We start from the raw sequence: 60,948 nt of genomic DNA, 5'->3' as shown, positions 1-60,948 counted from the left end.
TTTCCAGACATCTCGTTTTCTTCTTACTTCTGGAGTTTTGGATTCATCTTTATGGTCGTTTCTGCTTCTCCTCTCTCTATTATTCAAGCACTTTCATCATGTTGATGACGTCAGGGTTAAGAGTCCCCTCCACTAGCCATGGTTGTTCAATGTCAGGCCAACGTTTATTCCCTTTTCCTGATAATACCATTAACCATTAACTAGAGGATTACTATTTTGTACTACATCAACAGGAGTAATTACTTTCATAGTTTTGATGTCCTTTTTCCCCATTGTAACAACTCTTTTATATTCCTTTATTGTGAATTATTTTATGTAGCCTATGGTTCCCTCTTTTTTTTTCTCTCTTTTTTTTCTCCTAATTAATTAATTAATTAATCAATCTATTAATTTACTTATTTGTATCAATTTATTTTATTTTATTTTATTTTACCAAATTATTGATTAGTGGCAATCTTACCACATCCGATCAGGAAAAGTAAATGAAAGTAGTCACCTTAGAGCGATCCAAAAAATAAAGACCTCTAATCCTGCAACACTACAGCACTCACAAACCCATTGCTTAATAAGCACCCAATTACGTTAATTTTACAGAATAATGTCAGTGCTCGATTTCCCACTCAACTCTAATCAAACCCACTCATGCACAAAAACTCCAAAATGCAATTCTTAATTACATCAATTGATCAGTCTGTTGCCAAGTCCTTGTTAAATTGTCATAACATCAAATATGCTAGGCACCCAAAATATCCTCTATGGGAAGGTAAGTTTTGTGAATAGAACAGTACTAGCCTTGATTTGACTTGATCCGTTGCAGTACACTCTGTCGCATGATGCACTCGTCAGCACCTCCTCTCTCTCTGTCTCCTCCTTCTTATCGTCTCTCATATCACAGAAGAACAAAGAACAGACAAGAATTTAGTATTTTATGCACTCACTGGGTATTTCAACCATTCAATATTCCTCTGTTCACATTCGCTCTAAAAAATAAGCAAACAGCTTAACTCAGGAATAGTATAAATAGCTCAATAACATTTTATTTTATTTATTAATTTTTTTTTTTTTTTTTTATCCGTCAACATATCTCTCATTTATCAATTCAATAGATCTCAATCAAATAGTTTCATCGTTAAGCAACAGCCGATTCAACAAACAGAACACTCCATTCGTGTTTAAATCTCCCCCTCCCTCTCTGTCTGCTCTGAGTCTGCGTCTCCCAGCAGCTCAGTGCAGGCAAAGGAGTGGCACATTTGCTCTACGTAACTCTAAACTCATAAAATCACACGCATGCGTAATTCATTCACCAGTGCGATTTCAGAGAGGAAGGAGCTCTCAAGCAGCTCTCTCCCAGCCTAAACAACAGAAAGTAGACAGACCAGCTGTACCTCCGTTCTTTCCCCCCATAGACGAACAGTAACACTTAACAGAACTCACAAACCAACACAAAACATAGAACACAAATCCTACTCTCTTCCACACACACACACATACAGTTTAAGAGGCTTATTTCCGTTCCTACGGACCTCTAAGCATGCTACTACCATCGCGCCATTTTTCCTTTGTTCCTAAATTTTTGCTACCTCGAGTTCGCGGATATCCAATGAGCGGTTACATCAAACATATACTTCGTCAACTATAAGTCGAGCGGTAACTTGCAATCGAATGTATATACCACAACCCCCAGTCCCCGGGACTGACCTAAACCCACCTAATGCGCTTTTAGGATTTTCGGCCCATCCTAATGATCGCCTCGTTGGAGGGCTTGCCATAGATTCGCAATGACCTAATTTGTATACATTTTTCCTTAGTTCCTGGCCTTTCCTTCATTGTATTATTTTTGAATTTTATTCAAGCAAAATATCCCTATAGACACCTGTTTGCGTTGTTACCAGCGCAAACAAATGTTGAAATTTAGAACGGACTCTTATCCCACAGCAAATAACAGCAAAGCACACACGCAAGTTCTTAACGGTGCATTCATTCAACGCACACACACACAGACACACAAACTAACCAGTGCCCAAAGTGGTGAGAAAACTCACCCTTATCTGCAGGACTCTGGAGCGAGAGTCAGCTCAGCGCCCATGAATGGAACGCTGAGAAAAGACGCAACACGACCAATACCTCGTCGCCATTATGTAGTGTCGAGAAAACAATGCTAATTATGCTGTGAGAACAAGGAGTCCGCTTACACGGTACTTTGATTATAAAGGTTTATTATTTCAAAGTATTTCAGCGTAAATTTACAGACATCTGCAGGCATCTGGAGAACAACAGACCCAAAATAATATGTTGTACTGTCCTCCTTTGTCCCAACCAAGTATTTATAATCTTTAACATGATATGGGTGGTTTCCCCTACAGACCAATCCCATGACTCCACACAACAGACTTCCTCTGTTTTAGGGTGCCCCTATAGAACTGCTCCCCAGATGCTTCCCTAAGCTGAATCAACATCCTCTAAGATACCATTTGCAAACGTTAGCAAAGTCATAAATTGTCCAGATACCACACAAGTTTATCAACTTTCAAAGCAGGATTACATTTCCATTGTTCCTCAACTGCAGTGTATGATATACCATTTTCTAGTTCTGAGTCTCTACTTTTATCCAATGTAAAAAACTATTTTGAATGTTGCTACAAATAATGATTGACATATTTTCATTCTTTTTGGATGAATTTATTCATACTATGTCATCCTTCCACAACATATAGTCCCGACCAGTGTTGCCAACATAGCGACTTTGTCGCTATATTTAGCGAGTATTCAGACCCCTCTAGCAACACATTTTTTAAAAAGCGACTAGCGACAAATCTAGCGACTTTTTCTGGTGTTATTGGAGACTTTTGGAGACTCTGACGTAAAAGCACCTATCGTTCTTACTCTTCTCAACGAGCAGCGGGTGCTGCCGTGGGCCCCACCCCTGTCCCAAAGCTCCCAGCTGCAGTCAGAGCAGGAGATGTTCACCCCTCCGCGTCCAGATTGCAAATGAATCGCGCATGCGGGAAGCCGCTGCTGGCTGAGGCGGGATGTAAATGTAAAATGTAAAAAGAAGAAGAAAGTTCATTTGTAGTTCTAAACATATTTAGGGAGTTTTTTTACTCCGTTTTTGTCTCTCCCACTACGTTATTCCTCTCTCCTACAGCGTCCATCACAATTACATGCACATGGCCAATTATGCAAATTATGTGATGACATCATTTAGCGACTTTTAGGACAGCCAATAGCTACTTTCCTTACTGAGGAGTTGGCAACACTGGTCCCGACACAAATCTTGGGTTGCTACCCAAGCCGACTGGTCGTTCATTCTGTCGGTTCGGTTGCCATACTAGCTGGCAACGTTCTTATCCGTTGCTTGCTAGCCAACTATGGCTAACTTACAGTCACGTCAAACAGTGCAGCCAGAATAACAGCAAAGTAGTTGTGTTTGTTTAAGCTGTTTTCTAGTGACATTTATTTGGATACATCCATAACAATAAGATAATGATGCGCCATTTCGCCTGGCATAGAAAATGTGCTCTCTCGTCAGGACACTGTTGTTCAGAGGAGCTAGCCAACAACACAGCTAACATGCTACCCAGACCTCATCGTGCGCATGTTGATTTTGTCCCCCCACACCAGACGCGATCAGGACACGCAGGTTGAAATATCAAATTAAACTCTGAACCAATTATATTAATTTGGGGACAGGTGTGGGGATCTAGATGTGATGACTAGCTTAGAAAGAATGCATTAATGATTAAACATAAAAGGTTTGTACTGTACTGATATAAATTGTTTCACATAACAAGCTGTGATTCATGTGAGGAACGTTAGGGGGTAGGATGAGATAAGACTTGTATTTCTCACAAACACATACACACTGCCTCTTTGTTAAACCATCATACTCAAGGACATGTGTACTGCAAAAAGTGCTGACTTTCTGGATAAGTTGCAAAACAACTAGAAACCTGGCAACAGTGGCGCGCCAAGGGACTGGGACCAGCCTGTGCACCAACGATTGGCTGAGTAAGTCTAAACCACGCTCAGTCTCTACTCTGATAGGCCCAGCAGGGAGCGGGAACTATCTCTGTCAGAGTATTTTAAGAAGAACTCATAACAATGGCTTAGTTCTCTGAATGCCCTGCGTGGTATTTCAGTGGACCCGTATATACGAACATCATATTTACCATTGAAGCAGTTTGCATTAATTAAAATATTAGTCTATTTTAGAAGACATGTATTGACCTCTTTTGTTCCTAATACCAGATTTGAATTGACGCAACTTAACACAGGTCAAAAAGCATTAAACATTTATGGCAATTTAGCTAGCTAGCTTGCTGTTGCTAGCTAATTTGTCCTGGGATATAAACACTGGGTTGTTATTTTACCTGAAATGACAAGGTCCTCTATTCCGACAATTATTCCACAGATAAAACAGTAAAAGTTAGTTTTCTAGTAATCTCTCCTCCTTCAGGCTTCTTCTTCTTCTTTGGACTTTATATGGCGGTTGGCAACCAACTTTATGGTGCATTACCACAACCAAATGGACTGGAGCGTAGACCTCAGTTGATCTTTCAATCACCCACATGAGTAGATGATCCTAAAAACCAATGAGGAGATGGGAGAGGCATGACTTGAAATGTGTTGAGCTACACAAATAGAACAGAGTTCTATATTAGCGCCTGGCCACGCAGACGCGCGCGAGCAGTGTGGGTGCAATGATTGAGTAACATGTATGTGTACATTTATTTTGACAGAGTTTATTGCCAAGATCAAAATCCAGACCATTCAGATGCCCCACATCCGTAATCCACCAAAGCACTTCACTGGAAATGCTGCTTCATACTCACCCACATCCCCAGAGGATTTCTATAGGGCTGAGTTCTTCAATGTGCTCGACACAGTTGACGTGCAGCAAACAGAGAGGTTCAAACAGGGTGGCCTGGAAACTCTGGCTAAGCTGGAGAAAGTTATTCTCTCTGCAGTGGTGGACCAGTATCCAGAGTTGAACAGGAGATCACTTAAGGTGCAGCTGGCCATGTTCAAGATTCAATACCAGTACAAAACAAGTACAGAAGCTGCATCTGTTCTCAGGAATCAGCTGCTTGAGGTCCACGGTCTCTTTGACCAGGTAGAAGCCCTCATTTGCATACTAATGGTTGTCCCTGCATCTTCTGCTGAAGCCGAGAGGAGTTTCAGCGGTCTAAGAAGGCTAGAGACCTGGCTCAGAAGCGGATTGGTGCAAAGCCGCTTGAACCATGTGGCAGTCTATCACATTCATCGAGACAGACTGGATGAAATAGACATGAAAAAAGTCTGCCAGCTGTTTCTCTCGTAAATGACCACAGGAAACATGTGTTTGGAGCTTTTGATTAGGTTTGGAAAGACAGAAGTAAGAAAAACACGTTTTTTTTCATTTGTATTATCTTTTACCAGATCTAATGTGTTATATTCTCCTACATTCATTTCACATTTCCACAAACTTCAAAGTGTTTCCTTTCAAATGGTATCAAGAATATGCATATCCTTGCTATCCTGAGCTACAGGTAGTTAGATTTGGTTATGTCATTTTAGGCGAAAATTGAAAAAAAGGGTCAGATCCTTAAGAGGTTAATGGAGGAAGGAAAATAGATATGGTGTGTTGGCTATGACTATGTGTGCTGATTTAGAAATGTTATATAAAGGATCTTAATAAAGACAATCAAAAGTTGTCTTTGTACTTAATTTTTTAAAGAGTTGTTAATTTGTTAGGCTATTGGTTAAAGGTGCAACACAATATTGATTATTGAATTACCTTTGATCTAGTTCAGTCTTATCAATCACTTAAAGATATTTAATGATGATCTCTTACCTAGCTTGATGACTGTGCATGAGAATTTCTGCTTACTTTTTGTTGTTCTAAAAAAAAAGACAGCTAGAAGGGCCATGAGTCATATTAAATTGTGTAGAAATGCAGAAAATGTGCTTTAGATGCCACAAAAATGCCCCAGACCCCCAGCCAGGTTATGTCCCCCCCACTTCTAAAACCATAGTTGCGCCCCTGACATTAAACAACAGAATGCCACCTGATAGAAATACAAGCATCATTTTTGCTTTTATGACAAAGCTGGTCAGAGAAATACAACACAGCACAATCACTTGGATTGGGTGTGGTGCAATAATTTAAATGTGAAAAGGATTGATAGTACTAATCAGCCCAGTGCCATCTTCCTCCTCCTGTTCATTGTGCTCCAGACAGAGTAGCACAAAAGTTGCCCCAGGTAAAAGCCATGCAGTGTTTGGGCTATGATGAATTAAGTACCAAATATTTTACCCACTCAAGATGTTTATGGCCTCCAACAGCAGCCACTGCTGAACCACTCAGAAACAACATTACTTCATCTTGACAAACATCAGTTTGTGTATCCATTGTTAGTTTACACAAGACTACAATATCAGTTATATTTGTTTGTTTTGTTACCATAGACCCCCTCGATAACCCTTTCAGGCTCAGACGTTATAATTCTGTGTCAATTCATGACAATTTACTATGTAAGCCTGTGGAAGGCACTGAGTGCCAAAACGTTGGTTGTACATACATTATTGGGAGCATTTTTAGTGTCTTTCTTTATTTTTATACAGTTAACCTTCTGTTATTCAGCACCGTCCTCTACAAAAAATGTTGGGTGTGCGTCAGCTCATGGTTTTTACTAAATTCATGATGACCAAACATCTCTCAAATAATCCAATATGCAAAGTCTTTGATCACATACTGTACCATTAGGTGTTTGTAGTTAAGGCACATTTTGTGGAGAGAAGAGACATTTGTCTGCGACACTTCCTCACTGTAACCAAAAGAGAAAAAGAGTGAGTTTTCTCCTATCAAACAAAGATAATTCACCGTAAAGTGCTCATTACAATTTGGCACATGATAAATCAACCCTTTAAGATCCTGTCTGGATCTGAAGTGGGACTAATACTGATTGCGGTTTTGGTGCAATAATGGGGGTCAAAGTCTTAAATTGGGTGACTGGAAAATCTTTATGTCTAATGCATTTGTAATTATGTGGTGAGTTACTTGAGACAGGTCCGGTCCAATTAGTGGTCCTCTCTTACCAAGAGAAAATTATATTGTTTAGGAGGATGAACACAATGCTTAAATGTGTGTCTACAATATCCTGCTACATTTCCTGTTCAAAACAGTAATACAATAAAACACACAATGCAGGAACTTCTCACAAATGATAGTGTGCTAATGTCAGTCTGTCTTTATGAGACATGATTGAAAAATGTAGCTACTCTGACAAGGATTTGGGCACACTGACGAATCCCCAGTAACTTGATCAGGATTCAGACACAGATTCAACCTTAAAATGGCACAGAGAGGAATACTTGTTGTAGCAACAGATCGTTCCCTTGTAGATTGAAGTCACTATGGTACACATTATATAGTATAGCTGAACTGTTGAGCATCTATCGTCATTCAGTTGTAACACTGCAGGTAGCTTAGTGGTTAAGAGCGTTGTGCCAGTAACCGAAAGGTTGCTGGTTCTAATCCCCGAGCCGACTAGGTGAAAAATCTGTCGATGTGCCCTTGAGCAAGGCACTTAACCCTAATTGCTCCTGTAAGTCGCTCTGTATAAGAGCGTCTGCTAAATGACATAAAATATGTTGTAATGATAGTCACCAGACAATACCACCTGAAAACAGTCATGTTTTGTAAAATAGTGGCCAGTGTTAATGTTAATTGAAAACACAGACTGAGTCACATCTCTGGAATTGAGAGTGAATATTGCATCATAGAAATTAATGTTAATTTGTCCACATTTCCAACCATTCTAGAATGTAGATGATGCAGGTTTCACTCTGCCCTGTCATTAGCTAGTAGCTACAGTATATACACCCAGTAGGGCCATGCAAAGCAGTGACTAAGGCTGAGCTGAGTAGAAAACATGAGCTGGCATTGACTGGCTCTAGAGACAGAAGCTCAGCTGCCACTCCTAGTACGGTTCCTGCATGGACCACCATTAATTCACCCAGAAGCCTCAAGTTAATTAACAGGACCAGGCAGCCCTGACCTCTCAGCATAGACATCAGCTGCTACTGCATCTCTGATGAACTGTGTCAAACACACAGGCGTTGACATATAGCTCTGATTTAAGTAGAAGAGTTGGTATAGGCCTAAAACAATTCCCCCTGTCTTGAAACACGTGTGCATACCAATTCATATCCAGCATTGCACAAAGACAGGTACAAGGTATTGACACATCAGCAAATAGTTAAACATGAAAATGTATTGCAGGCAGCTGAATATTGTTGTGTTCATATTTTGTTTGGAATAGATTTGAAATGAAAAGGTATGTTGTAAAGCATATTAAGAGGCACATCAAAGTACTATCATGTGTAAATACAGCAATATGGAATGTTAATACTTTTTTTAAGGTAGCTGAAACACTGCAGATGGAAGATAACAACCAAAAACTGTCAGCTTCCTGCCTCCTGTTTGTCTCCGGGCCTCTAGAGGTCATCTGTGTTCCCCTCTGCCTTAGTTCTTCCTCGTGTGTCCTTATTAGCTTGATCCAGGTCACCTGTGCCTTGTTTCCCCTAGAGTATTTTAGCTGTGTTTTTTCCCCTGTTCCTCACTTGGTTTTTGAGTCCTGGCTATGTGTCTCCTGCTTTGTCCCACCGTGTCTTTCCAAGTAAGCTTTTCTAAGTTATCTTTAGTTTGTTTTTCTCCCCTCGTGGAGTTATTTTGTTTTGCCTCCTGTTTTGTTACTCTACCTATGTTAATATACCTCTTTCTGAGAAGAACTTTTGTTGGACTATTTTTGAAGTGCAAGGAACCTTTTTGTTACATGAAATCTACTTACCTGGAGTATTGCCTTGGGTGTTTCATTTGGGTCCAACTATACCTCCTCTGTGGCTAAGGGGTAGAACCCCCAGCTCCCCACATCTGAGACCGGAGTTCTAGCCCAGCTTGTGACAAAAACAAACACATTTCTCCTCCGAAATACAGAGGGGGGAAATATGCAGACCAGAGACAGTACAGAAAAAGGATAAAATCATGAAATAAAGGTGACCTATGTATATTAATGTTTGTTCTTACTCTTATAGATCATTCAAAGCTTTGGGATTTAGGTTCAGCTCTCAATCACCATACTAACATACTGTACAATACAGCAGTACCATTTTTTATGCATACTGTAATACTGTACACACATTTAACTTTCTTGGGTTATTCATGTCAGGTGTAGAGTCAGTAATCATGTGCCTTTGGTGACGTTGATGGGAAGAGGTAACAGCCCACGGTGCAGCAACACTCACAACAATGCATGCAGATGGAGGATGATTGTGAGAGATGGTTGCTGTTTGTTGTAGTTCTCGTTCCATATAAAAAATAGATGGCTGGATTGGTACTGTGCAACTGTCTATAGTCCACATACTGTTATTTATTCCAATGCACATGTTATGTCCAGTGAAATCAAGCCATGATTAAAGTTGCACTCCAGTCTCCTTTTCACTTCATTTATCACCTGACTTACTTAACAAAAGGCACATCTCAATAGGTGGTCCAGGTAAGTCATGACATGGCACAAGTGGGGGGGCTTTCCTCTTTTGTTCTCTATTGCTCCTCTATTGTTCCCACAAGCAAGGGGGGAGGTCGATGACATCACATCAGACCAACTCCTCCAATGGCCTACTTCATGAAGTTTGCAGTTATGTCTAAGAAACACTATTTTGCTCAAAACATATTTTTTTACGCTTAAGTGTGTGTACATTACTGTACTTACACTTGGGATATTCTTTCTCAACAGGAAAAATAGCTGGAGTGCGTCTTTAATATATTCTGAAGTATTTAGTGGTGTGAAATGCAGTGTAATGATCTGGATTTACAGTATACAGTACATATCTCCAAACAAATGCTTATAAATCATGTTAGACTTCTGTTCAGCAACATGTGAGGCTATACTTCTGGAACTCCATGGGCCACTACATTGTAACATGATTGTTTTATAGTGTTTTATGTATTAAATTAATAACCCACATTTATCCCATTAAAACATTTTATAATTGGGGCCACAGGTTTTTACTGGTCAGGTCACATGATCAAGAAAAAAGTGTTTCCTGAGCATGTTACCTGACACAGAAAAAACTCCAGGACCTTAGAAGAATCCATTTAACTCACTGGCCACTGCTTTGCAAACATTGGTTAAGCATGCAAAACCACAACAGTAACTTGGATAACAATGTATTTATAGAGTATGTTGATGTCCTATATGGATTGCAAAGTCATAAATGAATAGTCATAAATACGTGCGATGGAATAAATGACCTGAGGTACATGTTTTCTTTATTCTTTTGGCTTTTCAATGAGATGGGTTATAGCAACATCTTGCATTCAGTTTACTCATACACTGCAAGCAAAATGCATATAAAAGATGGGATCTATTAAATGTTATGTAATCAAAACATTCATTGTGTATGTATGTATAGTATATACATATTAGTGTTTTTATTACATGCAACATATAGTCATATAAATGTATACTTTATAACATTTTAATTACAGATACCTGTGACACTTTATACAAAGGGAACAGCTGACAAAAGTAACATCCTGAAGAATTGGATAACTATAAAAATGTAAACAAATCTAGGAAACAATCGAAGACTTGGGCTGTCACACTAGCCTTAAGACAATCATATTCAGAATTCTCTGAACCATATTAGATATTTATTATAATAAAGCATGTGAGGTAAACTGTGACCACAGTTTACAAATGACACAAAATAAAAGATGCAAGAATCAAAAGTCCACTTCCCCTTCACTAGCTCACATGAGGAGTTTCCGAATGAAAAAGTGCAGTTAAGCTTAAATAACTAAAGTGGCTATAGTGCAGACAGTGCGGCCATTTTGTATAGCAAACCATTTACAAAAGGGTTGTACAGTACAAAGAAAAATGATTATATTACAATATTTACATAGACATTGAGTGCAATCTAACCATAAAATCTTCCCACAGCCTCAACTGAATGCTTCACACTCTGGTCTGTCTGCCATATAGAGCAGAGAATGCAGAATATCATAGATATATGTATTACATAACATTAACAACTTCATATATTCCATTATATATGAAATATCACATAATATATCAAATATATTTGTATATTTTATATATTATAGAATATGTACATACAGATACATCAACAACAATGGAAAATTATTTGGGAAGTGAGTAGGAAACGTGCACTCAAAGCAATTTAGATTTGGTAAATGACAAGGAAGTTTTATCGCACTGACTAATGATGTTGCAGTACCAAAACGGCAGAGTACACAAGATAAATGCTGTTAGAATGCCTGTTAAGTGAGCATATATGACACAGAATACAGTGTTTCACCTGTCAGAGTAGGCTTGGAGATTATTTAAGGTGATTTACACCTGATGGTCACAACCATACTGTGCAGAAGACATTGGCTCGTTTTAACATTCACCACTGTGAAGAGAATAGACAGTCTTTGATGCCATTGAGGTACAAGCTGGACAGAGGAGCTGGACTACGAATACTATGTGTATCAACACTGTGAACCAGCACTAAAGATGAATGTATTCTGTATTTTACTGTAGTTTCTGATGAATGAAAGCAGGAAAACTATGTCATTGTAGCCCATGTTATTGTTCTGAAACTGATTATAGACAACAGTTGTTGGTAATGGTATTTGGACTGTATGCTCAGGATAAATGCTCTCTGTTGATTTGTAATAGTGTGAGTAAACATTTAATAATGTTACAGATTCATAAAAGTATGAGCACCTCAGACATCAAGGAGAAATCAAGCTCATTTTGGTGATGGTGCGTAATGCGACACTGTAATCATGGGTAAGCATTCAAGCAAGTCTACATTTCGATTCAACTGCAGCAATCTCCCTAACTGCACTGCAGCAATAATGGTTGTCATGAGTAGTCAAGTCTTATGGTAGAAATAAAGCATGTACCTTTATTAAAAAATGTTTTATGAGTGTGCGGGCACTATTTCTTTTATACCAACTTTCTTCGGTCCTGCACCCCATAAGGATGTGTGTTTGATCACACTTGACTAGTCAAGTTGTATGAATATTTAAAGTGAACAAGACTACCTTTAAAGCAATACATGAAACCCCTATTTTTACAGAAAAAAAATATGTTTACAAAAATAGTCACACAATCAACCTATGAGTTTTAAAAACAAGATTCTGTAAGAAAAAAAAGTTAGTAAATAAAAATAAGTTAGTTATAATGCAAGACACTGGATGCAGCCCTGGAAGTACTAGCTGCAAGATAAGTTACTGTATAACTAAATGTTTCTGATTGTAACAACACATATCAAAATGTTTTACCTGTCCCTATAAAGCGGGCAAACATTTGTTTTTGTCCCCACAGAAATTATCATCCGAACAACTGGTCTCCCTACAGCCTAAGAATGTGAATCACTACCTAATTTTAGGCACCAACCTTACATTTAGACTCAAGTAAGCATAGTCAGTTTGGCATAGATATCCACACCAAAGAAGGGGTTAACTTGACACATTGGTCACCTTCAAAGGCTGTAAACAATTTGTCGCAGAATGAAACATCTACGTTACATCTTCCCAACATCCATTTACTTTTTTTTCTCCTTCACCTCCTTCTTTCTCTTGTCTTTTTCATATTTGTTTTTTTCTGGTTTTGTAACACTGTCATATGATGGGGGAGAGGCTGTGGAAGGAGTCATGTCAGTTCTGTCTGAAGTAGAGATCTCGTTAAATTTGTCTATGACGAGAACCTCTTTATCAAGGAGCATGCCTCCACTTTGCATCTTCTCCTTGTACATGGCAGATGCCCGCTTAACAATACGCCTGAGAAGATACCGTCTGAAAGCTCTCTGGATGACCAGGGCAGACATGTCCTCTAGCTTGCGGCGCAGTGTGGTGGTGATTGGTTCGTAGGACACCTTGGAGGGGTTGGAGGCCATAAAGCGCTCCTCCATTTGACCCCGGAGGATGTCCAAGCCTTCGCCCTCGCCCAGGACACGTTTGGTGAAGGCAAACAGGATGTCCAGGCAGTGGATACGCTCCCCACTCACCATGGGTAAATCCATGGAGATCAACTGGATCTTGTTGGGCTTAGAGATGCGTAGCGGGGGGTCTAGGGCATCAGCAAAGTCCGACAGCTTGTCATACTCCATGAACTGGGTGGCCCGTGCATCAAACTTCTCCCAGACCTCGTAGAACATCTCAAAGTCATCCTCGCTCAGGGGCTCAGCGCTCTCCTCAGTGGCCACACTGAAGTTCTCTAGGATGACAGCAATGTACATGTTGACCACAATGAGGAAACAGATGATGATGTAGCTCACAAAGAAGATAATGGCCACAGGGGGGTTCCCACAGTCTCCCCCCTTGTACTTGCTTCCTGGGTGCTCTTTCTGGCTGTCGCAGTCTGGATCTCCCTTGTTGAGGATGGGGGCCAGCAGGAGGTCCCAGCCCCCTGATGTGGTGATCTGGAACAGGCAGATCATGCTGTTGCCGAACGTCTCAAAGTTGAACATGTCGTCAATCCCAGACTCCTTCTTGACGTATGCAAAGTTTGACATGCCAAAGATGGCATAGATAAACATCACTAAGAAGAGCAGAAGACCAATGTTGAACAATGCAGGAAGAGACATCATCAACGCAAACAAGAGTGTACGGATTCCCTTGGCACTCTTGATGAGGCGAAGGATACGGCCAATTCGGGCCAGTCGAATGACTCGGAATAAGGTTGGTGAAACAATGTACTTCCCTATCAGTTCCGAGAGAAACATACCTGAAAGGACAGAGAAGAATTACACATAATAATCTCCAAAGCATAATGTCACATTGCAGTATTACAATTATGAAAATAGGTGAAAAATCGTACCAATTATCGACAGGATAACAACGATAAAGTCAAATACATTCCAACCAATGGTAAAGTAGTATTGTCGGAGTGAGATCATCTTCAGAATACATTCTCCAGTGAACATGACAATAAACACCAGGTTGATCTTGTAGAGAATGTTAGCCATGTCTTTTGTCTGGTCATCCGTCTCCACCATCATGGTGACCATATTAAGGCATATAAGAATCATGATGACAATGTCGAAGGCTTGCTTTGTAATGAAATCAAAGACATATCCTTGAAACTTGTTCTGGAGGAAACATAAGAAAGAAGCATTTTGAGACAATAAGATGTAGAAATAGAGGTTCATGAATTGAGGAGTTATTTGTTGAGAAACAGAGTGGTACAGTATGACCTTACCGCTGGCCTAGGGATAGGCTTTTGGGGTTTCTTTGAGCCAAGCTTCTTCATAGCATTGTAGTATTTCTTCTGTTCCTCTGTCATGAAGATGTCTTGACCTCCAAAGTAAAGAGGCAAGACAAGCCTAGTTAAATTCCTGCAGCTCTTACACATATTTAGTTGGCCATTATTGGAGGGAAAGATCCTCATTACGTTAAATCAGAGAAAATTGATGCATGCAAAATTGATGCATGATTACCACAACATGAAATACTTATCTTTTTCTTTTGCTGATTGAAGTTGTCTATAATGACACCAATGAAGAGGTTGAGTGTAAAGAAGGATCCAAATATGATGAATACCACAAAGTACAGATACATGTACAGATTCACTTCATAGTCGGGTTGATCATCCATCTGTAATAGAATAGCATAGTATTACCATACATTAACATCATAAAACCAAAACATTATCATATATAAATAGACAATGTGCCAACACAATCAACCATTAGTCTAAAATACCTTGTGAAAGGTATTACTGAAAATACTTACATTGCGAGAGTCCACAGCTGCATACATGATGTCCATCCAGCCTTTGAATGTAGCCTTAGAGAGAAAGTAAGGAACATTTTACTACCTAATAGTTAAGATACTAGTTCAGAAGGACATCGCCCTCACACAATTCGTCTGCCCACACGGAATTGATACAAAACTTTTGACATGTGTCCACTCTCTTTAGAAAATGTCAATAAAATATTTCTGGTGAATGGAGAGAGCCGCTCACCACTTGTAACAGTGCCAGATAGCCTGCTCCCACGTTATCAAAGTTGATCTTGACATTTTTCCAGTGGGCACCTTTCAAAGCCAAACATTCTGTCATGTTAGCCACATCTCTGACTTCGAAGCGCTCACTCGTGGTCATGTTGATACAATGGTAGTATTTTCCTGCAAACAGGTTGACGCCCATGATGCTGAAGATGAGCCAGAAGATGAGGCACACCAGCAGCACATTGAAGATGGAGGGGATGGCTCCGAGCAGAGCGTTGACGACCACCTGCAAGGATTCACACAGACAGCCTCAGTCTCAGATATAGGACCATAGGCAATATTGCATTGGATAATGATGATCATTTTCAGCACTGACAATATATACAGATGTAGGATCTTAATTTGATCACCCTGTTGCAGGAGAACTTTCCTGCATCGCAGGAAATGTACAATTTGTAGTATATTTAAGGTTTAAAAAGGCTTCTGAAGTTTGTAATTTCCACTTTGAAATTTCAGACCTGATTTTCCCTTCAAAAGTGTCCATTCATTATAATCAGAATAATAATTCCCATTTCCTGTTGATGCATGATTATTTTCCTGCCGTAGCAAACTGGCTCAAATTAAGATCCTACATCTGTACTGTAGGCTACATGTTGACTTTGATTGGTGATGGTGAAAATCGAAAAACACAAGAGTAAAGTGTTTAAATGCCAGTGTAAAGCTCAACACAAGTATCACTAACACCACAGCTTATTAACGACAATGACAACAACAAGGAAATAAGTAAAGGAAAGGACAAGGGGGGAAATGTATTTGTAAAGGAGAGACTGTGATGCTATGTTTACTTGTTATAGTGAATTACAATTAGGCTACAGTGTGAAAAAACGAAACAGAAAAAACCTTGTAGATGCAGGATGAAGTCACATAATTTGTTTACTGTAAATGAAAAGCACAAACACATAAATTAAGAAAGTGTTCACGTTAAAGGCAGTACCCAGCAGCAAGCAACATCCAAACACAGTACAGTTTCAGAGAGCATAACCACGTGAGGAGAGACCTTCGTCACAGCACTGGCATCTGATCGATAAGAGCTACATTGGTTATACCAGTCGACACCCATCCCCCACAAATTACATAAGCACCCAAAACCCTGGCTAGAGCATGTTGCTGTGAGAGTACCGTAAAAGTTATGATGGTTAAGTGCAGTAGCCTCCAAGACTTAAGATGGTTTACATGTAGTTTAATTAACTGAAGTCAAGTTAATGCAATTTCCACATCTCTTATTGATTCGTGTATATGACCTGCCGGTGGGACTGACGGAAACTCTTGTGTTATAACATCCTGAAAACAGGTGGAAAAGGAGGAATAGAAGAGGAAAGGTATCTCTAAATATACACTGAACAAAAATATAAACGCAACATGTAAAGTGTTCGTCCCATGTTTCATGAGCTGAAATAAAAGATCCCAGAAATGTTCCATATGCACAAAAAGCTTATTTCTCACACATTTGTTTACATTCCTGTTAGTGAGCATTTCTCCTTTGTCAAGATAATCCATCCACCTGACAGGTGTGGCATATCAAGAAGCTGATTAAACAGCATGATCATTATACAGGTGCACCTTGTGCTGGGGACAATAAAAGGCCACCCTAAAATGTGCAGATTTGTCACACACACAATGCCACAGATGTCTTAAGTTTTGAGGGAGTGTGGAATTGGCATGCTGACTGCAGGAATGTCCACCAGAGCTTTTGCCAGAGAATTTAATGTTCATTTCTCTACCATAAACTGCCTCCAACGTCGTTTTAAAGAATTTGGCAGTATGTCCAACCGGCCTCACAACAGCAGATCATGTGTAACCACGCTGGCCCAAGACCTCCACATCCGGTTTCTTCACCGGCTCGATCGTCTGAGACCAGCCACCCGGACAGCCTGATGAAACTGTGGGTTTGCACAACCGAAGGATTTTTGCACAAACTGTCAGAAACCGTCTCAGGGAAGCTCATCTGCATGCTCGTCGTCCTCACCAGGGTCTTGACCTGACTGCAGTTCGGCATTGTAACCGACTTCAGTGGGCAAATGCTCACCTTCAATGGCCACTGACACGTTGGAGAAGTGTTTTCTTCACGGATGGCAGACAGTGTGTATAGCGTTGCATGGGCGAGCAGTTTGCTGACATTGTGAACAGAGTTCCCCTTGGTGGCGGTGGGGTTATGGTATGGGCAGGCATAAGCTACTGACAACGAACACAATTGCATTTTTCCGGGAAGCTGAAAATGTCCCAGTTCTTCCATGACCTGCATACTCACCAGACATGTCACACATTGAGCACGTTTGGGATGCTCTGGATTGACGTGTACGACGGCGTGTTCCAGTTCCCACCAATATCGAACAACTTCGTACAGTCATTAAAGAGGAGTGGGACAACATTCCACAGACCACAATCAACAGCCTGATCAATACTATGCGAAGGAGATGTGTCGCGCTGCATGAGGCAAATGGTGGTCACACTAGATACTGACTGGTTTTCTGATCCACGTCCCTATATATATATATATAAAAAATGTTATCTGTGACCAACAGATGCATACTGTATCTGTATTTCCAGTCATGTGAAATCCATAGTTTAGGGCCTAATGAATGTATTTCAATAGTCTGACTTCCTTATATAAACTGTAACTCAGTAAAATCTTTGACAATTTTGCATGTTGTGTTTATATTTTTGTTCAGCAATTATGTTACTGTGGGCCTTAGTTTGACTACAGAGCTTTGTATCCGCGCAGGGAGCTTATGTGACGTTGATAAGAGGCTGTGATCAGAAACATGTAGAGTATTTAGAGAGTTGTGCCAATGTGGGCCAATGCTACAAAAAGTCAATTCTGACAAAAGCTGTATCCCATCTAGCCAAAACCTGTTAGTTACCCATTAATGTTTCATGGGGATATTTAAACAATGCTATATAACTGAATGTCTAGAATTAGAAGAAAAAAATCTAAATTCTAAAAGTTGGCTCTTTAAATATGTGATGATATGCACTATGAGGCAACAGCACTGTAAAAATAATCTAGTTGTTTCAACTACAGTGCCTTGCAAAAGTATTCATCCCCCTTGGCGTTTTTCCTATTTTGTTGCATTACAGCCTGTAATTTAACCCTCCCGTTGTCCTAGGGTCAAAATGACCCGCCACTGTGTTGAACCAACTTTATTTAATTTGTATATTTGTGGGATCATTTGTGAGAAGGAGGCAGTGAGACTTTAAAGAAAGTATCACTGCCTCCTTCTCACAAATTATCCAAAAAATATAAAAATTAAATAAAGTTGGTTCAACACAGTGGCGGGTCATTTTGACCCTAGGACAACGGGAGGGTTAAATGGATTTTTATTTGGATTTCATGTAATGGACATACACAAAATAGTCAAAATTGGTGAAGTGAAATGCAAAAAATAACTTGTTTCAAAACATTCTAAAAAATAAATAACGGAAAAGAGGTGCGTGCATATGTATTTACCCCCTTTGCTATGAAGCCCCTAAATAAGATTGGGAGCAACCAATTACCTTCAGAAGTCACATAATTCGTTAAATAAAGTCCACCTGTGTGCAATCTAAGTGTCACATGATCTCAGTATATATACACCTGTTCTGAAAGGCCTCAGAGTCTGCAACACCACTAAGCAAGTGGCAACACCAAGCAAGTGGCACCATGAAGACCAATGAGCTCTCCAAACAGGTCAGGGACAACGTTGTGGAGAAGTACAGATCAGGGTTGGGTTATAAAAGAATATCCGAAACTTTGTACATCCCACGAAGCACCATTAAATCCATTATTAACAAATGGAAAGAATATGGCACCACAACAAACCTGCCAAGAGAGGGCCGCCCACCAAAACTCACGGACCAGGCAAGGAGGGCATTAATCAGAGAGGCAACAAAGAGACCAAAGCTAACCTTGAAGGAGCTGCAAAGCTCCACAGCGGAGATTGGAGTACACTCAACAGAGCTGGGCTTTATGGAAGAGTGGCCAAAAAAAAGCCATTGCTTAAAGAAAAAAATAAGCAAACACGTTTTGTGTTCACCAAAAGACATATGGGAGACTCCCCAAACATATGGAATAAGGTATTCTGGTCAGATGAGAATAAAATTGAGCTTTTTGGCCATCAAGGAAAACGTTATGTCTGGTGCAAACCCAACACCTCTCATCACCCGAGAACACCATCCCCACAGTGAAGCATGGTGGCGGCAGCATCATGCCGTGGGGATGTTTTTCATCAGGGACTGGGAAACTGGTCAGAATTGAAGGAATGATGGATGGCGCTAAATACAGGGACATTTTTGAGGGAAACCTGTTTCAGTCTTCCAGAGATTTGAGACTGGGACGGAGGTTCACCTTCTAGCAGGACAATGACACTTAGCATACTGCTAAAGCAACACTTGAGTGGTTTAAGTGGAAACATTTAAATATCTTGGAATGGCCTAGTCAAAGCCCAGACCTCAATCCAATTGAGAATCTGTGGTATGACTTAAGGATTGCTGTACACCAGCGGAACCTGTCAGGGGTGCTGAAGGTGGGTGTGGTGCAGGAATCAAGCGCAGGACGCAGAAGCTAAGTCCAAAAGACTTTAGTGAATTATTCACGTAGTACACGAGAACAATAAGCCCGGAGGCGAAATAAAGGCGCACACAGGCGTCAAACAAAAGGCGCACTAACATGTGCGAAAACCTCTCCAAACAACGGAGGGAAGATACGTAGCTCAGAACACCAAACAGAGGAGCAATCACACACAACACCATACACACACAACGAGAACTAAATAGGACACTAATGAGGACTAACTAGACACAGGTGTACAACATCAAGACAAAACCAAACGAACATGAAACATAGATCGGTGGCAGCTAGTACTCCGGGGACGACGACCGCCGAAACCTGCCCGAACAAGGAGGAGGAGCAGCCTCGGCCGAAACCGTGACAGAACCCATCCAACTTGAAGGAGCTGGAGCAGTTTTGCCTTGAAGAATGGGCAAAAATCCCAGTGGCTAGATGTGCCAAACTTATAGAGACATAGCCCAAGAGACTTGCAGCTGTAATTGCTGCAAAAGGTGGCTCTACAAAGTATTGACTTTGGGGGGGTGAATAGTTATGCACGCTCAAGTTCTGTTTTTTTTGTCTTATTTCTTGTTTGTTTCACAAAAAATCTTCAAAGTGGTAGGCATGTTGTGTAAATCAAATGATACAACCCCCCCCAAAATCAATTTTAATTCCAGGTTGTAAGGCAACAAAAGAGGAAAAATGCCAAGGGGGGGTGAATACTTTTGCAAGCCACTGTAATTATTATTAAGTAACTGGTTCTACAGCCTTTTTTTGGTCAAAGTGTTACCTGAATTTAACATTTTTAGTTGGCCCAAACTTAGCTCGAACATGAGAAAATGTGTTTGATCAATTTGTCTCATATGTTAATTCAAACAGAAATTATTATTTTACCACACAAAAAAAATGCTGTGGAACTAGTCACACTAGTTACACACACACACACACACACACACACACGCACACACGCACACACGCACACACGCACACACGCACACACACACACACACACACACACACACACACACACACACACACTGCCCACTTGGCCAGATCTTCAGACAGCACAGTGTCCAATTCCACTGCTACGCAGACGACACACAAATGTTCATTAAAACCAAGCCTGACACAACATCTGCTCTGTCAACCTTGTCCAACTGTCTGGAAGAGGTTAAGTCTTGAATGCAGAACAACTTCCTCCAACTCAACAGCAGCAAGATAAAGGCAATGCTGATAGGCCAGCAGATCCACCGCAAATCACCAACTCATGCAGCATCTGCTCTGCCATAGATGGCCACATCATCCCCCATCTCCTCAGTCATCACCAACCTGTGTGTGAAATTCTACCCTGCACTCTCCTTCAATGCAAACATTAGTCACGTCTGTAAATCATCATTCTTTCACCTGAAGAACATCTCCCGCCTAAGACCCTCTCTCAACACTTCTGATACAGAAAAGCTTACCATGCATTCGTTTTCTCCAGAATTGATTATGGGAATGTAGTACTTGCCTCCAAACTCGATTAATAAATTACAGCTAATTCAAAACAGTGCTGCAAAGGATTACGACACTTCACAAAATAGATGGCATCATGAGGAAGGAAAACTATGTGAATATAATGTGGTCCTCTGTAGCTCAATTGGTAGAGCATGGCGCTTGTAATGCCAGGGTAGTGGGTTTGATCCCCGGGACCACCCATACGTAAAAATTTATGCACACATGACTGTAAGTCGCTTTGGATAAAAGCGTCTGCTAAATGGCATATTATTATTTTATATTATTGAAGCAACATCTCAAGACATCAGTCAGGAAGTTAAAGCTTGGTCGCAAATGGGTCTTCCAAATGGACAATGACCCAAGCATACTTCCAGTGCGATAAAAACAACACCAACACAGAGTTACACATGGAATAAACAAAAAGTACAGTCAATAACACAATAGAAAATCTATATACAGTTTGTGCAAATGTAGTAAGTTATGGAGGTAAGGCAATAAATAGGCCATAGTGCAAAATAATTAAAATGTAGTATTAACACTGGTGTGATAGATGTGATAGTGTAGAAGATGATGTGCAAATAGAGATACTGGGGTGCAAATGAGCAAAATAAATAACAATATGGGGATGAGGTAGTTGGGTGGGCTAATTACAGATGGGCTGTGTACAGGTGCAGTGATCGGTAAGTTGCTCTGACAACTGATGCTTAAAGTTAGTGAGGGAGATAAGTGTCTCCAGCTTCAGAGATTTTTGCAGTTCGTTCCAGTCATTTGCAGCAGAGAACTGGAAGGAATGGCGGCCAAAGGAGGTGTTGGCTTTGGGGATGACCAGTGAGATATACCTGCTGGAACGCATACTACGGGTGGGTGTTGCTATGGTGACCAATGAGCTAAGATAAGGCGGGGATTTGCCTAGAAGTGATTTAGAGATGACCTGGAGCCAGTGGGTTTGGCGACGAATATGCACTGAGGGCCAGCCAACGAGAGCGTACAGGTCACAATGGTGGGTAGTATATGGGGCTTTGGTGACAAAACAGATGGCACTGTGATAGACTACATCCAATTTGCTGAGTAGAGTGTTGGAAGCTATTTTGTAAATGACATCGCAGAAGTCAAGGATCTGTAGGATAGTCAGTTTTACGAGGGCATGTTTAGCAGCATGAGTGAAGGAGGCTTTGTTGCGAAATAGGAAGCCGATTCTAGATTAAACTTTGGATTGGAGATGCTTAATGTGAGTCTGCAAGGAGAGTTTACGGTCTAACCAGACACCTAGGTATTTGTAGTTGTCCACATATTCTAATTCAGACCCGCCGAGAGTAGTGATTCTAGTCGGGCGGGCGGGTGCAAGTAGCGTTCGATTGAAGAGCATGCATTTAGTTTTACTAGTGTTTAAGAGCAGTTGGAGGCCACGGAAGGAGTTTTGTATGGCATTGAAGCTTGTTTGGAGGTTTCTTAACACAGTGTCCAATGAAGGGCCAAATGTATACAAAATGGTGTCGTCTGCATAGAGGTGGATCAGAGAGTCACCAGCAGCAAGAGCGACATCATTGATATACACAGAGAATAGAGTCAGCCCGAGAATTGAACCCTGTGGCACCCCCATTGAGACTGCCAGAGGTACAGACAACAGGCCCTCCGATTTGCATGGGCAAGTTGCAGCGGAGGGTGCAGAGTTGGTGGCCGGGGTAGGGGTAGCCAGGTGTAAAGCATGGCCAGCCGTAGCAAAATGCTTATTGAAATTCTCGATTATCGTCGATTTATCAGTTGTGACAGTGTTTCCTAGCCTCAGTGCCGTGGGTAGCTGGGAGGAGGTGTTCTTATTCTCCATGGACTTTACAGTGTCCCAAAACCTTTTGGAGTTAGTGCTACAGGATGCAAATATCTGTTTGAAAAAGCTAGCCTTTGCTTTCCTAACTGATTGTGTATGTTGGTTCCTGACTTCCCTGAAAAGCTGCATATGGCGGGGGCTGTTCGGTGCTAAAGCAGTACGCCACAGGATGTTTTTGTGCTGGTCAAGGGCAGTTAAGTTTGGGGTGAACCAGGGGCTATATCTGTTCTTAGTTCTGATTTTTTTGAATGGGGCATGCTTATTTAAGATGGAGAGGAAAGCACTTTGAAGAACATCCAGGCATCCTCTACTGACGGAATGAGGTCAATATCCATCCAGGATACCCGGGCCAGGTCAATTAGAAAAGCCTGCTCGCTGAAGTGTTTTAGGGAGCGTTTGACAGTGATGAGGGGTGGTCGTTTGACTGCGGACCCATTACGGACACAGGCAATGAGGCAGTGATCGCTGAGATCCTGGTTGAAGACAGCAGAGGTGTATTTAGAGGGTAAATTAGTCAGGATGATATCTATGAGGGTGCCCTTGTTTACGGATTTAGGGTTGTACCTGGTAGGTTCCTTGATAATTTGTGTGAGATTGAGGGCATCTAGTTTAGATTGTAGGATGGCCGGGGTGTTAAGCATATCCCAGTTTAGGTCACCAAGCAGTATGAACTCTGAGGATAGATGGGGGGCAAGCAATTCACATATGGTGTCCAGGGCACAGCTCGGGGCTGAGGGGGGTCTGTAGCGAGCGGCAACTACTTTTTAGAAGTAGAAGTTCAAACTGTTTGGGCACAGACCTGGATAGTATGATAGAGCTCTGCAGGCTATCTCTACAGTAGATTGCAACTCTGCCCCCTTTGGCAGTTCTATCTAGATGGAAAATGGTGTAGTTCGGGATGGACATTTCTGAATTTTTGGTGGCCTTCCTATGCCAGGATTCAGACACTGCTAGAACATCAGGGTTGGCAGAGTGTGCTAACGCAGTGAATAACTCAACCTTGGGGAGGAGGCTTCTGATTTTAACATGCAAGAAACCAAGGCTTTTATGGTTACAGAAGTCAACAAATGATAGCGCCTGGGGAGTAGGAGTGATACTGGGGGCTACAGGGCCTGGGTTGTCGACAGTAGGAGGACCCGTCCGGTTGACAGAGAGGTAGATACCTGGGAGATGGGCCTGGCTCGAGGCTAGCTCAAGGCTAACTGGTGCGTCGGGACAGTGGTGATTAGCTAACAACAGCCATTCGGTTGCAGCTAGCTAGTTGCGTTGATCCGGTGTTAAGGTCCAGTGATTCAGTGATTCCGGCAGAAAATTCAATATGCTCTGGGTCGATAGCACGCTGTGCAGACTGGCCGATAATTGTCCAGGCTAGAGCTGACTGGAAGGTAGTGCAGGCCACGGACAGTGGTGAAGACCGCTAACGGTGGCTAATAGCAAGTAGCTAGTTAGCTGGTTAGCTGGCTAGTTTCAGCCGTAGGTTCTTGATAAAAATAAAGAAATAATAGAATCTGTTCCACATTGGTGTCACAGTTTCGGCCGAGGCTGCTCCTCCTCCTGGTTCGGGCAGGCTTCGGCGGTCGTCGTCTCCGGAGTACTAGCTGCCACCGATCTATGTTTCATGTTCGTTTGGTTTGGTCTTGATGTTGTACACCTGTGTCTAGTTAGTCCTCGTTAGTGTTCTATTTAGTTCTCGTTGTGTGTGTCTGTGTTTGTGTGTTATTGTTTCGCTGTCGTGTTTTGTGCGCTACTGTTTGCCTTGTGCATTTCATATTTTCCTCCTCTGTGTTCGGAGGTTATTTACGCACTGTTTTGTGCGCCGTTTGGTTTTCGCCTGTGTGCGGACTTTCTCGCCTCCGGGCGTTTGAATCGTGAATTTGAGTGTGCTGTTCACTAAAGTCTATTGGACTTATTTTTCTGCGTCCTGCATCTGATTCCTGCATCACACCCACCTACAGCACCCACTGACAGAATAACACACCATTATGGAATCAGCAGGATCGGCTGTGACACCTGTGTCGCTCGAGGAGCATATCCATTGGCAGGAGGGCCAGATAAGACAACTGGAGACAGCTCTACAGGACGTGATCAACACCCTGCACCGATGGGAAGCCAGCAGGGTACCCACACCTCCACCTACCCTGTCCACCCCATCGGCCGGTCCACCAGCCCCAGGTCCGGAACCCAGGAGGATTCGGCTCTCGCTCCCGAGGGCGTATGACGGAACAGCTGCCGGGTGTCAGGGGTTCCTCCTGCAGGTGGAGCTCTACCTGGCCACTGTACACCCGGTGCCCTCTGGACACGAGAGCGTTTCCGCCCTCATCTCCTGTCTCTCGGGAAAGGCGTTGGAGTGGGCTAACGCTGAGTGGAGGAAGATGGACGCCAACACCATCTCCTACGCCGAGTTCTCCCGCCGCTTCAAGGCCGTGTTTGACCATCCACCTGAGGGCAAAGCGGCGGGGGAGCGGCTAGTCCACTTGAGACAGGGGAGGAGGAGCGCACAGGCGTTTGCTTTGGAGTACCGGACTCTAGCGGCGGATGCAGGGTGGAATGAACGGGCTCTCATTGACCATTTTCGGTGTAGCCTCCGGGAGGACGTTCAACGAGAGTTGGCCTGCAGGGATACCCATCTGACTTTCGACCAGTTGGTTGATATGTCCATCCGTTTAGACACCCTGCTGGCCACCCGTGGACGTCCCGAGGGGGGTCCGTCCATTCCGCCCTCCGGCACCTCCGAGCCGAGCCCTATGGAGCTCGGGGGTGCCGGCGCTAGAGAACGGAGTAGGAGGAGCCCGAGGGGGCCTGTCTCCTGCACCAAGTGCGGTCGTGGAGGGCACACTGCGGCCAGGTGCTGGGGAGGGTTCTCCGGGGGAGAAGACAACAGGCCACGCACTGGGGGGGCCTCCCAGGTGAGTAGACGCCCCACCTACCCAGAGCTTTCTGTTGCGCACTTTTGTATACCTGTTGGTTTTCCACAGGTTGCACCTCATTCCCAGCATAAGGCGCTAGTAGATTCAGGCGCAGCTGGGAATTTTGTTGATCGAAAGTTTTGTTTAGAGTTAGGGATCCCTCTCCTACCCGTTGACAAACCTTTTCCCGTTCATGCCTTAGATAGCCGTCCGTTGGGGTCGGGGTTGATCAGGGAAGTCACAGCGCCACTTAGGATGTGTGCGCAGGGGGGTCATGAAGAGACTATACAGCTGTATCTGATCGACTCTCCTGCGTACCCAGAGAGGCTGGGGATTCCCTGGTTAAGCACCCATAACCCTGCTATTTCGTGGCAACAGAGGGCTCTCGATGGGTGGTCTGTTCAGTGTGAGGGGCGATGTCTGGGTGTTTCCGTGGGGGCGACTTCGGTGGCAAGTCCAAACCAAGTGCCCGCACTGCACATTCCGCCTGAATATGGGGATTTAGCTCTTGTGTTTAGCAAAACTAGGGCGACGCAGTTGCCTCCCCATAGACAGGGGGATTGTGCGATTGATCTCCAGGCAGGAGCAGCGCTCCCACGGAGCCATGTGTATCCTTTGTCTCAAGAGTAGAGAAAAGCTATGGAGACCTACATAGCCGAATCTTTGAGACAGGGATACATTCGGCCTTCCACTTCCCCCGCCTCTTCGAGTTTCTTTTTTGTGAAAAAGAAAGATGGAGGGTTGCGCCCATGCATTGATTACCGTGGTCTCAATCAGATTACTGTGAAATACAGTTATCCACTCCCTCTGATTGCGACCATGACAGAGTCATTGCATGGGGCGCGGTTTTTCACAAAATTGGATCTCAGGAGCGCGTATAACTTGGTGCGCATTAGGGAGGGCGATGAATGGAAAACAGCGTTTAGTACCACGTCAGGTCATTTCGAATATCTTGTCATGCCATATGGGTTGATGAATGCTCCATCAGTCTTTCAATCCTTCGTAGATGACATTTTCCGGGATATGCAGGGACAAGGGGTGGTCGTGTACATTGATGATATTCTGGTATACTCGTCTACCCGAGCCGAGCATGTAACCCTGGTGCGACGTGTATTGAGGAGGCTGTTGGAGCACGACCTATATGTCAAGGCAGAGAAATGTCTGTTTTTCCAGGAGTCGGTCTCCTTTTTGGGTTATCGGTTGTCCGCGTCAGGGGTGAGTATGGAGGTGGATCGTGTGTCCGCTGTGCGTAATTGGCAAACTCCAACCACTGTAAAAGAGGTGCAGCAGTTCTTGGGCTTTGCGAATTACTACCGGAGGTTTATCCGGGGTTTTGGACAGGTGGCAGCTCCCATCACGTCCCTTCTGAAGGGGGGTCCGGTGCGCCTGCAGTGGTCAGCTGATGCGGACAGGGCCTTTGGGAGACTGAAGGACCTGTTTACGTCGGCTCCGGTACTGGCGCATCCGGATCCCACGATTCCCTTTCAGGTTGAGGTGGACGCGTCTGAGGCTGGTATAGGGGCCGTGCTCTCTCAACGGTCCGGCTCGCCACCTAAACTCCGCCCCTGTGCTTTTTACTCCAAAAAGCTCAGCCCGGCGGAGCGTAACTATGACGTTGGGGACAGGGAGCTGTTAGCTGTAGTTCAGGCCCTTAAGGTGTGGAGGCATTGGCTTGAGGGGGCTCAACACCCTTTCCTCATTTTGACTGACCATCGGAACCTGGAGTACATCAGGGCAGCGAGGAGACTGAACCCTCGCCAGGCTCGATGGAGTATGTTTCTCGCCCACGTCCACCTGCAGCGGGCCGTCCTTCGTCACAAGGCGAGCGCCGATCTCCACCGCAGTGAGGGGCCGGTGTACGCACCCGGAGATCGAGTCTGGCTCTCTACCAGAAACCTGCCCCTCCGCCTGCCCTGCCGGAAGCTGGGTCGGCGGTTTGTGGGGCCCTTTAAAGTCCTGAGAAGATTGAACGAGGTGTGTTATAGGTTACATCTACCTGTTGAATATAAGAATATTAACCCCTCGTTCCATGTGTATCTTCTCAGGCCGGTGGTAGCTGGTCCACTCCAGGACAATGAGATAGGAGAGACTCCTCCGCCCCCATTGGACATCGAGGGGGCTCCGGCGTACACCGTTCGGTCCATCTTGGACTCCAGACGCCGGATGGGGGGTCTCCAGTATCTCGTGGAGTGGGAGGGGTACGGCCCGGAGGAGCGGTGCTGGGTGCCGCGGAGGGACATCCTAGACCCATCTCTCCTGTCGGAGTTCCACCGGGACCATCCCGCGCGCCCTGCTCCGCGTCCTCCTGGTCGTCCCCGAGGCCGGGGTCGGCGCACGGCTGGAGCCGCGCGTCAAGGGGGGGGTACTGTCACGGTTACGGCCGAGGCTGCTCCTCCTCTTGGTTCGGGCAGGCTTCGGCGGTCGTCGTCTCCGGAGTACTAGCTGCCACCGATCTATGTTTCATGTTCGTTTGGTTTGGTCTTGATGTTGTACACCTGTGTCTAGTTAGTCCTTGTTAGTGTTCTATTTAGTTCTCGTTGTGTGTGTCTGTGTTTGTGTGTTATTGTTTCGCTGTCGTGTTTTGTGCGCTACTGTTTGCCTTGTGCATTTCATATTTTCCTCCTCTGTGTTCGGAGGTTATTTACGCACTGTTTTGTGCGCCGTTTGGTTTTCGCCTGTGTGCGGACTTTCTCGCCTCCGGGCGTTTGAATCGTGAATTTGAGTGTGCTGTTCACTAAAGTCTATTGGACTTATTTTTCTGCGTCCTGCATCTGATTCCTGCACCACACCCACCTACAGCACCCACTGACAATTGGGTGAGGCGGGTTGCAGGAAAGTATATTTAGTTAAAGGATGGAAAGTGAGATAGAGAAATATATACGAAAAAATACACACAAAAAAAAATAATGGCTATTTACACGAGGACACAACAGAATACACGACCGCACTGCTACGCCATCTTGGTTATGCACAATGTAATCATGTCTGTCAAATATGTAAGTTGAATACATTGTTGGTTAAAAGCCCTGTGTGTAACTAGTTCCACAGCCTTTTTTTAGTTAAGATACCAAAAATAATAATTTCTAGTTGAATGAACATACTGTATGAGACAAATTGAGCAAACACATCATTTTAAGCTGACTGAATTTTTGCCTATGTTTTTTATCACGTTGGAGCTAAGTTTGGGCCAACTAAAAATGTTAAGTCCAGGTAACAAATTGACCAAAAAGTTTACTAAACAAAAAAAAAGATTTATGGGTGTTTTTTTTACAGTGAGGACTCTGGGGCCTAGTAGTAGCCTTGTGCAGGAATATATGATGAAACACTTATTCATAACTGGTATCTAAACATGATAACAAGAGGCAATCATTTCTTGTTATTGAGAAGAGCGAAAATCTATTTACAGTGGGGAAAAAAGGATTTAGTCAGCCACCAATTGTGCAAGTTCTCCCACTTAAAAATACGAGAGAGGCCTGTAATTTTCATCATAGGTACACATCAACTATGACAGACAAATTGAGAAAAAATAATCCAGAAAATCACATTGTAGAATTTTTAATGAATTTATTTGCAAATTATGTTGGAAAATAAGTATTTGGTCACCTACAAACAAGCAAGATGTCTGGCTCTCACAGACCTGTAACTTCTTCTTTAAGAGGCTCCTCTGTCCTCCACTCGTTACCTGTATTAATGGCACCTGTTTTAACTTGTTATCAGTATAAAAGACACCTGTCCACAACCTCAAACAGTCACACTCCAAACTCCACTATGGCCAAGACCAAAGAGCTGTCAAAGGACACCAGAAACAAAATTGTAGACCTGCACCAGGCTGGGAAGACTGCATCTGCAATAGGTAAGCAGCTTGGTTTGAATAAATCAACTGTGGGAGCATTTATTAGGAAATGGAAGACATACAAGACCACTGATAATCTCCCTCGATCTGGGGCTCCACGCAAGATCTCACCCCGTGGGGTCAAAATGATCACAAGAACGGTGAGCAAAAATCCCAGAACCACACGGGGGGACCTAGTGAATGACCTGCAGAGAGCTGGGACCAAAGTAACAAAGCCTACCATCAGTAACACACTACGCCGCCAGGGACTCAAATCCTGCAGTGCCAGACGTGTCCCCCTGCTTAAGCCAGTACATGTCCAGGCCCGTCTGAAGTTTGCTAGAGTGCATTTGGATGATCCAGAAGAGGATTGGGAGAATGTCATATGGTCAGATGAAACCAAAATAGAACTTTTTGGTAAAAACTCAACTCGTCGTGTTTGGAGGACAAAGAATGCTGAGTTGCATCCAAAGAACACCATACCTACTGTGAAGCATGGGGGTGGGAACATCATGCTTTGGGGCTGTTTTTCTGCAAAGGGACCAGGACGACTGATCCGTGTAAAGGAAATAATGAATGGGGCCATGTATCGTGAGATTTTGAGTGAAAACCTCCTTCCATCAGCAAGGGCATTGAAGATGAAACGTGGCTGGGTCTTTCAGCATGACAATGATCCCAAACACACCGCCCAGGCAACGAAGGAGTGGCTTCGTAAGAAGCATTTCAAGGTCCTGGAGTGGCCTAGCCAGTCTCCAGATCTCAACCCCATAGAAAATCTTTGGAGGGAGTTGAAAGTCCGTGTTGCCCAGTGACAGCCCCAAAACATCACTGCTCTAGAGGAGATCTGCATGGAGGAATGGGCCAAAATACCAGCAACAGTGTGTGAAAACCTTGTGAAGACTTACAGAAAACGTTTGACCTGTGTCATTGCCAACAAAGGGTATATAACAAAGTATTGAGAAACTTTTGTTATTGACCAAATACTTATTTTCCACCTTAATTTGCAAATAAATTCATAAAAAATCCTACAATGTGATTTTCTGGATTTCTTTTTCTCATTTTGTCTGTCATAGTTGACGTGTACCTATGATGAAAATTACAGGCCTCTCTCATCTTTTTAAGTGGGAGAACTTGCACAATTGGTGGCTGACTAAATACTTTTTTTCCCCACTGTATTTGATTGTTGCTTTCTAAAATAATTAGAAATAGGCATCTATTTCCTATTATTTATATAATTTCAATGATCATTGCAGAAAAAAATCATCACCTTTTCTGACTGTGATGGTTTCATATTCGTGAAATAGCCTATAGGCCTACAACAAGTTAGGATAGGCTACCATTTGTCCCATCTCTCATTTAATTGGACCCACTTCACAATAGTAAATAAAGGCATCCCTCAACGAGACCAAGACAAAGGAGATGATTGTGGACTACAGGAAAAAAAAGAGGACTGAGCACGCCCCCATTCTCATCGACGGGGCTGTAGTGGAACAGGTTGAGAGCTTCAAGTTCCTTGGTGTCCACATCACCAACGAACTATCATGGTCCAAACACACCAAGACAGTCATGAAGAGGGCACGACAAAGCCTATTCCCCCTAAGGAGACTGAAAAGATTCGGCATGGGTCCTCAGATCCTCAAAAAATTCTACAGCTGCACCATCGAGAGCATCCTGACTGGTTGCATCACCGCCTGGTATGCAACTGCTTGGCCTCCGACCGCAAGGCACTACAGAGGGTAGTGCGTACGGCCCAGTACATCACTGGGGCCAAGCTTCCTGCCATCCAGGACCTCTATACCAGGCGGTGTCAGAGGAAGGCCCTCAAAATTGTCAAAGACTCCAGCCACCCTAGTCATAGACTGTTCTCTCTGCTACCGCACGGCAAGCGGTACCGGAGTGCCAAGTCTAGGTCCAAAAGACTTCTCAACAGCTTCTACCCCCAAGCCATAAGACTCCTGAACAGCTAATCATGGCTACCCAGACTATTTGCACTGCCCCCCCACCCCATCTTTTTACACTGCTGCTACTCTGTTAATTATTAATGCATAGTCACTTTAACTCTACCCATATGTACATATTACTTCAACTACCTCAACTAGCCGGTGCCCCCGCACATTGACTCTGCACCGGTACCCCCCTGTATATACAGTATAGCCTCCCTACTGTTATTTTATTTTACTTCTGCTCTTTTTTTCTCAACACTTTTCTGTTGTTGTTTTATTTTACTTTTTTATTTAAAATAAATGCACTGTTGGTTAAGGGCTGTAAGCAAGCATTTCACTGTAATGTCTGCACCTGTTGTATTCGGCGCATGTGGCCAATAACATTTGATTTGATTTGATTTTATAAATAAGCTATTTCAAGTATTTTGCTCTATTTGATCCGATCCGAAGCGCAGTTTAATGGTAGAACAGACGGTTCACCTTTTCCATTGATGTTTGTAGGCTATTACATCTGAATACTGTAATATCAAATTTCTCGAGTAGACAATATTTAATGTATTAACATAATACATAATACATGTATCATATACATTGCAGAATAAATTCCTCACCTTTTCTGGCCATGATGACTTCATATTCCCAAAGTAGCCATGCAACAAATTATCATTGTGCCTATTAGATAGCCTATTATAATTTCAAGTTTTTGCATCTGAAAGGGAGCGCGGTTTATAACATACAGTAAAATTCAACAAGTGAACAGACAGTTGATATTTTGCATTGAAGTGTGCAGGCTACCACTGTAAGTAGGCCTCCTGTAGTTTTAATTTTTTCCCAAGTACACAATGTTTCAGAATTCGCGAGCAGTACAGCATAGCCTATTTAGGTTCGGGAAAAAGTACATCCAAAACATTCTTGAATTCAAACGATCTGTTTGCAGGTCCACAACATTGTGCAATTGTTTTTGTCTTTCAGACACGTTTAGATACAGCAAATGTCACTGCAAAAAATAACATTCTGCTAACCCCTCCAAAAACATTGGTCAAGTACGCCATGCATTGCTATTTCGTTAGATATTGTCTTGGCCAAATTCCAATACTTCCAAAGTATACAGCAAATAGAAAAAAAATTGGCACCATAAAAAGTGAATTATGGGCATTTTTTCAGGTGGAGTTATAATGTTCGTTCACGCGCTCACAATTTCACGACATGTCTGATTTATAGCGTGCCCCAAGTTTATACAGTGAGGGAAAAAAGTATTTGATCCCCTGCTGATTTTGTATGTTTGCCCACTGATAAAGACATGATCAGTCTATCATTTTAATGGTAGGTTTATTTGAACAGTGAGAGACAGAATAACAACAAAAAAATCCAGAAAAATGCATGTGAAAAATTTTAGAAATTGATTTGCATTTTAATGAGGGAAATAAGTATTTGACCCCTCTGCAAAACATGACTTAGTACTTGGTGGCAAAACCCTTGTTGGCAATCACAGAGGTCAGACGTTTCTTGTAGTTGGCCACCAGGTTTGCACACATCTCAGGAGGGATTTTGTCCCACTCCTCTTTGCAGATCTTCTCCAAGTCATTAAGGTTTCGAGGCTGACGTTTGGCAACTCGAACCTTCAGCTCCCTCCACAGATTTTCTATGGGATTAAGGTCTGGAGACTGGCTAGGCCACTCCACGACCTTAATGTGCCTCTTCTTGAGCCACTCCTTTGTTGCCTTGGCCGTGTGTTTTGGGTCATTGTCATGCTGGAATACCCATCCACGACCCATTTTCAATGCCCTGGCTGAGGGTAGGTGGTTCTCACCCAAGATTTGACGGTACATGACCCCGTCCATCGTCCCTTTGATGCGGTGAAGTTGTACTGTCCCCTTAGCAGAAAAACACCCCCAAAGCATAATGTTTCCACCTCCATGTTTGACGGTGGGGATGGTGTTCTTGGGGTCATAGGCAGCATTCCTCCTCCTCCAAACACGGCGAGTTGAGTTGATGCCAAAGAGCTCAATTTTGGTCTCATCTGACCACAACACTTTCACCCAGTTCTCCTCTGAATCATTCAGATGTTCATTGGCAAACTTCAGACGGCCCTGTATATGTGCTTTCTTGAGCAGGGGGACCTTGCGGGTGCTGCAGGATTTCAGTCCTTCACGGCGTAATGTGTTACCAATTGTTTTCTTGGTGACTATGGTCCCAGCTGCCTTGAGATCATTGAAAAGGTCCTCCCCTGTAGTTCTGGGCTGATTCCTCACCGTTCTCATTATCAACTCCACGAGGTGAGATCTTGAATGGAGCCCCAGGCCGAGTGAGATTGACAGTTATTTTGTGTTTCTTCCATTTGCGAATGATCACACCAACTGTTGTCACCTTCTCACCAAGCTGCTTGGTGATGGTCTTGTAGCCCATTCCAGCCTTGTGTAGGTCTACAATCTTGCCCCTGACATCCTTAGAGAGCTCTTTGGTCTTGGCCATGGTGGAGAGTTTGGAATCTGATTGATTGATTGCTTCTGTGGACAGGTGTTTTTTATACAGGTAACAAGCTGAGATTAGGAGCACTCCCTTTAAGAGTGTGCTCCTAATGTCAGCTCGTTACCTGTATAAAAGACACCTGAGAGCCAGAAATCTTTCTGATTGAGAGGGGGTCAAATACTTATTTCCCTCATTAAAATGCAAATCAATTTATAACATTTTTGACATGCGTTTTTCTGGATTTTTGTTGTTGTTATTCTGTCTCTCACTGTTCAAATAAACCTACCATTAAAATTATAGACTGATCATGTCCTTGTCAGTGGGCAAACGTACAAAATCAGCAGGGGATCAAATACTTTTTTCCCTCACTGTAAATCTCAATATCTTTTCAGAAATGGCACACACATATATTTAGTGTTAAATTTACACAATGGTTATAAATGAGGCCCCAGGTCTGCTGACTCTTACCCTCATGCCCTCGAAGCGGGACAGCGCTCTCAGGGGCCTCAGCGCTCGCAGAGTCCTCAGGGACTTGATGGCACTCAGCTCAGCGTAGCCCAGGGCGTTGGCCACAAGACTGACCAAAGAGACCTGTAAACACAATGATGTCATCATGAGACACGCGACTACCTGATTGACACTCAGTGGAGGCTAGCCTCTGTCTCAAAGATATGTTTTAAACCAGGCAATGGTTCACTGTCTCGCCTTAACTACATTACATTATCATTTCAGCAATGAAACGACATTACAATGACTTTGCAATTACAAGGTGATTTTGACTTTACTCTGGCTATATATATACACACTACTGGTCAAAGGTTTTAGAACACCTACTCATTCAACAATTTTTCTTTATTTTTACTATTTTCTACATTGTAGAATAATAGTGAAGACATCAAAACTATGAAATAACACATATGGAATCATGTAGTAACCAGAAAAGTGTTAAACAAATCCAAATATATTTTATATTTGATATTCTTCAAATAGCCCCCCTTTGCCTTGATGACAGCTTTGCACACTATTGGTATTCTCTCAACCAGCTTCACCTGGAATGCTTTTCCAACAGTCTTGAAGGAGTTCCCACATATGCTGAGCACTTGTTGGCTGCTTTTCCTTGACTCTGCCGTCAGACTCATCCCAAACCATCTCAATTTGGTTGAGGTCGGGGGATTGTGGAGGCCAGGTCATCTGATGCAGCACTCCATCACTCTCCTTCTTGGTCAAATAGCCCTTACACAGCCTGGAGGTGTGTTGGGTCATTGTCCTGTTGAACAACAAATGATAGTCCCACTAAGCCCAAACCAGATGGGATGGCGTATCGCTGCAGAATGCTGTGGTAGCCATGCTGGTTAAGTTGAATTCTAAATAAATCACAGACAGTGTCACCAGCAAAGCACCCCCACACCATAACACCTCCTCCATGCTTTACGGTGGGAAATACACATGCGGAGATCATCCGTTCACCCACACATAGTCTCACAAAAACACGGCGGTTGGAACAAAAAATCTCAAATTTGGACTCATCAGACCAAAGGACAAATTTCCACCAGTCTAATGTCCATTGCTCATGTTTCTTGGCCCAAGTAAGTCTCTTCTTCTTATTGGTGTCCTTTAGTAGTGATTTCTTTGCAGCAATTCGACCATGAAGGCCTGATTAACACAGTCTCCTCTGAACATGTTGAGATGTGTCTGTTACTGGAACTCTGTGAAGCATTTATTTGGGCTGCAATTTCTGAGGCTGGTAACTCTAATGAACTGCTGGTTGAGAGAATGCCAAGAGTGTGCAAAGCTGTTATCAAGGCAAAGGGTGGCTATTTGAAGAATCTCAAACATTAAATATATTTTGATCTGTTAAATACTTTTTTGGTTACTACATGATTCCATATGTGTTATTTCATAGTTTTGATGTCTTCACTATTATTCTACAATGTAGAAAATAGTACAAATAAAGAAAAGCCCTTGAAGGAGTAGGTGTTCTAAAACTTTTGACCGGTAGTGTATATATATATACACACAGTTGAAGTCGGAAGTTTACATGCACCTTAGCCAAATACATTTAAACTCAGTTTTTCACAATTCCTGACATATAATCCTAGTAAAAATTCCTTGTCTTAGGTCAGTTAGGATCACCACTTTATTTTAAGAATATGAAAGGTCAGAATAATAGTAGAGAGAATTATTTATTTCATATTTTATTTCTTTCATCACATTCCCAGTGGGTCAGAAGTTTACATACACTCAATTAGTATTTGGTAGCATTGCCTTTAAATTGTTTAACTTGGGTCAAACGTTTTGTGTAGCCTTCCAAAAGCAACTAAGTGTAACTGAGTCAGGTTTGTAGGCCTCCTTGCTCGCACACACTTGTTCAGTTCTGCCCACAAATGTTCTATAGGATTGAGGTCAGGGCTTTGTGATGGCCACTCCAATACGTTGACTTTGTTGTCCTTAAGACATTTTGCCAGACATTTGGGGTCATTGTCCATTTGGAAGACCCATTTGCGACCAAGCTTTAACTTCCTGACTGATGTCTTGAGATGTTGCTACAATATATTCACATAATTTTCCTTCCTCATGATGCCATCTATTTGGTGAAGTGCACCAGTCCATCCTGCAGCAAAGCACCCCCACAGCATGATGCTGCCACCCCGTGCTTCATGGTTGGGATGGTGTTCTTCGGCTTGCAAGCTACCACCTTTTTCCTCCAAACATAACGATGGTCATTATGGCCAAACAATTATATTTTTGTTTCATCAGACCAGAGGACATTTCTCCAAAAAGTACAATCTTTGTCCCCATGTGCAGTTGCAAACTGTAGTCTGGCTTTTTTTGGCGGTTTTGGAGCAGTGGCTTCGTCGTTGCTGAGCGGCCTTTCAGGTTATGTGGATATAGGACTCGTTTTACTGTGGACATAGATACTTTTGTACCTGTTTCCTCTAGCGATGTCCTTTGCTGTTGTTCTGGGATTGATTGACACTTTTCGCACCAAAGTACGTCCATCTCTAGGAGACAGAACGCGTCTCCTTCCTGAGCGGTATGACGGCTGCGTGGTCCCATGGTGTTTATACTTGCGTACTATTGTTTGTACAGATGAACGTGGTACCTTCAGGCGTTTGGAAATTGCTCCCAAGGAAGAACCAGACTTGTGGAGGTCTAAAAAAAGAAATTGGGAGGTTTTGGCTGATTTCTTTTGATTTTCCCATGATGTCAAGCAAAGAGGCACTGAGTTTGAAGGTAGGCCTTGAAATACATCCCCAGTTACACCTCCAATTTACTCAAATTATGTCAATTAGCCTATCAGAAGCTTCTAAAGCAATGACATCATTTTCTGGAATTTTCCAAGCTGTTTAAAAGCACAGTCAACTTAGTGTATGTAAACTTCTGAGTCACTTGAATTGTGATACAGTGAATTATAAGTGAAATAATTTGTCTGTAAACAATTGTTGGAAAAATTACTTGTGTCATGCACACAGTAGACTGACTTGCCAAAACTATAGTTTGTTAACAAGAAATTTGTGGAGTGGTTGAAAAATGAGTTTTAATGACTCCAACCTAAGTGTATGTAAACTTCCGACTTCAACTGTATATATTTATTGTGCAAGTGAAGACATAGTTTTAAAAAAGACCTACGTCAACAATAAGGAAGTCCAACCAGCACCAGGTGTTGGTGAAGTATTTGGCGAATCCATAGGCCACCCACTTCAGCAACATCTCCAGGATAAAGATGTAGGTGAAGACTTTGTCTGCAAACTCCAACACGGTCTTAATGGTCTTCCTCTGTTCGATGTAGATGTCCTCAAATGCCTTGGTGTAAACACAAGCAAATCACTTCCTATAACCCACACTAATCTCATACACCAGAGCAGCTGCTGCTGCCTCATCAGATCTGTTACCAGTTAATTCTGTGTCAAGGATCACAGAATGGTCAATTACACAGTACTAAGCACAGAACAACCCTCACAGCATTTCTACTCCATTGTTTCTCATAAGGGTACTACTGTAAGTCAGACAATGGAGGATAATCTGCCTGCCCTCTCTCTCATAGCCTCAGATCCTTCCCCAAATCATTACTTCCCCACTCACCAGCGCTCCACTGCTGAGCAGGATCATGAAGATGATAAAGCTCTCGAACCAGTTGTGCTCCACTATCCTGAAGCAGGTCTTCCTCAATGTCCACCACATCTTCCACTTGCCCTCATCGACGTTCACTTGGCAGCATTGGAATCTACGGACACAGTCTGAAAGCAGACAACATTGGTTAACAGATAATACTTCTGTTATATTTGTGTCTTATGATTCTATTATAAAGATCACCTCATTCCTAGAGAAATGCCCATGACGAATGTCTAACTATTTTCTGATCAGACCCATTCTATTTCTGGGTTCCAGCTTGTTATGCCTGAAGCCATTCACAAAAAAACAATACCCACATCCTGAGATGTAGCCTATTGTATCTCTCACCATCAGTGAAGCATCCTTCAGCTTCCATGGACTCCTCAGGCTCCATGTCCACCAAGCCCTCTCTCTCTCCTGGGGGCCTGATGTCCACTGTACTGCCCTCTGATGAGCTCAGTGGACGGTCTTTAGCTAGCTGCTGCAAGGGGAGCGAAGCCAGAGCAACATTAGCATAACACACCCGTGACAGGGCCTGGGAATCTAGCATTTGCCCGGGAGCTGACATACTGAGCCTCATTACAATGGGTCACCCAGTGATGCAAGGGTGCTTGCCATATGTAAGCTCACAGGGTCTTTGTCTTTGTTTAGAGTTGTAACATTTCATGCAGAATCAATCAAAAGTACCTACAGACTTAGGAGATGAGACACGTATAGTTTGGAAAGTCAAATTGTAGGCTAACAGATGCTGGTATACTGTTGGAAAATATATTTGTATCTCGATAAAGGCTGTAGGTAAAAATGATTTCACTTTAGTCATATGGCATGCTTTCTCTAAAAGTGTGTGTTTGAACCAAGCCTGTGTGCGCCAGTATTTTCATGTCCAGGACTTTTTGACCCAAACAAACTGTTTTTTCCCCCTTTACATTTCCCTCATTGACATGAAAACACATATGTCCAGTTGCTAAGCAGTAGACAAGCCTCATTCATTTAAAAAGAGGGTAGCCTGCATTAGCTTAACAGCAGATATAACAGTGTTGTGCACTTTAACCAAGACAGGCATTAAGGAGTCTGCATTCCAGGCTAGTGTCAGATTAGGACCGCCTAATCACTCAAACCTTCCCTGGAGACAGGGCATTAAACACCTGAGACAAGATAAGTTGAGAGAGTAATGTGGTTTTATTGGGGAAACAATGTAGTTATAGATCCTATATGGTTTTACAAAGCCTTTGTGATTTTTGGACCAATGTGGATCACACAATAAACCAGCAGCATACCACCCTGCATCCCACTGCTGGCTTGCCTCTAAAAGTGCTGGCTTGCCTCTAAAAGCTAAGCAGGGTTGGTACTGGATGGGAGACCAGATGCTGCTGGAAGTGGTTTTGGGCCAGTAGGAGGCACTCTTTCCTCTGCCCCCCCACTCTTTCCTCTGCCCCCCCACTCTTTCCTCTGCCCCCCCACTCTTTCCTCTGCCCCCCCACTCTTTCCAATGTCTGACAATAGAAAATAGTGCTTAGAAAATGTCCTAAATACAGTGTAATAACTAGAGGAAAGCTGCTTTTAGAAGAGGTGTGCTGGATTACAAAATATATCAACTTCACCATGCAATGATGTCAAACATCTAATACACTTGACAATATTCAAACATGGGCCAATTGTATGAGGTTTGTCAATAATTAGCTTATTCACCGTGTCTCCTCAAGCACTTGGTGTCTTTCTACTGGGTGTGTCTTCCAACAGCCTTGAACTGAGAGCAGCCTTAATGCCTTTCTGGAGAGTGCAACAGCACTGAGCTGTCATGGGACCTAGCTAATGCAGAATGGGGAATGATGTGCATGCTACAATGATATATGCGCTGAATACTCAATTTGACTATGCTACTGCAATCATAGAGATGTTTGACCTTCAATTTAGGTACTATTGTAGGCACTACGATGTCTTCTCATTTCCATATGCTGTACAATATACTCTACTATCTGTTATTAGTAGTAACCAAAGAAGTTGCACCTCTTTTGGACTTGAGCTTAGTCAGCTACCTAAGTAAATTATAATTAGTCATTACTATATAAAAGTAGTATTTATGCTCTGTATTCTTACCTGCACTATCATTAATAACGGTATGCCTACTAGCAACAACATTTATTTTGGAAACCCAGCTGATTGAAATAATTATGTTCTTCTTAAAAACAAGCATTTGTAATCATCTGCTTTCATCATTCCATTATGGATAATATTTGTCCTCCAATGAATTTTGATCTTCAAAATCCATTACTCTACAGCATTTCAGTCAGATTTGTTAAGCTCCAGGTGCTCTCTGGCTGCTGAGCAATCCAGTCCCCAAGACAAAACCAAACCAAAGGAACAAAACAAAAGAATAACCATGGGCTGAACTGTTGATGGAAACAGTGGTGTTGATCATTCATTAAAAAAGGAAGTATTGCAAAGAAGCCTTATATCAAAAAAAAAATCAGGGTTGGCAGCATCAGAACGGCTGCTGAATGAATATAAATGAAGTAGGGAGTAAAGTATGATCAAGCAGAAACAAACATAGATGAGCAATCCAATAAAAAGGTTGTTCCTTTTTGGTAAATGGAATAGGCAACCTCCATGGTTAGTGTTATGTACAATAAAGTGGTCTTACAAGTCTCCTCTCATTGAAAACCTTGAGAGCGTCTGTGAAACAGCTGCAATAACAAATGGGGTTAAGTGTGGTAAGTTACTGTCCCACATGCTACCTGGTCTGGAAGCAAAGCATGTTAGTCACATATTAACCTCTCAGAAAGTACACTTACAAGTGAAGGAAATACAATCTCACCAAATTTACAACAGTCATTATTGTTAAATAATAAATAGTAATTACAGTATCATAACAACATGAACAGCACCGTACAACAACATCAGCTAAATTACACTGTAACAGTGACATTTTATGATTGTCTGACTGCAATGTTACCATAGATAGTAATTCACAGTAGGCCCTCAGTTTATACCATATTCTGAGAGAGAGAGAGCGAGAGCGAGAGCGAGAGAGAGAGAGAGAGAGAGAGGGGGGGGGGGCTGGCTATCTACAACACAAGGCATTAAAGCTCCCTAAAGAGGAGGATGTCGCTGCATAGCACTCAGACTTAAATGGCACATAATGTAATTTGAAGAAAAGTATTTTCCTGTCTCTCAGGCTTCTCCTCGTTAAAGGGTCATGGTATACAGGGACTCCAGGGGATCCATAATGTCACATGCTCATACTTTGCTTGCCATGCACCATAGGTTAAGTGCACCAGCATGACCACTGCAATGGAAGTTCCTACTTATCTGAAACAACAAATGCATCCGCATATTGACCACACAACAGCCAATATCTGAATCGGTCTTCATCCATCGTTCATATTCTATTTGCCTCTCGCTCTATTTTGTCAGCCTAGGCCATAAAATTAGGAGCCATTGATAGATGAGACATCGGAAGTTATACAGAAACGTAGTGATCACTAATGGCCCAAGCCTAACATGAGATCTGAGAAATTACCCCGACTTGCATATCTCTCATTGACATCAATACTGTACATGATCTAAAACTGTGATAAGGGAACTGGAGGGACTAAATGTTATTGTTCCCTGGATAAAATATAATGACAGTATTTTCATAATTGTGCATAATTTTGGGGAATTCTTTGAGTGTGGTCATTACATGTTGGCAACCTTGTACATATGCAGCTGTTCTATGTCCATAACTTACAACTGATTAACACCCGAATGAACAGCGAGTGAAAGGCCAGCAATTCCCTCTTTCTAAGCTCTAATGTGCCAAACACGCACAATATTACATTATAATATTTGAGCATCACCTGGCTCTGGCTGTCACCATTTGCAGATACTGCATCACTTGGAAAAAGTGCAATCATCTCTAATGAGTCATTCCAATGTAATTATGTTAGATAATGTGGACAAACAAGAGCAAACAAGCAGATATTTGCATAATATCACTGTCTTTTTGAAGCTCATAACGTCACTGTCTTTTTTTTCAAATCGTAAACCTAGATCAACAGTTGATTTCAAACTATGTACAAGAATTTCAGACTGTGTACTACTTCCACATAGAATCATGCCAGACCAAATCAAGTGAACATGCTCACCTCTTTGCTTCCCTCTATGTCCGAGGAATCGCTGCTGAAGTCCTCAGTGTTGAGGTTCTCAAAGTCCGACTCCCCCACAGCGATGGGCACTGTGACAGTCAGACTGGGGTTGTGGATGAACTGCATGTAGTCAGTGTTGTCGTTGACTATGTACTTCCCTGCTGCATTGCTGCCCACTCCAACCCCACCGGTGGTGCCGTTGTCATCCTTCACGTATTCAGGGTCTTTCATGATCTCCACAGTGGTGTGGTTGGAGTTGTAGTTGGTTTTATGGAGGTCATCCAGGGGCTTGTCCTCATTCAGGCTCCCCTTCTTTTTCCTCAGACATATGCTGTGGAAGGAGCGGCGCACCAAGGCCTTGACGAAGGCGATACCCTGGTGGATGCGGCCTATGGCCACCGTCAGATTGTTCATCTCGCTGTCATCATCCGTGGCCGCCAGGTTATCAGCACTGAACGAGCTCAGCAGCAAGGCCAGGAACAGGTTCAGGACCTGCCACACACACACACAAACACACACACATTATGTTTCAAAGTTACTGTAATTGATAAAAACTTACAGTGGATTAACAGTAATACAGATACAGCATAGAGCTGAAAACTTACCACCAGGTTCCCAATGACCATGACCATCATAAAGACGATGAGACACATGCTCTGGCCAGCCACCTCCATGCAGTCCCACATGGTCTCGATCCACTCCCCGCACAGCACCCGAAACACAATCAGGAAGGAGTGGAAGAAGTCATGCATGTGCCAGCGGGGCAGTGTACAGTCTGTAGAGATCTTACACACACAGTCTCTGTAGCTCTTCCCAAACAGCTGCATGCCCACCACGGCGAAGATGAAGACGATGATGGCCAGGACCAGGGTGAGGTTACCCAGAGCCCCCACTGAGTTACCAATGATCTTGATCAGCATGTTCAGTGTGGGCCAAGACTTGGCCAGTTTGAATACTCTCAGCTGCATACAAAAATGAGAATAGGATTAATATTCATTGCTATTCCAATATGTTCACAGTCTACTTTTTACCAGTGATTATTGACTGAACATGCAGCATATTGGATGCTGTGCTGGAGTGTCAATGCTCTGCTCTTACCAATCGGAATGATCTGAGGACAGACATTCCAGGCACGTTGGCCAAGCCAAGCTCCATCAAGCTCAAACTGACAATGATACCATCAAATATATTCCAGCCTTCCTTAAAATAACAGTACGGATCCAAAGCAATAATCTTGAAACACATCTCAGCTGTGAAGATACCCGTGAACACCTGAGTAAAACAACACACAAAACAGTGACAACAGTAATTAACATGTCATGGTGGGTCTAAAATGGCCGATTCAAAGTGATATGGCAAAAAAGAATGACGTACCAGGTTTCCCATAGAAAGCATTTTGTTGAAATCCCCAGACATTGGGTGGTGCTCCATAGCCATGAACACTGTGTTCATAACAATGCAAATGGTGATAGTCAGGTCTACAAACGGGTCCATCACGATCATCTTGACTATCTTCTTGATCCTCAGCCACGCTGGACAACAGTCCCAGATGAGGAAGGTGTTGGAGAACTTGTACCAGCAAGGAGGGCACTTCTGTCTCGACTCTTCAAGTTCTGATACATATAGAGGAGAAATAACAGAAAAACATTTGTTTTATGAATGTGTCCTCATTTTGTCTATTCATGCTATTTGTTTTAGGGGGTGTCTAGGGTATGGCATAGTCGTACACACCTTCCATAGTGTTAGTTAGAACACTAGCTACACTGAAGGCCCTCTGCCTGGCCCCTGGGTCCTCCAGGAAGTCCATAGAGGCCTGGTACGATCCACTTTGGGCCTTCCTGTACTCTGTCTCCGTGGTGTTGCCCTGGACGTACATAGATTCATCTGTTACATAAAGTTACATCATTTGGAAGCATCTTCAATGGATTGATAAGTCATCACAAACCAATTGCATCAGCAGTTAGCACAAAGTTACCGACAAAAGATGGCTATGTTTAAGAGGCTTAATAATCGCTTAACCAGGATGTTATCTGTTAAACCCAAAAAATACTGTATTTGCAATCACATCAATAGAAATATTGAAATAGGTTCGTACAAATATGGAATATTACACAATCTATATGAAAACTAGATATGTTTATACTGCCTTCTATTAAATTTTTTAAAACAAATGTTATTTTTTTGTGTGTACATGTCGTGTATACAGTATAAGACCAAGGAAAACACATCTAGTCAGAAAGAGAGAAGGGAAACCAACAAGAGACACACTACAACACCACAGCAGAACTACAGTAGAGGCTCGGTAGGTGGAGACAGCACAGAGCTGGTCTAGGCCATCCAGGCTAAACCACACTTCCTTACGTTGTCATCGGTAGAGGCCTTATCTACCGTCACCTCTGGCAGAAGGAGTCCCTCAGGTGATGTGGGAAGTGAAGCCCTGCCCACCAGGGACACCACCCCGTTGCAGTCCACGGAGCTGTGCTTCTTCCCATTGGCCGGCAGCAGGACGTGTGACGACATGCTGTTCTGGCTCAGGTTGCTGGAGCGCCGGTCACTCCGCCGGGGGACAAACAGAGAGCCCCGGCGACTGTCGTTGTCCTCGAAAGTGCTGTTCTCGTCGTCGGCAAAGTCATTCTCCGAGCCCATGTCTTGCGCTCGGTCCCGGAAGCTGAAGAGGCTAGCCTGGCTGTTCCGTCTGGATGACAACAGGGGTCCACGGATACTCAGGAAGGACTGGGAGAGAAAGATATTCCTCAGTGCCTATCACTGGTATAAGCATGGGTTAAGAAGTGGAGTAATTTAAGATGGAAGAGTGGGTCCTGTAGATGATGATGATTTTGATGAAGATGATGCAATGATGTTGATTATCTAGAGGATGACCTCATGGATAATATAAAAGGAAATGTGCAAGGGCATGATGAAGAGGATAATGATGATTATGATGATAAGCACAATGCTGCTGCTTCTGCTGCTTCTGCTGCTGCTGCTGAGGATAGTGATTACGATGATAAGGAAATTGTGGAATTGAAAGATGATGGTGCTGCTGAAAATGGAGATGATAGCGTAGCGATGATATTGATAATGAAGACGATATTGATGACGAAAATAATGATGATGATGATGATGAGGACAAAATTAATCAAAAAGAAAATAAATAATGTTGATGATGATGCAAGTAATCCTTACACCAATCAGGGGTAGATTCACTATGGAGTGTGTAGCATGCACAACAATACAGCAATACAGGGAACACACATAGTTTTAATAGCGAAAGGTAAAGATAGGGGAAAGAAGCAGGTAAAACCAATAAGAGTAGCCTGACCTGGTGTGGTGTGGAACATCTCACGTCGTAGCTGAGCAGGTTGGAGGCATCCATGGAGAAGCGGAAATGACTCTTTTGCATACTGCCCTCAGACTCAGACCTGTGAAACTTGTCATTTTCCCCTCTCTCCTCCTCCTCCTCTCTCTGCTTCCTCTTCTTGCGCCTGTTGCGTCTCTCTTTGGCGCTCTTGGAGCTGAGTTTGGAGGCCTCTGAGGAGGTCTCAGAGAGCCCCCCTCTCTCACTGAACTCCCCGCTCTCAGCTGCTATCACCGCTGCTGCCGCCTGTAAGCCAATCAACACACAGAAACCACTGTCGTCAAGGGCAACACAAGACTCAGCAGCAGCAGCACATCAGAAATAGACACAATAAGCTATTAAATGTCCGTTAAATTTAGATTGCCACCTTTGTGCCTTTAAATACCTTTGAACCTTTGAATACATACACTACCGTTCAAAAGTTTGGGGTCACTTAGAAATGTCCTTGTTTTCGAAAGAAAGCGGTGACTCCGGGATGCTGACCTTCTAGGCAGAGTTGCAAAGAAAAAGCCATAACTCAGACTAGCCATCTTAATCTTTTATTTTTATTGGCCAGTCTGAGATATGGCTTTTTCTTTGCAACTCTGCCTAGAAGGTCAGCATCCCAGAGTCGCCTCTTCACTGTTGACATTGAGACTGGTGTTTTGCGAGTACTATTTAATGAAGCTGCCAGTTGAGGACCTGTGAGGCGTCTGTTTCTCAAACTAGACACTCTAATGTATTTGTCCTCTTGCTCAGTTGTGCACCTGGGCCTCCCACTCCTCTTTCTATTCTGGTTAGAGCCAGTTTGCGCTGTTCTGTGAAGGGAGTTGTACACAGCGTTGTACAAGATCTTCAGTATCTTGGCAATTTCTCACATGGAATAGCCTTCATTTCTCAGAACAAGAATAGACTGACAAGTTTCAGAAGAAAGTTAAGTTATTTGTTTCTGGCCATTTTAAGCCTGTAATCGGATCCACAATTGCTGATGCTCCAGATACTCAACTAGTCTCAAGATGGCCAGTTTCATTGCTTCTTTAATCAGCACAACAGTTTTCAGCTGTGCTAACATAATTGCAAAAGGGTTTTCTAATGATCAATTAGCCTTTTAAAATGATAAACTTGGATTAGCAAACAAAACGTGTCATTGGAACACAGGACATGGTTGCTGATAATGGGCCTCTGTACGCCTACAGTGGGGAAAAAAAGTATTTAGTCAGCCACCAATTGTGCAAGTTCTCCCACTTAAAAATATGAGAGAGGCCTGTAATTTTCATCATAGGTACACGTCAACTATGACAGACAAAATGAGAAAAAGAAATCCAGAAAATCACATTGTAGGATTTTTAATGAATTTATTTGCAAATTATGGTGGAAAATAAGTATTTGGTCAATAACAAAAGTTTCTCAATACTTTGTTATATACCCTTTGTTGGCAATGACACAGGTCAAACGTTTTCTGTAAGTCTTCACAAGGTTTTCACACACTGTTGCTGGTATTTTGGCCCATTCCTCCATGCAGATCTCCTCTAGAGCAGTGATGTTTTGGGGCTGTCGCTGGGCAACACGGACTTTCAACTCCCTCCAAAGATTTTCTATGGGGTTGAGATCTGGAGACTGGCTAGGCCACTCCAGGACCTTGAAATGCTTCTTACGAAGCCACTCCTTCGTTGCCGGGGCGGTGTGTTTGGGATCATTGTCATGCTGAAAGACCCAGCCACGTTTCATCTTCAATGCCCTTGCTGATGGAAGGAGGTTTTCACTCAAAATCTCACAATACATGGCCCCATTCATTCTTTCCTTTACACGGATCAGTCGTCCTGGTCCCTTTGCAGAAAAACAGCCCCAAAGCATGATGTTTCCACCCCCATGCTTCACAGTAGGTATGGTGTTCTTTGGATGCAACTCAGCATTCTTTGTCCTCCAAACACGACAAGTTGAGTTTTTACCAAAAGGTTCTATTTTGGTTTCATCTGACCATATGACATTCTCCCAATCCTCTTCTGGATCATCCAAATGCACTCTAGCAAACTTCAGACGGGCCTGGACATGTACTGGCTTAAGCAGGGGGACACGTCTGCCACTGCAGGATTTGAGTCCCTGGTGGCGTAGTGTGTTACTGATGGTAGGCTTTGTTACTTTGGTCCCAGCTCTCTGCAGGTCATTCACTAGGTCCCCCCGTGTGGTTCTGGCATTTTTGCTCACCGTTCTTGTGATCATTTTGACCCCACAGGGTGAGATCTTGCGTGGAGCCCCAGATCGAGGGAGATTATCAGTGGTCTTGTATGTCTTCCATTTCCTAATAATTGCTCCCACAGTTGATTTCTTCAAACCAAGCTGCTTACCTATTGCAGATTCAGTCTTCCCAGCCTGGTGCAGGTCTACAATTTTGTTTCTGGTGTCCTTTGACAGCTCTTTGGTCTTGGCCATAGTGGAGTTTGGAGTGTGACTGTTTGAGGTTGTGGACAGGTGTCTTTTATACTGATAACAAGTTCAAACAGGTGCCATTAATACAGGTAACGAGTGGAGGACAGAGGAGCCTCTTAAAGAAGAAGTTACAGGTCTGTGAGAGCCAGAAATCTTGCTTGTTTGTAGGTGACCAAATACTTATTTTCCACCATAATTTGCAAATAAATTCATAAAAAATCCTACAATGTGATTTTCTGGAGAAAAAAAATGCTCAATTTGTCTGTCATAGTTGACGTGTACCTATGATGAAAATTACAGGCCTCTCTCATCTTTTTAAGTGGGAGAACTTGCACAATTGGTGGCTGACTAAATACTTTTTTTCCCCACTGTATGTATGTATCCATTTACAACATTAACAATGTCTACACTGTATTTCTGATCAATTTGATGTTATTTTAATGGACAAAAAATTTGCTTTTCTTTCGAAAACAAGGAAATGTCTAAGTGACCCCAAACTTTTGAACAGTAGTGTATACAAATATTGGAAGCTTATGCAGGGCATTTTCATTTCATGGTAAAAATCAGATAACACTAACAGTATCAATGACTGAACATTTTTTACTGTTAACGGCATTCCAAGGTTGTTGAAATGGGTGTGCTATAATTAAGCAATAAGGCCCGAGGGGGTGTGGTATATGGCCAATATACTATGGCTAAGGGCAGTTCTTATGCAAGACGCATCGCGGAGTGCCTTGATATAGCCCTTAGCCGTGGTATATTGGCCATATACGACAAACCCGAGGTGCCTTATTGCTATTATTACCAACGTAATTAGAAGAGTCAAAATAAATGTTTGGTCATACCTGTGGTATACGATCTGATATACCATAGCTTTCAGCCAATCAGCATTCAGGGCTCAAACCACCTAATTTATGATGGGATTTAGATGGGTGACATCTTGTACCTGTGCGTCCTCCTGCTGTCTCTTCAGCTGCTGAAACTCCTCCTCCTTCTGCTGAGCCTCCTCAATGGTGGCCTGGTTCTGCTCGTCGTAGGCCATGGCAACCACAGCCAGGATCAGGTTGATCAGGTAGAAGGAGCCCAGGAAGATGACCAACACAAAGAAGATCATGTATGGCTTCCCAGCAGCCCTCAGGGTCTGGAAGAGAGACAGTATGTAACAACACCTCTTATAACAGTCCCGTGTAGCTCAGTTGGTAGAGCATGGCGTTTGCAACGCCAGAGTTGTGGGTTCGTTTCCCACGGGGGACCAGTATGAAAAAAAAATGTATGCACTCACTACCTGTAAGTCGCTCTGGATAAGAGCGTCTGCTAAATGACTGCAAAATGACTAAAATGTAAATAACACATCTCTATTTCTAACAAGTCACTCAGTGATACCCAAGAGCTTCACTGCATATACTCTCAGAGCACAGAAGCTGTCACAAATAGGTCTGTCCAATGACAACACAAGGAGTTCCTTCCACATGTTAAAAATAAAAAGCCTCCAGTATCACATGGCATGAAGCAGACAAACCATAGAGTTGGATAGAGGGCCCAAAGCCTGTTTTAGCCAGGGCAGTGCCATTGAGGTAACCTTGTGGAACCAGCCTGATCGCTGTGTTCACCATTCTGTAAATAGAATGGCAATCAGGCTGGTTCCACCAGGCTACCATTGAGGGCTTTCACAGATTTTGAAGTTGTCAATTCGGTGGCAAACATTCCATAACTGCAAGTGGCAGTTAATGACCAACCTTGGCTTTATACTGTTCCTGATTAGATTATAAACTCCAGCAAAGTGGGGGGTGGTATGCACATTTTCAGTCTATTTAAGAACTGCCAGTACACTCAAATAAGTAAAATGGACTACTTTAAAATTGAGATATTCCTCATGGTGCTGCGCATGCTGTCACAAAAGGGGCCATTGCAAAGACAGGAGATGAGCTCTCTAGTACCTGCTGGTACAGGTTCTCCCAGTAGTCCTGAGTCATCAGTCTAAACAGAGACAGGAAGGCCCAACTGAACGTGTCAAAGCTGGTGTAGCCGTAGTCTGGGTTCCGGCCCGCTTTGACGCACGAGAATCCCTCTGGGCACAGCCTACAACAAACGACAAGCCAATCATATCTCTACATTCACAATATCCTGTTTTCACAATACGTTTATTTTGATGTTAAAGCACAAAGACATGCACGAGAACAAGCACGTACACACCCGCATGCATACACACAAACAAGAACAATTAATAGTGCATCCTGATGATCAGACACAAAGACAGTAATGTGGGCTCGATCTTACCCAGCACCACTGTTATTTCCACAAAGCAAAGCATCCCTTTTACCTGGGAGGTAGTAATAGTTTTCTACAGGAAAAAGAGACAAAGTCAATCTTTCACCAACTGCAAAAAGGATAAATGATTTCCGTCCTCAATACCATCACAGCATTGTAACAAGAGAACAGTTCAAAGCTTTAATCACAAGAAGCACTTTCTCTGGTCATTAGAAATGCTCTATCAATTTTCTCCCCTCTTATCCCATGGCTGCCCAGGCCTTAGTGTCATGGCCATCAGGGTGCCACTGCCATTTTCCCCACTTGGGTGGTGACTCAATACCCTCCGTGTTGACAAGTTAAACATTCCACTAGTATCATCCACCAACAGCCAGTCTTATGATTAACCGCCACACTACTTCCCACCAGAAGCTCTTACAAACCCCTCTCAGCCATTCCTGTCATTTTACATTACGCTCTTCAGCCGGGGTCTGCTTGTTTGGCTATTAGCAATGAGCTGTGACTCACACACTGTAGTCCGAGGCTACTAGCAGGGCCTTCACTAACCCTCCAATGACCGTCTGAATCCAAAGAAACATGCTTACTGGGATCATTCATGTAATAGGTCCAGTTGAACGAGCTGGTCTTGTTGAAGTCCGTCCCATTAAAGTCGAATGTATCATTCAAGAGGTTCGTTGAGTTAAGAGGGATCCTTAAACATTTGTTTCTTAAATTGCCCATAAACAGCTGCAGCCCTACTAGGGCAAATACACTTAGGCAGAATACAGTGAGGATCATCACGTCTGACAGTTTCTTCACTGACTGGATCAGCGCTCCCACAATGGTCTTCAGGCCTGCAGTACACGACAGAACCTCACTGTTATTCGCATAGGAGTATTATACAGTGTATGGAAAGAAGACGCCGTCATTTGTATACAATGCAAACATCACAGCATGTCTGTTGCTTCATATGTTTAAAAGAAAACAGTGTGAATGTATCCAAAAGAAGCTGCTCATATAATTCTCAGAGATTTAAATGCTGGCAGTGCAGTGTCACATTCTATTGTCTCAGTGTCACATTCTACATTCTATTGTTATAATGTCCAGGTAGTTCTGGCCACAAATCGACATATGTCATAGTAGATTATTATACCTGTGTGTAATAAACCCTACTAAAAGCTTGGATCAGAAAAGATGACTTAGAGTACTATAACAAAAACATTCATGTCTGTGAGGGTGGGCCTGTGTCACAATCAGCTCTGACATATGACACACCCTTACATGTCTGTTGCTTCATATGTTTAAAAGAAAACAGTGTGAATGTGTCCAAAAGAAGCTGCTCATATAACTGTCAAAGATTGGTTTGCTGGCAGTGCAGTGACACATTCTACTGTCTCAATGGGTAGTACACCATGAGAATGTTTCATCTGTTACTCCTAGGGTTGCAAAGTGAGGGTATATTACTGGAAACGTTAGAAGTTTACCAGTAAACTACCAGGATTTTGGTATTTTTCAAGAATTTAATGTAATCTATTACAAGACATCTGGTCAGCCCTTTTGGGTACTTCAGATTAACAAAGGTGTCTGTAATTATCTCTGACCCTCTGTGTGGCCTTATCACATGTTAAATATATGACATAATTAAATAAGATTATTTAAAAATAAAACATATAATGACAAAGCTGTAAAACATTATCCTAAATATAAATCATCAACTTAGTGAATACCATTGGTGTTTAATATGAGCGTTTCAGCATAATATCCTTTATATATTTTTTTACAAACGTTATATTTATTTTACTATGTCAGTATGTGTTTGTTGTCAATGTTTTGGTGTCAAATTGGTGGCAGCTGTGAAGAAAAGTCCTCCTGTAGCTCAGTTGGTAGAGCATGGTGCTTGTAACGCCAGGGTTGTGGGTTCGATTCCCACGGGGGGCCAGTTTAAAAAATGTATGCACTCACTAACTGTAAGTCGCTCTAGATAAGAGCGTCTGCTAAATGACTATTAAAACAAATTTTAAAAAGTCAATAGTTGGAGTTATTTGAAAATAATGCCATTGTTGATTAGATGTTTTTTTCATTAATTAGGCTACTTTCTCTTGAACCATATGGTCTATTTACTAGAAACTCATAGACAATACGAACAGAGATATACAAAATTAATACTATATATATTCAATTATGAATTACCAAATTTACGATAGATTGCAATAGATTTTCTGTTAATTACCCCAATTACTGAAGATTCCGGTAACTTTGGTAAATTACCAGTATCTTTGCAACCCTAGTTATACCATGTTATTTTCTCCACTAGAATTATATGAGCCATGATAAGCACATTATCTTTTATGACTAAGATCCAAATCCCAGTAATATGTTTATAGCACACATTCATACATGACAATGTAGCTTAAAATTAATTCCCTTATTGCTCTAAGGGTGATTATAAAAAAACAATAAGCTAAGGAAGTCCTACTCATAGTTCTTATAATGTCCAGGCAGTTCTGGCCAAAATTGACATACAGTGCATTCGGAAAGTATTCAGACCCTACCCTTTTTCCACGTGTTGTTACGTTACAGTCTTATTCTAAAATGGATTAAATAAAAATAAATACTCATCAATCTACGCACAATACCCCATAATGACAAATCGATTTTAGCAAATGTATAAAAAAAAAAAACTGAAATATCACATTTACTTAAGTATTCAGACCCTTTGCTTTGAGACTCGAAATTGTGCACAGGTGCATCCTATTTCCATTGATCATCCTTGAGATGTTTCTACAACTTTATTGGAATCCACCTGTGGTAAACTCAATTGATTGGACATGATTTGGAAAGGCACACACCTGTCTATATAAGGTCCCACAATTGACAGTGCAGATCAGAGCAAAAACCAAGCCATGAGGTCGAAAGAATTGTCCGTAGAGCTCCGAGACAGGATTGTGTCAAGGCACAGATCTGGGGAAGTGTACCAAAAAATGTCTGCAGCATTGAAGGTCTCCAAGAACACAGTGGCCTCCATCATTCTTAAATGAAAGAAGTTTGGAACCACCAAGACTCTTCCTAGAGCTGGCCGCCCAGCCAAACTGAGCAATCGGGGGAGAAGGGCCTTGGTCAGGGAGGTGACCAAGAACCCGATGGTCAATCTGACAGAGCTCCAGAGTTCCTCTGTGGAGATGGGAGAACCTTCCAGAAGGACAACCATCTCTGCAGCACTCCACCAATCAGGCCTTTATGATAGAGTGGCCAGATGGAAGCCACTCTTCAGTAAAAGGCACATGACAGCCCGCTTGGAGTTTGCCAAAAGGCACCTAAACGACTCTCAGACCATGAGAAACAAGATTCTCTAGTCTGATGAAACCAAGATTGAACTCTTTGGCCTGAAAGCCAAGCATCACGTCTGGAGGAAACCTGGCACCATCCTTATGGTGAAGCATAGTGGTGGCAGCATCATGCTGTGGGGATGTTTTTCAGTGGCAGGGACTGGGAGACTAGTCAGGATCGAGGGAAAGATGAACAGAGCAAAGTACAGAGAGATCCTTGATGAAAACCTGCTCCAGAGCGCTCAGGACCTCAGACTGGGGCGAAGGTTCACCTTCCAACAGGACAATGACCCTAAGCACACAGCCAAGACAACGCAGGAGTGTCTTCGGGACAAGTCTCTGAATGTCCTTGAGTGGCCTAGCAGCCAGAGCCTGGACTTGAACCCGATCAAACATCTCTGGAGAGACCTGAAAATAGCTGTGCAGCGACACTCCCCATCCAAACTGACAGAGCTTGAGAGGATCTGCAGAGAAGAATGGGAGAAATTCCCCAAACAGGTGTGCCAAGCTTGTAGCATCATACCAAAGAAGACTCGAAGCTGTAATCAATGCCAAAGGTGCTTCAATAAAGTACTGAGTAAAGGGTCTGAATACTTACGTAAATTTGATATTTGAAATTTGAATTTGCAAAAAAAACTGTTTTTGCTTTGTCATTATGGGGTATTGTGTGGGGTATCCATTTTAGAATAAGGCTGTAACGTAACAACATGAGGAAAACGTCAAGGGGTCTGAATACTTTCCAAATGCACTGCATGTATGTTGTACTGTAGATATACCAGTGTGTTATAAACCTTACTAAGAGCTTGGATCAGAAAATATGTCTTAGAGTACAATAACAAAAGCATGCATGTCTGTGAGCATGTCTGTGAGGGTGGACATGCATCACGATCAGCTCTGACATATGACACACCTTTACTAGACCAACAGCACAGTCAGGAGCAGTTGAACGAAGGCAGACACCCCAGTCAGGGAGGACACTGACAAGCAACCATCTCAAACAGCAAAGGAAGGAGAGGAGAGCTGGACAGCACCACACACGTAATTACACAAGCTGGATTTAAACAGAGTCTCATGCAAACAAAATCGACAAGGCTGTTCTGGAGAAATAAACAAATCAAGAAATAAAATAGTATGTCTAAAAGCAAGGAATCCTTTCCATTTCAATGAACTGCTTCAGATTCCTGCTTTTACTGGCCATATTGCAGCATGAGAGGCAAACCATCAGACCTAAAGAAAAGCGTAAAGGTGAAGTGACCCTTAACTTTGATGGAGGGAGTAGTACAGTACCACCCTTTGGCCCCTAAACCTTAACCCTTAACCTTGCTCTCACCTGGGATGACCGATATAGTTTTCAAAGCTCGGAGAACCCTGAACGTTCTCAGTGCTGAGACATTGCCCAGGTCCACAAACTCTGTGACATATCTGTAATAAGGGGTAGGTCACAAACAGACGCCATGACAGGACAACAAAGAGCAGTCGGAGGAAGCATGACACAAGGAAGGGGCTGGCTGACACCTGGCAGCAGGCACTTCTTACCTGGGATAACTGAAATAGTTTTCAAAGCTCTTAGTACTCTGAAAGTGCGAAGAGCTGAAACATTGCCTAGGTTTACAAACTCTGTTACATACCTGCAGGAAAATTCACAATTACAATAGAGCTTGTGTAGTTCAGGAGAAAATACATTAATGTAACATGGCAAGGGACCTAAACCCCTCAAACAGTATTACATGGTGGGATAGACAATAGGTGTGAGGAGTCTGAGGACATTAAACAAGGAATAACACTATCAAATTTCAGGTTAGACTGAGGAGTGTGAGTGCCTCAATATTCGTCATGTCTACATAGTATTGTAATTACAAGGACTTGCAACCATCCTAATGCAGTATTGCAATACGACTGTTCTCTTGTGTAAGCCACCAACAATTAATGCACTAACAACACAAATAATAAACCAAGGTGGCATGTTTGCCCCTGAACAACAAACAGAATCAATGTACTAATCTAAATCAACATTTACCCTATTCTTGTTGTAACTCATCTGCCTCATGCAGCAAAAACAAATGTTAGTGAAGTCTGGTAGGTGTTAGTAGAAATACATGTAAGTGAAATTACTAGTAGTGTAGAAGTGGGTTTGTCGTGAGAATTTTTAAGCGTGAACATTAGTGAGTGTACAGTAGGGGTCCCCAATCACATTCAGCCGTGGGCCAAGTTTTCCTTGAGCGGATGGTCGGGGGGCCAGGACATAGTTATAAATAATTTGTGAACTGCAAATTGACCACAAGAATTCCAAACAGACTTAGTATTTGACAAAAACAGAATCATTTCAAACCTTGATTACATTGGGATACGATCACTGAATATGGACCGCGGGCTGCCTATTGGGGAACCCCGGTGTATAGTGTTGCCAATAGTTATGTCATATACAGTTGAAGTCGGAAGATTACACACCTTGGCAAAATACATTTAAACTCAGTTTATCACAATTCCTGACATTTAATCCTAGTAAAAATTCCCTGTCTTAGATCAGTTAGGATCACCACTTTATTTTAAGAATGTGAAATGTCAGAATAATAGTAGAGAGAATGATTTATTTCAGCTTTTATTTATTTCATCACATTCCCAGTGGGTCAGAAGTTTACATACACTCAATTAGTATTTGGTAGCATTGCCTTTAAATTGTTTAACTTGGTTCAAACGTTTTGGGTAGCCTTCCAAAAGCTTCCCACAATAGTCAGGTTTGTAGGCCTCCTTGCTCGCACACACTTTTTCAGTTCTGCCCACACATTTTCTATAGGACTGAGGTCAGGTCTTTGTGATGGCCACTCCAATACCTTGACTTTGTTGTCCTTAAGACATTTTGCCACAACTTTGGAAGTACGCTTGGGGTCATTGTCCATTTGGAAGACCCATTTGCGACCAAGCTTTAACTTCCTGACTGATGTCTTGAGATGTTGCTTCAATATATCCACATAATTTTCCTTCCTCATGATGCCATTTATTTTGTGAAGTGCACCAGTCCCTCCTGCAGCAAAGCACCCCCACAAGCATGATGCTGCCACCCGTGCTTCACGGTAAGGATGGTGTTCTTCGGCTTGCAAGCACCCCCTTTTTCCTCCAAACATAACGATGGTCATTATGGCCAAACAATTCTATTTTTGTTTCATCAGACCAGAGGATCTTCGTCCCCATGTGCAGTTGCAACCCGTAGTCTGGCTTTTTTATGGCGGTTTTGGCGCAGTGGCTTCTTCCTTGCTGAGCGGCCTTTCAGGTTATGTCGATATAGGACTTGTTTTACTGTGGATATAAATAATTTTGTACTTGTTTCCTCCAGCATCTTCACAAGGTCCTTTGCTGTTGTTCTGGGATTGATTTGCACTTTTCACACCAAAGTACGTTCATCTCTAGGAGACAGAACGCGTCTCCTTCCTGAGCGGTATGACGGCTGCGTGGTCCCATGGTGTTTATACTTACATTTACATTTCAGTCATTTAGCAGACGCTCTTATCCAGAGTGACTTACAGTTAGTGAGTGCATACATTTAATTTTTTTCATACTGGCCCCCCGTGGGAATCGAACCCACAACCCAGGCGTTGCATGGCACTTGCGTACTATTGTTTGTACAGAAGAACGTGGTACCTTCAGGCATTTGGAAATTGCTCCCAAGGATGAACCAGACTTGTGGAGGTCAAAAAAAATAATCTGAGGTCTTGGCTGATTTCTTTTGACTTTCCCATGATGTCAAGCAAAGAGGCACTGAGTTTGAAGGTAGGCCTTGAAATACATCCACATGTACACCTCCAATTGACTCAAATTATGTCAATTAGCCTATCAGAAGCTTCTAAAGCCATGACATCATTTTCTGGAATTTTCCAAGCTGTTTAAAGGCACAGTCAACTTAGTGTATGTAAACTTCTGACCCACTGGAATTGTGATACAGTGAATTATAAGTGAAATAATCTGTCTGTAAACAATTGTTGGAAAAATGACTTGTGTCATGCACAAAGTAGATGTCCTAACCGACTTGCCAAACTATAGTTTGTTAACAAGAAATGTGTGGAGTGGTTGAAAAACTCGTTTTAATGACTCCAACCTGTGTGTGTATGTAAACTTCCGACTTCAACTGTAGGTAAGTCATAATATCAGAAGCTAATATTAGTCCTTAATAAAGCTACAGTATCCTTTTACTGATCATATAACAGGAAAATGAGAGAATACTTACGCCATGACAATAACACAGAAATCCAACCAGTTCCATGGGTCTCGTAGAAAGGTAAACTTCCCTACACAGAAGCCCCTTGCCAGAATTTTTATAAGAGATTCAAATGTATAGATTCCAGTGAATGTGTACCTGTTGGAAACAAAGGGGACTGGTTAGTCTACATAGATTACTGTGTGTGTGTATTGTGGAAGCATGTAGATTTTGGGGTAAGAGGATGACTTACTCTACATTCTTTGCCCAGTCGGGGGGCTGACTCAGGGTCATAAACGCACAGTTGGTAAGGATGGTGAACATGATTACCATGCTAAACAATGTGGAGGCAGTTGTCAAGGAAACTGAACTGTCCAGACCTATTGATTCAAAATTCATTACACAAGACATACAATACAACACCTGACTCAGGTATAGAACGTATCATGTGACCATATGTTTAGTACACTTGGCCAGTGTGTTACAACTCACAACTTGGTGATAATGCCTGAGAAGCCGGTTTTGGAGGATATATTGGCACAGGTGCAAACCGTGCCAATATATCCTCCAAACACCGTCATCGAGGGTATTATCACTTTTATACAATGGGTTACCAACATATTCATATAATGATTGACATATATTCATTAAAAACTTTGTTTGATGAATTTATTCATACTATTTAATCATTCCACAAGATATAGTCCCGACACAAATCTAGCGTTGCTACCCAAGCCGGCTGGTCGTTCTGTCTATCGGTTCGGTTGCCAGAGACGCGACCTAATCGTTCAATCTTTTTGTTCTGTATCTAGGGACGCGACCCAGTCGTTCGTTCTAAATGTTCCATTGCCATACTGGCTGGCAACGTTCTTATCCCTTGCTTGCTAGCTAGCCAACTACGGCTAACTGTCACGGATTCAGCCGAGGCTGCTCCTCCTCCTTGCCCGGGCAGGCTTCGACGTTCGTCGTCCCCGGAGTACTAGCTGCTGCCGATCGATGTTTCGGTGTTTGTCTTGTTTGGTCTTTATTGTTTACACCTGTTTCCCATTATGTTGGATTGTATTCCCTATATTACCCCCTGTCTCTCATTGGTTATTTTGTGTGTGATTGTTCATTGTCATTTCGGCAGTTGCTTTGTGTTATGGGTCTTTGTGTTTTCCTCCCTGTTTGGAGGTTTGTTGTTTTGTACGTTTTACTGTGTTCAGTAAAGTACGTTGCCAGCCGCTCTGTGTCCTGCGTTTGACTTCGCTGACCGCATACACGTCGCGTGACAGAATCACACACCAAGACATGGAGTCAGCAGGAGCAGCGGTGCCAGCTGGATCAATGGAGGAGCGCGTAACACAACAAGCGGCCATGATCCAGGCCCTCGGCACCGCCATGGAAGGGGTGATGAACACCTTGGAGCGATGGGAAAGAGGAGGTTTGCCCACACCTCCTCCAACGATACCACCACCATCAGCTATACCCATCGCTTCACCTCCGGGGTCCAGTGGGATTCGGCTCTCGCTCCCGAGGGCTTATGATGGCACCACGGCCGGGTGTCAGGGTTTGCTGCTCCAAGTGGAACTCTACCTGGCAACCGTCCACCCGGTGCACTCGGGATACGAGAGCGTGTCCGCCCTCATCTCCTGTCTGTCCGGCAAGGCGCTGGAGTGGGCCAACGCCGAGTGGAGGGGAATAGACGCCGCTACAGTCAACTATGCAGAGTTCACCCGCCGCTTCAGGGCGGTGTTCGATCATCCCCCAGAGGGGAAGGCGGTGGGTGAGCGTCTGTTCCACCTCAGACAGGGGAAGAGGAGCGCGCAGGAGTTCACACTGGACTTCCGGACTCTGGCTGCCAATGCGGGATGGAATGAGAGGGCCCTCATCGACCACTACAGGTGCAGCCTGAGGGAGGACATGCGTCGGGAATTGGCCTGCAGGGACACCAACCTAAGCTTCGATCAGCTGGTGGACATGTCGATTTGCCTAGATACCCTGTTGGCTATCCGCGGACGTCCGGAGTCGGGGCCGTCCATTCCATCCCCCAGCACTTCCGAGCCGAGCCCTATGGAGCTCGGGGGTGCTGGTGCTAGGGAGACTAGGAGAGAGACCAGGAGAGAGGCCGTCCCCTGCACCAACTGTGGCCGCAGAGGACACACTGCGGGTCGGTCCTGGGGAGGGTCTCCTAGGAATCGAGGCAGTAGGCAGCGCACTGATGAGTCATTCCAGGTGAGTAAGCACCCAACTCACCCAGAGCTCTCTGTTGTACATATGTGTATTAAAGGGGTGTTTCCCGAGGTTTCTCCTCACTCCCAGCATAAGGCGCTAGTAGATTCAGGCGCAGCTGGGAATTTTATAGATCGCCGGTTCACGTATAAGTTAGGGATTCCTATTGTACCAGTTGATGTGCCCTTCCCCATCCATGCCCTAGATAGCCGCCCTTTGGGGTCGGGATTGATTAGGGAGGTCACAGCGCCACTTAAGATGAAGACGCAGGAGGGCCATGAGGAGATTATATGGTTGTATTTGATTGACTCTCCTGCATTTCCCGTGGTGTTGGGGCTTCCCTGGTTAACATCTCATGACCCCAACATTTCATGGCAACAGAGGGCTCTCAAGGGATGGTCTGATCAGTGTGTCGGGCGGTGTGTAGGTGTTTCCGTAGGGGCAACGACGGTGGAAAGTCCAAACCAACTTCCCACCATGCACATTCCTCCTGAGTATGTCGATTTGGCACTCGCCTTCTGTAAAAAGAAGGCGACTCAATTACCACCTCATCGACAGGGGGATTGTGCGATAGACCTCCAGGTAGGCCCTGCGCTTCCTTGTAGTCATGTGTATCCTCTGTCTCAGGAGGAGACGGCGGCTATGGAGACATACGTCACCGAATCTCTGAGACAGGGATACATACGATCGTCCACTTCCCCTGCGTCCTCAAGTTTCTTTTTTGTGAAGAAGAAGGATGGGGGTTTACGCCCGTGTATTGATTACCGTGGTCTCAATCAGATTACAATCAAATACAGCTATCCTCTCCCTCTGATTGCTAGTATGACGGAGTCATTACACGGGGCGCGATTCTTCACAAAATTGGATCTCAGGAGCGCGTACAACCTGGTGCGCATTAGGGAGGGAG

At 43.1% G+C, this 60,948-nt stretch overlaps 1 protein-coding gene across 1 annotated transcript; it reads right to left on the bottom strand.

Annotated features, from left to right (window-relative positions):
- Positions 1–12,603: 12,603 nt before the first annotated feature.
- Positions 12,604–55,319, bottom strand: LOC311143719 (sodium channel protein type 2 subunit alpha-like; the record flags this gene model as incomplete). The annotated part of the gene is made up of 21 exons (XM_084179591.1): positions 54,972–55,319; positions 50,921–51,169; positions 50,346–50,409; positions 50,006–50,147; positions 49,015–49,209; positions 45,627–45,908; positions 44,036–44,168; positions 43,679–43,917; positions 43,403–43,576; positions 42,910–43,266; positions 42,305–42,796; positions 38,526–38,658; positions 38,148–38,302; positions 37,695–37,868; positions 34,533–34,655; positions 15,024–15,293; positions 14,792–14,845; positions 14,512–14,653; positions 14,259–14,356; positions 13,878–14,148; positions 12,604–13,784 (listed from the first exon to the last, which is right to left on the bottom strand). Exons 2-21 carry the CDS (start codon positions 51,111–51,113, stop codon positions 12,604–12,606), a joined length of 4,872 nt encoding a protein of 1,623 aa, XP_084035717.1. The 5' UTR covers positions 51,114–51,169; positions 54,972–55,319.
- Between the last annotated feature and the right edge of the window lie 5,629 nt (positions 55,320–60,948).

This window comes from Coregonus lavaretus (assembly GCF_964263955.1).
Source record: "Coregonus lavaretus genome assembly, chromosome: 16".
Taxonomy (NCBI): Eukaryota; Metazoa; Chordata; class Actinopteri; order Salmoniformes; family Salmonidae; genus Coregonus; species Coregonus lavaretus.
Note: the sequence above shows the minus strand (reverse complement) of the source record. Positions and strands in the feature narration are given on the sequence as shown.